The sequence below is a fragment of the Vipera berus genome, assembly GCF_964194415.1.
Source record: "Vipera berus genome assembly, chromosome: 3".
Classification (NCBI taxonomy): domain Eukaryota; kingdom Metazoa; phylum Chordata; class Lepidosauria; order Squamata; family Viperidae; genus Vipera; species Vipera berus.
The window spans coordinates 45,100,646-45,172,734 of record NC_138204.1 but is presented as its reverse complement, the minus strand read 5'-3'; the positions used below and the strand labels follow the sequence as shown (position 1 = coordinate 45,172,734).

At 38.2% G+C, this 72,089-nt stretch overlaps 1 protein-coding gene across 1 annotated transcript; it reads right to left on the bottom strand.

Moving 5' to 3' along the window:
* Window positions 1-14,407: 14,407 nt before the first annotated feature.
* Window positions 14,408-36,552, bottom strand: NUAK2 (NUAK family kinase 2). The gene is made up of 7 exons (XM_081325364.1): window positions 36,272-36,552; window positions 25,804-25,924; window positions 23,857-24,008; window positions 22,001-22,066; window positions 19,983-20,102; window positions 19,457-19,589; window positions 14,408-17,656 (listed from the first exon to the last, which is right to left on the bottom strand). Exons 1-7 carry the CDS (start codon window positions 36,482-36,484, stop codon window positions 16,515-16,517), a joined length of 1,947 nt encoding a protein of 648 aa, XP_081181490.1. The 5' UTR covers window positions 36,485-36,552; the 3' UTR covers window positions 14,408-16,514.
* Window positions 36,553-72,089: the final 35,537 nt, after the last annotated feature.

Sequence of the window (72,089 nt, the reverse complement as noted above, 5' to 3'; positions counted from 1 at the left end):
ACATAGGTTTAAGAATCAAGGTAGAAGCAAAAGGCCTCCAAAAATAAAACATTACCCAAACCAGTGGTGGGATTCAGCCATTTCGTATCAGTCTGGCTGAACCTGTAGGTAATTTTTTGTTGCCCAGGCCCAGAATGGACTTCCGGAAGCAGCATCCACACAGAGAACCAGTTGTTCACATATTTGAATCCCACCACTGACCCAAACCTATAAAATAGGTTTAACCATCCAAAAAGCAAAACAAGAAAAAAGTCAACATTGTGGAGCCAATGAAACTATTTTGCTACTGAATTTTAGAAGCTGAAATCTCAGGCTTTTGGTGCTAGGTTCAGGACTCAATCAAGCTGTCCAAACATTTGACCCCTTACTTGGTTTGATTTGAAAAAAGAGTCTGACACCATTCACCTAGACTAAAATCTTTAGAATAGACAAGAATGAAGACTTAACACGACAGTGATAATGCCCTGCAGTTAAAAAAGTCAGAATGTATGCATATAATTTGTGTGTATATGTGTGTTTCTGTCTTTCTATCTGTGTGCATTACCTCTTGCCCATCTGAGAAAGTGAATATTTGCTTGTTCTCTTGAAGTTCTTGAGAGGCAGCTAAAATTTATTAATATAATATTCCCTTTAGCCAAGAATCACCATTTCCCAATTCCCAAGGTCCAACCCTTATACTGGAGAGCCATAAGTAGTATTCTGAGGGCTATAGGTGGCAGCAGAGTTGTCTCAGCTTATAGTAATCTCTAAGATGCAACAAATAGTGTTTTGTTTTGGAAATATGATTTTCATTCTAAAATATTTACTCAAGAAAAGAAGTTGTGAGTCCAATTGTGTGTCCTGCTTTTTGAATAGACAAAGTCTTGGAAGAACAACTTTTATAGTCATTGTTTGGCATTTCATTACATTTTTTCCATCTGTGGCATCATCCCAGTTTACAGCATGTTGTTCTTATTCTTTCCCAAACAATAGTGATATTTCTCTGTGATAAATCATAGATTGCACTTTCAAGCATGATCATTTGGTAAAAAGAACATGTTTGAAAGTACACTCTATGATTTCTCACAGAGAAGTATTGCTTTTGTCTAGGAAATTATTTCCCTAAGGCAGTAGAAGGCAATAATAATATTTTATTTTCCAGAGTTGAATTGATACTCAGATTTAACTATTATTTCAATATGGAATTGCTGCAGTGAAACTTTAATGTAATACAGTTGCCTTCTTGCTGCTGCTCAGCCTTATTTTCGCAAAGCTGTGTTTTTCTGTTCTCAAGGGTACTGAGCACCCTCTACAAACATACTGAATCTAAATATATTTACCAAGAGTAATGTAAGACTTTCGTACCTTTTAATTGACTTACAGACCTGGCTCTTAAACTTACATTAAAGTAAGGATCGAATCTGGCCATCTTTGAAAACAGATCAAAGAGAATCATTAATAATCCTCCTCACTGAATAAATAGTAAGCTTTTTCCTGTGAAGAGGGCTATAGGCAGAGATGAGAGAGCACTGGAAGAAACAGCAGTACCAGAAGTGCTTGCCCTTGAATGAAAGGGTGTTTTCAAAGACAAAATAGAGAATGCTGGGATGTCACCTTTAATTGCATTTGCTTATTTCCCACTTCTTTTTATCTTGAACAGATGCGTGTTAAGCTATGAAATGTAAGACATTTAATGGTTTTGGAATAATTGCAGTAATTAGATTGGGCAGCAGTAAGCAGAACCAGGCTCCACTATGTACATTTTTTAAAAAAAACATTACTGCCATAAATTTACAGACACTTTGGGTCAGACTGGGAATGTACCAAGACCTCAGCCATCCTGACATTAGCATAGGAAGAAATTAGTAGTAACCCATCTATCAATTAACAAATTACCTTTCTGTGTTTGTTTGTTTATTAAATTTTTAGAACCATCTTCTCATGAAGGGAGATTCTGGGCAGTGCACAACAATAAAGTGTTATCTTAGTTAATATTTTTGCTTTGAATACAGACCAGTTCTATACATTGTTATGCAAACATTTGCCCTGGTGATTTTAGTATAATTTATTCAAATACGTTGGCATTAGATGGGCATTAGGCTTTTATCTCCTGATTATTCATTATAACAGAAAGCTGGATTTCAGAACAGTTAAGCTGAATTCTTCTGTCCCCATATCCTTATTGAGTTCACTGAGCCTAAGTACTTTGGACAGCTTTACAGAAATACTGAATTTCTATATTGTACTCAAGAATCAATTCAGAGGAAGGGCTACTACAATTTTCTATGAATTGCAGATCTTGCTGACAAAATATCAGAGTTCCCTACACAACTAAGGTCCTGGCTACATGATGCCACTTTAAGCATAATTAGCCTCATTGATTCCTACCTGTTTAAATTCTCTTTAAGATAGTTTTTACCATGTGTTAGCTCGATGATCTGCAGAAAAATATGCTATTACTTTACTCCTTTTGCCATTTTGTCTAGAAAAAAAGGAAGAAATTAATCCATTTGGAGATAGCAAATGGAAGACAAGATAGAAAACCATGTGGAAATAGTTTGATCACCATCACTAATCATTCTCTTCCTCCTCCTCTTCTACCTCTTCCTCTTTTACCGCTTCAGGTGTTGAGAGAGACACAAAGTTTTGATTCTTACTCCTCTGGCTGCCTCAACCATTGTTAATTAATGCTGTTGTAGTGTGTCTTTGATGTTGTCTCTCCATCTGCTAGCATTTATTCACTTATCTATAACAACAAAGCACAAAAGAATTGATGAAAGATGGACTGATGGCCATAGCACACACTTTTATCAGGCACTGGCAGGAAATAGCATATATTGTTGCACTTATTGCACGGATCACATTTTAGTCAAGTCGGTAAGAAATAATGGAAGAATTCAGGCAACTATAAACATTATGTGGGACTAGCCTAATTTTTAGCATGCTTTGGCTCCAAAGGCATATTCAGTTGAAAACATACTTGGGCAAGAAGAATGATACTTGGTGGGATATATGAATATGAATGGTGAATGGTTTACTGACACTTTTAAAAAGGTCAACCTATCTTTTCAGACAAAGGTAAATGACAAAAGATCCATTGAATATGTGTCAAACATTATGATCAAGATCCCAAAAATGATTTTAAGTGCATTTATGTCATATCTTTTGGATTTTAAAAATAATTTTAAAGAGCAGATTTCTGGGTCATTTCATGAACTGCTTATGAAAATCATCTTGGATTTACATATAATTTGAAATTTTCCCTTTGTAGTTCAATGGCATTGAGTAGGAAAGCAAGCCTGGTTCATCCTTGGGTACTGTTTGGGTCTTTGAATTGTACACATTTATATGACATTGCAATGATATATGCAGTGATTTTGTTTGCCCATCTCTAATATCTAATATGTATGGTTCATATCTTACTGTACTTTGATAGGAGATTGTAGAGAAACTGATAGAATAAGCCATAACTAAAAAAATAGAGGAAACTAGCAATTGTACATGGAATCCAAAATTTGCTTCAAGCAACAAATGCACTGCATATGTTATAGCTTTGCCAACAGATACGAATGCTGAATGAAATATAGAGGATCATTCATGGTAATTATCAAGTGGCATGGTGGCCTAGTGGTGAAGATGCTCGCCTCCCACTTGGAAGGTTGAGACTTCAATCCTAGGTAACACTCTACTAGGGTGCAAAGAAAAAATATCTGCCGTGAACTCCGTGTAGGTGTCAGGAAGGGCATCTGGCCAGTAAATGCTCAGCTCCATCCAATCACCCCAAATTAAGAGTTTACAGCAGGGGTGTCTAACCTTGGCAACTTTAAGGCTTGTGGACTTCAACTCCCAGAATTCCTCACCCAGCTTGTCTGGCTGAGGAATTCTGGGAGTTGAAGTCCACAAGTCTTAAAGTTCCAAGGTTGGGGACCTCTGGTTTACAGGTTTTTAAAAAAGAATTATTCATGATAGTTGTTAGCCATTAAAGGAAAAATATAATTTTTAAGCTAATTTGTTTTCTTTTATTGGCCAATATATAGAAATATCTATTTTATTATCTATAAATACAGCCTTTACTGGTACATGATTGCAACAGGATTAAAAAAACCTGAATTATTCTATGTAAACTGCTATTGTGCTATTGGAAAGAAATCTGGTTTTGTTGACCAGGCAGTTGTTCTAGGTACAGTACACATGTACTTTTCATTGTCTTGTGGTTTTACTAAGAACATATTGTGGGGAGTCAAGGGACACAGCACTTTTTGGATTATTTAGAAGAAATGACTTCATGAGTTGGAAACAAGCATAAGGAAACAATTATGATGTTAGCAGTACTGTAGTGATGATATCATTTTAGGTATAAAAATAAATATATTGGAGAAAAGGATATTTGGACTTTAAAATGGGATAAATAGTAACATCCGGTGAAGACCTATGTAGTACTCTGATTATATTACTGGGCCGGAGAGACAAGGTTCAAGCCCATTCATAACCATGAAAACTCATCGAGTGGCTTTGGACCACTTATTTCTGACATCACAGAGTTTGTTGTCATGAGAAGACTAAGAATAAAACTCTAATGGGTGGCTCTTTGAACTACAGGAGCATTTATGAGGAGGCAATGACACAAAAGGTAATATGAGTTTCTTTCTTAAAATCAGCTTGGACTCAACTCTGATTTGGACCCAAAAGGAATTTAAAATACTACATACCGGTACTATTATTTCCCATAATAGATAAAGGTAAGTATCCACTTCCTCACAGAGACATGGCATCAGTTTGCAAATCAAACAAATCAATTTATATTTTTCTCTTCTGATATGAAATAGCTTCTGAAAAGACTGACACTTGGCAGAGACACAAAATTTGATGAAAGTGTTTTCTTGGCAAACCCAACTATGGCCTTGTCCTTTGCCATTTTTTTTTGATAGAGTGGCTTTGGGATAACAAGAATTATGAAATTTAAAATTAGTGGGGTAAACTCTTTCAAAAGTGTGTACTTGAGCAATGACCAAGTTTGGGGTGTTATATTATGCTTTTCCTCTTCAAAAGGTTGGTGTGCATGATTGGTGGACTGGAGGCTAAAACATATAGGGAATGGTTGCTGTAACTGGGTATGTGTAGTTTAACAAAGAGAAGGGTGAGGGGTGACATGATAGCAGTGTTCCAATATCTCAGGGGCTGCCACAAAGAAGAGGGAGCCAAGCTATTCCCCAAAGCACCTGAAAGCAGGACAAGAAGCAACGGATGGAAACTAGCCAAGGAGAGAAGCAACCTAGAACTAAGGAGAAACTTCCTGACAGTTAGAACAATTAACCAGTGGAACAACCTGCCTCCAGAAGTGGTGAATGCTCCAACACTGGAAGTTTTTAAGAAGAGACTGGACAGCCATTTGCCTGAAATGGTATAGGGTTTCCTGCCTGAGCAGGGGGTTGGACTAGATGACCTCCAAGGTCCCTTCCAACTTATTCTTATTCTTATTATGTAATTAATACACATATTTTAATACTGGATTGTGCCTTGATATATTGTTGTTTTTTTTATTTTAAGAATTGGCAACTTGTAACCACCAGTCCTATGGCAAAGTTCTGGGGACTGGGTGCTGTTGACTAGGCAACCTTAACCACCAGCTATTGATTTAGGAGACAACTGTGAGATTAATGCTATCTCTGTTGTTTGCATAAAACTCAAGTATGACGTTAGAACAGGGTTCTCATTGCTTTGGTGAACTTCCTTTTCAGGTTGCTTCTTCTCCAAAAACAAGCCTTGCACTAAATTGCCAAACCACAAGTGAAGGTCGTGTTTTTGTAATCCATCTGAAGAATGACTCTAGAATTACGCTAGTAGCTAGGCATATATAATTAGAAAGAGAACTTGGCTGTATCATTGCTTGCTTACATTTAGAAAACCAAGGAGAAGTATTTCATGATAGACAAAGACAACTCCTAAGAAAGGCTTCTCTACCCAGCAAGCTCAAGAGAATTGTGGCCTGGCTTGTATTTTATTACCCCTTTCTGAGCCAGCCACAAACAATTTGTATTAGGAGAGAGAATTTTCCCCCCTTTGGTTTCACAGTCATGACATGGCGGTTTAGCAGTCGATCAACAATGCAATGTAAGATTTTCTAGGAGTGAGCAGAATGGATCAGCCAGGCCTCAGCCACAACATTCCTGCCTTCCTTCTGTTCTTTCCTCCAAAAAGAAAATAAGAGGAAACCACAGTCCTTTGTTTCCAGCTGCTTGATCAGCCACACTCCTTAGGCTACAGACCTAGCATAGAGGTCAGCACTAGTTCACTGGAAACCACCTAAGACTGACCAGGAAACACCTTCTCTGTGACCCAGAATTTGCCTGTGAACCCAGATAAAGCAAGGTTAATGGTCTGCCCTGAGATTTTTCAGCTTTTACCTAATATGCACAAGAGAGAGGGGGAGTTTATAGTAAAAACATGCTAATAGCTGCATTACTTAAAATTGCCAGACAGCAGAATTGCATCCACTGGCCAAATTTAATTGCATGAAGCCCCAAATCAAATCCTGCTTCTAAGTAACAATATTAATGTCAGACCCCACTCTTCATTGTTTTTAACCTTTATTTAATTGCACAAAAATCTTATATGATGTTGAATACACATCAACAGAATCCTTTTGCTGATCAACCTTTTATTTAAGTGATTATTTAGTCAATTTATATCGCTGCCCATCTTGCAAGAGAAATTCTGAAAGTCCAACATACTTTTTTTAAAAAAATCAGTATAAACAACAAATCACCAACAATAATCAAGAACTATAATAATAAATATACGGAGAATGACTGCCAAGGTCAACACCAGCTCTGCCGCCTTCACTTCTCAATTCCCATGCCTGGAATTAAGACTTTCTGGAAAGACAGCAGAGTTGGGACTGATTTGATCACTTGTGTAGCTATGTATCAGTTTTTGTTTATAGAGAACCAGAGTAGTTTTGTTTGACTATAAGCTACGTCTTGTGGAGACTGGTTTGGGTTGTGCATGTAGCCATGAAGCTTATAGAGAGCCCTTGACTCATTAAAATATATTTAAGGATTGCTGGGAAGATAAAACGGGTTTCCTCTAAGCTACTTGGAGGAAAGAGAAGGTTAAAAGGTTCTCAACATAAGGATCAAAATATAACCTGGCTCTGAAACAGTGTACTGAGGACAAGAAAGAGGCAAGTTAGAAATCATCTCTGCTTTGTCATTTCCTCTCAGTCTTCCTGAACCAGTCTTGCTACATGCTGTGTTTTGTAATTTGTGTTGTACAACTTAATCATAGAGAGAGATTTTTCTTTTGTTTTTATTTGTGCCCATAATCATCTGGTCTGCATACTCTGAACTTCATTGGCACTATTCTGTTAACTGACTTTCTCACCTCTACTTTTCTGGCTTCTAAGCAATCCACTGAAGACTCAGAGTGCCTGTATTAACTGCATAATTTTGGTGTGACTGTTCTTGTCATCTTTTTCATCTTATAAATGTAGTAATTTTTTTGGTGCAATAGTGATAACAACCCCACACCATATAACAGAATATGATGGAAGTTGGAACTCAACATATCTGAAGGAAATATGTTTAAGGAAAGCTGATGAAAACAGCCAGCAATATTACTAGTTATTTTCCTAGCGTTATTGGTCATGCACTGAACCTTATACATGGTGGAGTATCCTTAAAAAGGGATGAATAAATACACTTCTGCTATCATTATTAGGATTCTTTGAGATTTGCACACACATTATGTATAATGTGTATAATCTTGTAGAGGAAAAGATACAGACGTATTCTTACACGGAACTCCGGACTGCATCAAATCCTGAACAAAACACCACTTCTATTCACCAAAGGGACAGAGCTGTTAAAAAGAAACAGAGCTATTAAAAAGAAACACACTGTATATAATTTAAAATATATTAAAAGGAACACGCACTTCATTAAGCATCCCTTTGCCCATTTTTAACGAACCTGTTTTCCTTCCTTTGTTTCCATTCTTATCCTTTCTCCAGATAAATTAAAATCATGACCTAAATGCTAAATGCTGAGAGCAAAAATGTACCTCAATTCTTATTGGTCAGGAAATCAAGAGGGAGACTTGGTGTCTGCAAACTTTGAGTTAAAGGTTCCCAAGAATGTAATGATAATGATCTGTTTGGCATTTATGGAAACATCTTCCTACCTCCAGTACTGTACACCTCCTTAAAGGGTGGTACCATCCGTAGCAGCATGAGAGAAAACTCCAGAGACCCCAGAGGGAAAAAGTAATTAGGAAGATTCCCATACTTTCACTTTCCTCAACGAGAATACCTCCAATGGATCCCCATTTATTCCATAGATGGAAGGAAAGAAGGAAAGAAATTTGGGGGATAAAGTTAAATGGAAAGAAGAAAACTTTGGAGCTTTACTGGGGAGTTCACCACTAAGCACACTTTGAGATTATGCTGGTGCAAAAGGAGATGCTGGTCTATTTCCCTATCTCAAGGTGTTTTTCCCCAATTCTTGCAATAATAAATCGTTGTGAAGTATCACCTAGGGCAGGGGTAGGCAACCTCAGCTCTTTTATGACTCATGGACTTCAACTCCCAGAATTTGTGAGTCAGCTGACTCAGGAATTCTGGGAGTTGAAGTCCATGAGTCATAAAAGAGCCGAGGTTGCCTACCCCTGACCTAGGGGATAAAGCAAGAGTTAAGGGGGAGATGGCATGATCTCAGGTGTGGAGAAAGTTCAAAGGCAGACGGGGAGAATCTGACAGAAAATTTTCTTGCTTTGAAAGGACACCCTGCTAATCCTTGGTGCACACAGTGCAAACACATTTTCTCCCTTGAACATTGACACTCTACCAAGGCCAGGATCCATCCTGTTAACATTCCTGTCCCAGATGAAAGCAGTAGATACACAAATCTGGGAGTAGAAACCCCACCTGCTACAGTGTGTGTGTGTGTGTGTGTGTGTGTGTGTGTGTTTGGTCTACTTTGCAAAATAGATATTCAGGATGGGGAGGGGGATTCTTACAGATTCTTACAGAATTTCATTGTTTTGTAAAATACCTGGATCAGCATTGTGGCCCCTCTTTAATTTCTCCACCCTTGAGCCACTAAGGAAGGATGAAGCTGACATTCTAGAGTCATATCTATTCTTCTTCAATGTGTACAATGTTCTTTTCCATGAACAACCATTACCTAAATCTTTTTGAGTTGGTGGAGGATGCAAATAGTCTTCAAAGCAATCCTATTTCTATTCCATCAGTATGGTTACCTGTAAAAAAAACTTCTCAGCATAGGCTACAGGAAGTAGTGTTCTCAAATTTAGATAACTCAGATAGGCTTGATTACAACTAATGTCACTGTCAACACTATAAGGTAGACCAGACTAGGAAACAAGTGCCATACTGGTCTAAAACTACTTGTATTAAAACATCTGTAGACTCTAACAAGTTTGACTTTCCCTCTTCCCATATTTTATCTTTGTGTAAATTAGGAAGGTGAGGTGTTTTCTGACGTTTGTTTCTTGGTATGGGCTCAAGCTGTATTTGTCTAATCATTCCCTCAGAAACAGTTCTTCCCACTGTCCTTCAAGGTCATTTTCTAGTCTCTGCATAATTACCCCCAGTAAACAAGTTGTGTTGTCATAGAGGGGCAAAGGACACAAGATGGTGTAAAAACATCACTCTGGTGGAAAGCTCATTTGGAGAACAACTCTGAAGTTCACCTCCCTTCTGTGGGATGATGTCTGCTGATCTGGCAGTGAACAGCATTTCTGAACTCTCCCTACCTTGAGATTCTTAGGACTTTGGACTGACCAATCAGCTTGTTCTCCCAAAATGGCTTTAAGTACTCCCAGGTTTTCTTAATGGATTTGGAAACATGTGGGGAATTCTCTGCAGGGAGGCAAATTGCACAATGACCTTGTTAATTTCATCTGAATCTGAAAGTGGAGGGAGGGGGTGAATTCCAGGCCCGCATTCTTTTCATTTTAGTCGCAGTTTAATAGCTACCAGTAGGTTAAATGTAGGTGGTTTTGTTAAGGCATTTAAAAAGAATTAGTATTAACCAAATGGAAATAGAAGAAAATATTACAGCATTTCATAGTGTTTGCGTACAATTTAAGAAACTTAAATGAGCACAAGAAGACTGGCCTGGAGAGAGGATATAGTTCATTTCTTCACAGTTCATAAATTGGTCAGAATACAAAATAACAGAATTGGAAGAGGACTTGGAGATCTTCTAGTCCAATCCTCTGCTCAAGCAAATGACCCTATACCATTCTGGACAAATGACTGTCCAATCTCTTCCTAAAATCTCCCTTGATGGAGCACCCACAACTCGTGGAGGAAAGCCGTTCCACTGATTAATTTTTGTCACTGTCGGGGAAACTTCTCCTTAGTTCTGGGTTGCTACTCTTCTTGATCAATTTTCATCCGTTACTTCTTATCCTGCCCTTAGGTGCTTTGAAGAATAGGTCAACTTCCTTTTTTCTGTGGCAGCCCCTCAAATTTTGGAAGAGCACTATCTTGTCTAATCCTTCTCTTAATTAGACTACACAGCCCAGTTCCTACAACCATTCCCTAATCATCTTTGTTGCTCATCTCTGCAATTTTTAAGAGCCTTGCTACTCCTGTCTTTAATTACATTTGAGATACAACCCCCCTCATTTTTTTAAAAAAAAGAATCCACAGAAACAAATGCACAAATCACATCCATTTTCTAAAGGGCTAAATGTTGACCTTCACAGAGTGTCACAAACTCATTCTCATTCTCCTGTAACTTGCCAAATGTATGGTCTGACCTGCAGACTTAATACAATAGATAGCCATGCAATCATTTTTAATCTGAATCGAGTCATTCTGTTGCCCTGGGAGACGGCAAAGATTGCACTGTCTCCTCTCAGAAAGGAAATTCACTCACAGGTTGATTCCTATTTCAAGGTAGTGCTGACATCATTTTTCAAGAGGACAGTTGGCCATTTTAGGGTTGTAAGACAGATGTCATGGCACATACACCATAGCAACATACAATCGTACATTCCAACAATACAAAAGACGGCTGCTGTCTAAAGGGTATTTTCTCATTCTGATTAGCAGCAGGGTTCATTCTGGTTTGGATTGCCACTGACAAATATTGTCAGAATAGATTTTGATGCAAGCTTTATTATATACGTTTGCCTCATCCCTATGCACTATTGCTAAAATGAAACACTCCAGAAGAAAATCAAATATTTCCATAATTAGGATCAATGACTACCAGGAAAATGCAGCAATTTTTGGAGTCATTAAAAATCAGATGGAGTCTGATAGTTTCTTTTCTCCAACTAAGAAATGAGCTACAGCTCATTTTATCAAACTATCTAAAATGCTGGAGTTGTGTGTATGCATGTATTTGTGTGAGAGCAAGAGACAGACAGAATGAATATATGTGGTAAATGTCAACAGATATCTCAAATTATAATAATTGTTGCATATGGAATTTTGCAAAATTCCATTAGTTTGATGTTCCCAAGTTTGTAAAAATAAATGTCAACTGACTTGACAGGAATATTATGAGTTAGTGTGAACTATTCCAAACATAAATGTGAGAGAAAAGCAAGGTGAGTGGACTATAGAGAATAAAATGAAATCCATGCTATATATGTTTAAGAAATGATGCTTTGCAGTTGGGAAAAGCTAGGGAGGATAATTAATTGTAATTGCAGCTTCCCTCCCTCATATCAATACTTGGGAATTTAAAGACACAGCATCTAATCTGACGAAGTAAAGAGGACCAAACAAATGCCTATACCAGGGGTAGGCAACCTTGGCTCTTTTATGACTCATGGACTTCAACTCCCAGAATTCCTGAGCCAGGCTGGCTCAGGAATTCTGGGAGTTGAAGTCCATGAGTCATAAAAGAGCCAAGGTTGCCTACCCCTGGCCTATACCAATATCTTTTGTACTTATTTTTGCAGATTTAGATTGACTTAGTTCAAGAGTTCCACCTAGTAGGTTCATGAGTTTCCATAAATTGACACTTCAGATATTATTGAAAAGAGTTGGGGATTATTACTTTTCTTTCTTACTCTTTCTCCTTTCCTTTCCTTTTTTTTGGAGCAGAGTTACTCAGAGACCATGTACTTAGGGTTTAGAGCAGGGTTTCTATGTTTCTCCTCCAAGCAGTTTGTTAAAAATATGTATTATTCTTTTCTGTGATATTACTAATATAACATTATCTTTTCTTTGTTAGCTCAAGTGGCAAAAAGTTACAATTTGGAGAAAAGGCAGTATGGTTCTGCTTTTTGTTATTGTTGCTGTTTTAGCATGACATAGAATATATGCCTCCCCAGTTTGGGACTTAGGAGTGAGCAATGAGATGACAAAATTTGCTGGTAACACAAACTTATTTCAGATAATAAAAAAGCACAAGAAAGCTCTTCAAAGTGAAGAGAGTAAACATTAAAACTGCAGGTAGAACACTTTAATGCTGGGAAAACTTCGATTTACAACATTTATATGGCATTTTTGAAAGATTTCATGTTACAGGCTTCTAAAAAATGCCTCTTGAGGATTGCCTATATAAAAGTCTATAATGTAACCACAATTGGTATGCTGTTAATACCTGATTGCCACACCTCCGAGTATACAGTACTGTAATTCTGGGAAAAGTTCAGAAGAGAAGCTAAAAATATTATGGAGCTTGAATGCCTGTGTCGAAAGTTTACGGTATTTGCATCTTTCTAGTTTAGTAAACAGAGACACCTGGCAGAAATGTGGCGATTTGTGTTTGTTGAAAGCGAAGTAGATAAATTCAGGTTTTCCCCTCATTTTCATATAACTCAGCCCTAGATTCATCTAATGAAGCTGACGGAGGACAAAGGCTGCACTTCATTTTCTAAACAGTTACTGTACAATGGTTCAAAAAATAAGATATTTGGAAAATTCTTTGACTATTTCTTGTTAGAGTGGATAATATTGAAATTACAAAATTGTGGATAACGGAGTCACAATGATAATCTGAAATGATCCTCATTTTATATATTTTATGTACCTGAACACTAATATTTTTCCTGAATCTTTTCTTCAGACACCCCACTTTCTTTTAGCCTGACAGATCATGTTCACATGTCCCTATGGAGTAATTTTTGTTACCTTTAACTTTCTGCCTAAAATTCCTTTCTGGAGCTGGTTAGCTAGCTGCCATTCAAATACAGGTAGTCCTTGACTTAAGACCACAACTGAACCCAAAGGTTCTGTTGTTAAGTGAGACATTTGTTAAGTGAGTTTTGCCCCATTTTACATTTCTTGCCACAAGTGGATCACTGAAGTTGTTATATTAGTAACCTGGTTGTTAAGTGAATCTGGTTTCCTTATTGACTTTGCTTATCAGATTGCAAATGGTGATAACATGATCCCGGAACTGTAACCGTCATAAATATGAACCAGTTGCCAAGCATCCAAATTTTGATCACATGACCATAGGTAGATGCAAAGGTTGTTATTGTGGAAAAAAAAGGTCATAAATCACTTTATTCGGTGCTGTTGCAACTTTGAATGGTCATTAAATAAACGGTTGTAAGTCAAGGACTACCAGTATGTACTCTTTACTGAAATTCCTTCTCTACAAATCAGCCTCTTCTCTCTAAATCTGTTTAAGTATTGCACTTTTGTCAAATTGACAATAACAGCATTGGGCTAGCGATCATGGCATAAGTTTGTCACCTCGGGGATCACCTGCTGCCGGCGTCAACTTCCCTCCGCCCTGTGCGTTCCCACAGAGAGGGCCTCCTCAGGGTGCCACCGGTCAGAGAATGTCTGGTGGCCCCCAGGGGGAGGGCCTTCTGTGTGGGCGCCCCGGACTTATGGAATCAGTTGCCGGTTGAGCTCCGGATGGCGCCTGACCTTCGCTCCTTCCGATGCGATCTGAAGACCTATTTATTTGAACAAGCCGGCCTGGCCTGATGGGGGATGTGTTGGGGTTTTTATTGTGGTTTTACATTATTATTTATTATTTTAGCTCGGGCTTTGTATTTAATTCTCTTTTGTACTTTGTATTTTATATGTGCCCTGTTCACCGCCCTGAGTCCTTCGGGAGAAGGGCGATATACAAATATAATAAACAAACAAACAATAATGCATATGCAAGGGGGGGTGGGGTGGAGCTTTTGTTATGGTAGTGTAATGGTTTTACTATTTGCCCCTCTTGTGCACTCTATGGATATCTCTGAGGAACAGCACAGATAGATGTCAGGCGGGTCCCTCCTCTACATGTGCGATAAGAGAATGAGCAAATAAAAGGACAGGGGGATTGTACCAATATATTATATTTGCTATCTCTCCTCTTTGGACCCTGCCCCCTTCACAGATACTTCTGCCAGTGTCTAAAAAGACTGGCCTGGGCAGGAAAGAATGCAAGCAGTAACTGTCAACATAAGCACACAATTTCTTATTATTGTTTATTATTATTTCTTATGTAACCATTGCATCAATTTATGAGCAGACAAAAAGTTCTGGTCCCACTTTTCTAGAAATGTATCTTCTTTGGATGGAAGAACAATACTTTATAACACAGTACTTTGAAGGTTAACCAAGAAAATACATGGCAAGATACTGCAACTGGTACTTAGAATCCAAATGCGACAATATGGACATGTTTTGCAGCTCACCTTCTTTATTATGAATTCACTATATTACCTTTTTTAAAAATACCTTCTTTATTTAAAAAAAAATTCTGTCAAGTACATATTGGTCAAAAAGGCAGTATTTTTTAAAAAAAACAAAACTCAAAAACAACGATTCACTACTTTGACAACAGAACCAGATTTATCCTTCCACAAAAATCCAGAAATAATTAGAAAATAAAGACGTTTTTTTCCTGTTTTTCTGTATTTCCAATGTCATCTAGCAACCATACTGATTTTTTCAACCCAGATATAGAAGGCACAGGCATCCAGAGAAAATAGAAGGACTGGATTTCTAAAATAGGTTAATTTTTAGGAGACAACACCTCCCCCCCCCCACCCCCAGAATGAGATTTTCTGCCCTTTCCTTCTTTCCAGTAACTCTCAGGAGGGGCACTTGAACAACAGAGACCCTCTGGGACATGTGGAGAACATCAGGAAGTTCAAAGAAAGGTGTCTTTCTATGTTAAGTAAACATCTTTTGGGTTTCAAATCATAGCCTAACATCTTTTCAAAAGCAACTGTACTTACTGTATTTGGAAGGACTTGATGCTGACTTCTTTAAAAACTTACTATGCTTTACTATTCACAAACATCTGTTTCCCCATTAAACAATTTTCATCTGGCCCTCATTACCTTGACCTTTTAGACTGCATATTCTCGTTCAGACCTAGCTAGCTATACATGTACACATTTCTGGAAACACGTGTCTATTTGAAAGCTACAGGAAAATTCACTTTACAACATAGTTGGGTTACAGCAGTTATATTTTGCATTCTTTTTTGGCAGGAGTGAAAAATGCACCATATTTTAGTCACTTTTTAAATCAAGGTCAAAACAAAGGGTCCTTCTAGTATTCTAAAAAGTAGGGGGGGGGGGAAATGAGAATAGAGAATTTTGAACTTCTCTGTGCCTTTACTATATCGAGTTTACCACAACATCTGACTTCTAACAAGTCAGTCTTTCCTGCATGATTCCCTCCATATACGTTGGGCCTTCGCTTCCGTTTTCCTCAGCCAGAATGTCTATATTGATTGAAGATTATGGGAATTGTAGTCTAACAGGAGGAAGCCCACTGGGGAAAACCGTTCTAAATTTTATCAAATGTTTTGTTTCTTAACTGAATGTTTTTAGTGAGCCCCTTTTCTCTGCCTTTTCAGTCCAAGGATATTGGGGTAATTGGAATTCTAAATAATATATAGTGCAGATACCCTCCAATGAGCCAGAACATTAGTTGATCCTTTCCAAGTACCTTGCTTTAATCTTTTTTTCCCTTCAGAGGCATTTCTAACACATTCTCTTCTTTGTGCAACTAAAGAAACACAGTGCAAATAAAATTATTACTCCAGTCACTAAGATTAGAGATGATCATCAAGGTCTGTTTGGAGAGATAAAGGCTGTTCAGGAGAATGTTATGGAATTAGTTGCTCTTGATTCCAGTTCAGTATTTCTTTGTTGATGGTGTTGAGAGAATAAAAAAGTGCATCCCTTTTAGCCCACTACTCTATAGAGAACAGATGCCTTCCCATTTCTCTCCCCCCCCATATTATTCCAGGCCCATTACACTGTTTTACTTTTTTCCTACAGCGAGTGCCCTTTTATCAACATTTTTTTCCTCTCCAAACACACATCATACCCTGTTGTACCATTTTACAGGCAATGATAAGAATGTAAATGCTCCTTTACATTATCAAAGAAACAAGGAATATGTAAAAATAAATAGCCTCCCAACCCTGTCAGGGTGAAGACAAAGACTGCTTCTTTAGTTCTTTATCCATCTGAATGGGAAGTGCAAATTGTTTGGAGAATGCCAGAATCTGGGCTGTAAAACATGTTTGCCACGATTAGCAAACATGCGTCAGTGGTCCTTACTGGCAATGAGTCCATCAGCTTAGTTTCATGCTGATAGTCACAGCCCGTTTGTAGACTTCAGTAACATTATCACAGTCTGCCAGAGAGAAACAACTGTCTGCAAGGGGTTTTTGGCACTGAGTCACTGTCCAGCGTCGGAGTCGGCGGCCTTTGGTTTCCCCATCTCCCTCCTCCAGCTGCAAGAGGTCATCTGCAGAGACAGAGCCACGCATGGAGACCCCTCCACTTCCTGGCATTCGATCAGGCAAATCAAGCTGGTCAAAGGACTCTGTGGAAAGGATGCTATCTTCACTCACAGCGCTGGATGGGCAAATGCGAGAGGCTAGGGACAGCTTGGGCAAGATCACCTCAGGGAACGTTGGGAGGACTTTGTCAGGCACATCGTCTGACTCGGTGCTGCTGGAGGAATACTTGCCATTATATTTCAAAATACCTTTCCGCCTCGCCTGATTGTCACTGGAGTTCTGAGAGGAGGAGGAGGGAGTGCCCACAAAGACACTGGAATTGAGGTCTACGTTTTCAGAGTCTAAAACATCTGCAAATTCACTGCGCTCTGAAGATGAGTAATAGCCAGACTCTCTCTTTGGTGGCTTTTTCAGAATTCCTTTCTTGGGCACTGGAGGGACAGCTACAATATCCTCTGTATTGCAGGCCAAGGATCTGGAAGACAGGACACAAGCTAGCTCAACTGCAGGTCTAGTATTGTCTTCTTTCTGTATATCAAGAGGAGCTGTCACAGTTGAAGAAGGACCCTGGGACTTCTCACAAGAGTTTCTCTTTTTCAATATGCCTTTCGGTCTTTTTAGGATTGATTTAGATTGGTTCTCTGGTGCTAAGCCTGTTTCTTGCACAACATGAGACACGTCATTCTCCTTTTTTGACTTTTTGAGTGAACGCTGCTTCTCCAACGTGACACCAGGGATGTGTTGTTTAAAGAAGCAGCGCATCTTGGAGCCATTTTCAAACAAAGGCCTGGAGGAGCGGCGAAGCCAATCTGCAACAGTGGCCAATGGAGATTCATCCTCTCGTAAGGACTCCTGTTCCCCAACTGGTACTTTGTAACCCCAGTTGATCCACCAATGGCTGGCTATGTCCTCAATGGTAGCTCGGCGTTCTGGATTCACCATTAGCATCCATCGGATCAAGCCACAGGCATCTGCAAACCAAAGGAATCATATGAGTTGTACATGCTTCATTTCACAGAACTTTCTAATTTTAGTACAAGAGGAAAAGGTCCTATTTCAGCTAATGACCTGGATCTGATATCCATCAGTTACTCTAAAGCTGCAAATATAAGAATATATTTTTATAGACCTCACATTCAAAGAAAGGGGTAATTCAGGACATCAAGCCTAGCCTTCTGCTCAGCGCCAAGAATTAAAATTAAAGCCTCCCAAACAGATGGCTGTCCAGTCCATGCCTCCCTTAAAATTGTTTTACTAACTTACTATGCAATTTTTTTCTTAGAAGAAATGACAAATTGAAAATTGCTCTGAGCTAAAGCAGAGCTGATGATTATGTGGAATGATATATTTTCAAAGGAAGCTCGCTAAAGCTTTGAAGAATTTTGTTAGAAGGAACAATAAAATGGAAACAAATCAAGTTCTAGAATATAACTTGAAGAGGTTAAAAATCAAGATTAAAAGTAAGAGGAAGTAATATAATGTTGGTTGGTTTGATCAAGATTAAAATAGATATGTTATCTCTGGTAACCTTTAATCAACTTTTTCTGATCACAACTAAATGGTGAGCTTTTAAGGTTTCTAGATAAGAGATAGGATATAGGAAGAAGAGATTATTTATTGTAATTTAAGAAAAGATGATAATCAGTTTGCACAATCAGCAATTATAAGTAAAAATAAGAATGCAGATTTTTGTCTTAGAATTCTCTCATTCATTAAATTAAAACTTATATATTAAAACCTTCGTAAAGAGAAAATCAAACTCTGAATATTATACAAGCCTATATGTAGAATTACAATTCAAAAATATCTGTTTCTCAAATATGAGATTATTTTTTACACTGATGCCTGTTCCTGCTACTTAATTTGCCATAACATTGCCAGTTCTATGGAAGGAATTATAACTGATTTCCAGTGGAAAGCATAAAACATCCTGGCAGTTGTTATCTTTTATAAAGCCGACTTAATATATTTTGTGAGACTACATAGTTTGCTAATGTTTAGCAAAGATATAACTGGCAAGTAATTTCAACCTTTACATTTTTGCCCCAGTGTACATAAAATCAACTTCCAGGACTCTTGGGTTTTACAGTGTGGGCATCAAATATGAAAAACTGTCTGACCTGATTATTGCATTTACAATAATTTTTAGAAAAAGAGTTAACTATTTCAGCAATCAGTACTACACCATCAATATAATATCTTGTACTAATTTCACTAAATGGATTATTCTTGGTGAACTTAGTATTTATTTGCCCCTGTGATCCCCACAGCAGCATGTCAATTATTCTATTTAAATTCAATCATACAGTATTTCATCAGCAGTTTGTAAATAAGTCCCAACAAATGTTCTGAATTTTGTGTTTTTCAAATTCAATCAAGTCTGTGAGTATTCTAATTTGTTTTTTGTAATTCTTCTAGGATGATATTTATGCAATAAATATCGACATAAGCAATCCAGTCATAAAATGACAAAAACTAATCTGTAATCCAAGTTCAGCAGCTGGCTGGTTTGAAATGTGGTACTGCCAATCTACCTCATTTTTTATTACACTTAATCCTTGGCCTTTTTGAATCATAAAAGTTTTCTCTGCCACTATTTTAATATCTTGTTTTCAGTTCTTCCTAGAATGATATGAAATAAAAATGCAAGACTTGGAAAAATATTCATTTTTATTACTGCAATAAAAACAGTACTCAAAGTGGCGAGTGATTAATAAAAATAGAGTGGAAATATTCCCTAGGGAGAAAACCCTTATCTGTTTTCCACTTACCTGAAAGTTTGGTGGGCTCTTTGTAATCTCCTCTTGTAATCTGTTTTACCAGTGTCTTATAGTCATGACTATCAAATGGCATTGTGCCATGGATCAAAATATAGAGAAGAACACCAAGAGACCAGCTGTCAACCTGCAGATATAAAAGCCGATTGTTAACTTGCAATCAGTCTACTCAAGGAATAAAAGTCTTCCTTGATCTTTATGTTGGCAACAGCTATTACCATCAGGAAGTGCAAATAAGAACATCTTGGCCTGATCACTGTCAATAGAACAACAATGTCATTCTCTCAGAGTGTACGTTGGCTGTAAACCGCACAGTAGTTTCTGGCCATCGGTTTGCTCTTAAAACATCCAAGGGGCTTAATAAACACAATGTGCATGACCAGGTGTATAATCTAGCAACAATTAAGTATTCAATGGGAAAAGCCAGGAATTTCTGCTATGTGTTTTGCAGCCAGAATATTATTAATAGTCCAAATGCTTCTCCAGTACTGGGAAAATTTTATTTTATCAGTTCTCTTACCTCAGGTCCTTTGTAAGGCCTTCCGTTAACTATCTCAGGAGATGCATAGAGGGGACTGCCACAGAATGTTTGAAGAAGCCTATCTTGTTGGAAAACATTGGAAAGGCCAAAGTCCGCAATCTACAATAAACAAGAATAATCTCAGATTAATGTTGTTTCATACTACCAGAAAACAAATAGCAAGGACTTCCTTTAGAAAAAGTTTTAGTTTCCAACCCCAAACCAATTGTACTTTTACAGAAAGCCTTTCACTTTCCTGCATTGTTCACATAAACACAAGCTCTCTAGCCCTAGATTTAGAGTTGTCCAAATGCTAAATTCGGTACCAGAAGAAGCACCTTGTACTTACAGTTTACTTAGGTAAATGTGTATGGTAGCCTTTTAGTCAGGCTTGAAAATATTTGTCACAAATGTCTAGCTACTATCTTTTCTCTTCAGATAAATAGCAAAGATAGCTGGATCACACTAGCTCTCCTTCCCTCGATAATGAGAAAGCAAGATGGGTGAAGTATAAATCTGATCAATAAAATCATCTGCTTTTCATAATTGAATGACAGCAAAAAAAAAAAAATAAGGTCACTTGTTTTCCCCCACTGCATTTGTATTTAGGTCTGTTATGGACTGCCAAGGTAGCCTTTCAGGTGGAAGACAGGAATGCTAACAGGAAACTCTCTTTCTGCAGTGAAAGAACAAATTTGTTGAGTGTATACCAACTTTAAGATCAGTGTGGCTCCTGTTCTCTGCTATCCCTCAAGAGGAAATTTGTGCTAATGCCACCACTATCATGTTTCCTCATGCAATCTACAACTAATCAGATCATCTAGACCAGGCATGTCAAACTGGCGATGTCACGTGACGTATCACGACTTTTTCCACATTGCCAGCAATGGAGTGGGCGGAGTTTCGGCGGGACGTATCCGGCCTGTAGGCCGGCAGTTTGACATGCCTGATCCAGACAGTACAGCACATATTTTCAAAGTTTGCAATTTGGGAACAGTTTATTGTTTGGGCAATATAAATTGGGGCCTAGGCCCAGCAACATTTTAAAGGGGAAGAATCAAAATAAGCAAGATGGCAACCATACAATCACAATGGAAACTCTACTGTTATGTGTGTGCAATGTTGACACAATCTGGTGTCCTCAATCTGTGCTTAATTACAAATCCTTTATATCCAATGTCCCACTTGCCATCTTGTGATAAGATAATGAATCATTCTCAGATATACAACGAAATTATTAGTCTAAAAAAATGTTTTCAAAGTCTCCCTTTCACTGTCCCACAAATGCCACTTCCATTTTCTTAAACAAACCACATCATTTTCTTTTTGTATTCTGTTTTGCCAAGAGTCACTATGTATTTTAATTCTTCATTATCAATCTTCTTGTTTAGCAGAACAGAAGATAAGCTAAGCTTTTTGGCAACTAGTTGTTTTTAACAGTCTTTTTCTTGTTAAAGGAGCCAAGTAACCCACACACAAGGGTTTGGATAACAGCATCTTTTAGTTTTTTGACAATATTAAAAAAGGCAGGACTCATATTTCCCTTCTGAAACTCTGAAATCTAATAGATGTCAGTGGATAAAGTGGAACCATCAGTGCCTGAAGGCACAGAATGGATCAACCTTGCTGAAAGTAGCCACTTCTAAAGCTGATTGCTTGTGAAACTTAGTCATGTTTTGAATTCCACAAAATAAGGGAACTTTGTCAAACTATAAATGTTCAGTCTTGTTGCCTAACTAGCCTAATCTGCAATGACGTCATGCAAACTCTAAGATGATTTAAAACATTTTCACACTGGAAGCCTTAACATACCAGCATCTCCACTAAAATCCATTCTGCCAATATAATTCCTGCCATTTGTGGAGGGGGACTGGGAGGATGGAAATTCATCACATACTATCCAAACATTTCAAAATTGCTACTTTAAAATTGCCCTTGATCGTGTTTTAAGTTCTCCAATAATTACCATAGGAAAGAAGTGTTCAAATGCTATTTATTTCATGCCAATTCCAACTTACCTTGATGTTTCCATTTGTATCCAAAAGAATATTTTCTAACTTCAGATCTCTATGAACAATTCCATTCTGTTGGGGAAAAAATCAGAAGCTTGTTTATTTTTTCCTGTTAGAAGAGGAAACAAAGACACGCTGGAAAACTATCTCAGTTCATCCCATCTAACTGTGTGTCATATATTACTAGGTTGCTTAAAGATTTATTTTTTTTATGAAGCAAAACACTAAACCAGATAGAGGTAGAGATGTAAGTGAAACATAGACACATTGTATGCATGCTAAGTAAAGAAGGCAGAGTAATATGAAATTCCTGCAGTCTTACTAGCGCAACCCACACATGAGAACTAAAGCACCAGAAGCCTCCAGCTAAGAACTATTTTGTACCACTGAATAAAGTTGTTTGAATTCAAATCTATGGTTTTCTGTGCAAAAAAATATGAGTTGCATGTGTAATTGTGTGGGAGAAGTGGTGGTAGAACCTTCTGCACATTTGTTGCTAGATAATGCAGATGAAATCACAACGAAGGAAAACCCGCCCTATAGCCCCTGTACGATGCTTTGGTGACACATTTCCTTTTGCTACTGAGAATTCCCCTAATGTGGTGATATGGCAAAATGCAGATTTCCTAACTAGTACATTTTGTTGCAAAGAGCAAGTTGTTATCAGCTTCTAACTATATCCTAAGACAATGGAATTAGTTGCAAAGGAATGCAGTATGTTCCCACTGACTCTCCCCATCTATAGCCCTTAACATTCCTAGAGCACCAGCATTATTTCCCTAAGATACAGAAAGTATTCTAAAACCTACATTTCTTCCCTCTCTTCCAAGAACAAAGCTTGCAAAATAAGACCAATAAATGTCTAGAATTCCAGACTGACAAGCTGTATTTGAAGCAGGTTGCTCAAATTGTACCTTAGTCTGTTACATTAAGCTTTCCTCTTGACTTTCAAGTGCCATAAGCTTTGCATCTAAAATGAATGGAAGCAGGTACTTCCCAATATAACAAGTGACTTATTTTGGGCATGTAATTTGAAAGTAAAGGAATTAATGTGATCGTTGCAAGGTTACTCTTTCTAAGGAAGATTGCTCAGGCTCCATTACCCTGAAGAGAGCTCATTTTCAGTGATGGAAAAGTTTGCTATCTGCTCTCTTTCTCTTTGTAAGTAAAGTAAAGGAAGAATCAAGATTTACATTATCAAGTTTTAATCCACTATAATGTCATGTCAGAATGATTTTCCTGAGGGTAAACTTGAAATTCTTACTACTCTAACTATCCTTATTGGGAAAGCCTACTGCTTTAAGTAGTGCCCCAAATCCAGCAGACCAAAATCACCCAACCTAATAATTTTGACTGTAGATATGTTTCCTAATTTAGCATCTCACAGTTGCACCCCTAGGACCAGATGGGACATTTCAGCAATCACTACAATCAACTCACTTTGTACAGATATTGTATACAACAGGAATCTTAATACACATTTTTTTCCACTTTGAGGTAAACATTCATCCTCTAATGTTTACATCCTCCATAATGGAATGAGAAAACTCATTCTGTGAAAGCTAGGAATGAGAAGAAAGTTCAATGATGTTGTCCATGTATATAAAACGCTATTAATTAGTCCACATGGATGGGTTCTATATTGAACTAATATTGCATTACAATGCTATAAGAGAAAACTGGGGAAAAAACCTTACTGTACTTTTGATAGATTACAGGAAACTCATGCATCCCCATTGTGATAATATTTAAACAGAGTACTGTAATTATATTTCGGCTTCCAACCATCTTAAATAACTAGATGTAAAACATGGATTTGAAAATATAAATTGAAATATTTAGTAAAAAAATTTTCCACTAACCTTATGACAATAATAGATTGCCGACACCACTTGCCTGAAGAAGTGCCGAGCTTCCTGCTCCGTCAATCTCTGGCGCTCACTAATGTAATCATAAAGATCTCCCTTGCTGGCATATTCCATCACAATGACAATCTTGCTACTGTTTTCAAACACTATACAAACAAGAACAGACAAAAGGTTAGGAACAGTTGTAAAGAAGAATTCTAGATATTTAATGCCAAATTCTTCTAATAATAAACCTGGCACTTTAATTCCTGTCCTGACCTGCAAATTTGTATATTTGTGAACATGTATGGCCAAATAGTTTAAACATTTTAAACTGCTGCAGTATGTACTGTAGCAGGTAAATTTAAGTTTAATGAATTTCCTCTCTTAGGAAACATCGTGAGTTATAACTAAAACAAAATTTTAGTCACAGACCACACCACCTGCCAAAGAAGTGCAGGGATCAGTACATGGATACAATCACTTTTCATCACTGAATGTAATAATGGTTTAACTTTAGACCAGGATCTGGCTATTTCTTTTACCAATTCTTATGTTGCCTTTGTTGATTCTGAATTACAATACTAGCAATAGTTAAAAAGTTAAGATGCCCTGCCCAGTTTTCACGTCTGACACATGCAATGTATGTAAAAAATGAGTGAAGCTTTGATGGCAGAATCATGGCCACCCATCATGACTTTTTTTGACCACATCCTCAGACACCCCTGCAATAATCAGAATGATACTTTTGAAATGTTAACTTTTCTATTTCTTGTTTAACAATACACTTCCAAGATCTTTCACCTAGTCATGCCTTCATGATATGGTACACAGTACCTATATAATGAACAATACAACGAACAAAGAAGCTACCCAGACTCAAAGTTCTTTATTCTCAGTCTCAAAATCAAAAGAATCAACTGATGTTCAGAACATGTACAAGCTGTTTTGTACACACACCAAAAGAAGGAAAGAAAGAAAAAACAAGGAGCAAAATAAAGAATCCTGAAAAGTGCAATGGGAGATTTTCAGCGTTGTATTTCACTTATCCAGCTGAACTTCAAGCAGAATCTCATGAGCCTTTTCCCTTGTGTTTAAATGGCAAAGAACAGCATTTATTTATGTGTAAAAACTGAAAATATGGCCAGCACTGCTTGAAGAGAAAATCTTGATATTTATTTTCCTCCCCATACTATATAATTGGCCTCCTAATCAAGTGACCAAGCCAGTTTAAACTCTTCTTGGGTATTGCCCTGAGATATTTTCTTACTTTATACTGCCACATTTTCAGCTTGTGCCAATATGCAAAAGCTAAAAAGAAAAAAGAAAGTTCTTTGCCAAATGTCTTTTTTAGAACTTTCCACCATCGTAAACGCAAGAGGCCATGGCAGTCTTATTATGCCACAGATCAGATGAGTCAATCTTTAATGCTGTTTCAATAAATTATAATCCGCCTAGAAAGTTTGGCAGTTGGGCCTATTCAAAGTAAAGCATGTATAAATAAATCATTCCACTAAAATAACTTGATTTAGCTACCTAATCATACTCTACAAATGCTGCATTAAGCAGCTTTGGAACTATAGAGTTAGAAATAGCTAAAGGTAAAGGTAAAGGTTCCCCCGCACATGCGTGCTAGTCATTTCCAACTCTAGGGGCCGGTGCTCATCTCTTGTTTCAAAGCTGAAGAGCCAGCGCTTGTCTGAGGACGTCTCCGTGGTCATGTGGCCGGCATGACTAGACGCCAAAGGCACACGGAACGCTGTTACCTTCCCACCGTAGTGGTCCCTATTTTTCTACTTGCATTTTTACGTGCTTTCGAACTGCTAGGTTGGCAGAAGCTGGGACCCTGTCCTAAAAACAGCTACAATTTCTAGAATTCCATTTCTTCCCTTTCTGAACAGTGAAAGGCCTGAAAAACAAGTAGATAAATTTAAACTGAGTCTGCACATAAACAATTCTTACCTTCATGAACAGCAATGATGTGGGGATGATTGAGAGAAGACATGATTTCAATTTCCCTTCGGATGTGGAGAAGATCCTGCTCATCCTTGATTTTATCTTTCCGGATAGACTTGATAGCAACCTGGAAATGCAGTTTTCCCCAAATTAACAGTGAACCAAACTTTCTGAATGTAAAACATATCAATGCACTTGATTTTTTTTAAAAAAAATATTAGATTTGTATCCCTCCTTTATTGTGTACAGGTCCAAGTAGTGCACACAGTAATGCTTTTCCCTTCTATTTTGCCCACTATAACAATTCTGTGAGGTGAGTTGGGCTGAGAAAGAGTGATTGGCCCAAATTTACTCAGCAGGCTTTCATGCCAAAAGGAAAGGAAAGGGAAGGGAAGGGAAGAAATAAGAATCTGGAAGGGACCTTGGAGGTCTTCTAGTCCAGCACCTTGCTCAAGCAGGAGAACCTATACCATCTCAGACAAGTGACTGTTTAGTCTCTTCTTAAAAATCTCCAGTGATGGAGCGCCCACGATTTCTGGAGGCAGGATGTTCCACTGGTTAATTGTCCTCACTGTCAGGAACTTTCTCCTTAATTCCAGGTTGCTTCTCTCTATGATCAGTTTCCAACCATTGTTTCTTGTAATCTGGTGCTTTGGAGAATAACATGACCCCCTCTTCTTTGTGGCAGCCCCTCAAATACTGGAATACTGGTACGGTATCATGTCTCCCCTATTTCTTCTTTTCTTTAGACTAGCCAAACCTAGAACTCATGGTCTCTCAGTTTCTAGTCAAGCATCTTAACCACTATCCAAAACTGTTTCTTACTTTGCTTTTATTTTGAAACCTAACATTAAGTTAAAGAACAAGGGAGTGTGCGTGTGCGTATGTATGTGTATGTATGTATGTATCTTCCCTTGCAGAAGCTAACAAAGTGAGAGAGATCCTGTGGCTCAAGAGGTAAAAACAACTGCCTAATGTGCAATCAGCCCAGGTTCGAATCTCAGGGTATGGCTGACTGATGAAAACTAATAAGTTTGAAATGCATTTCAGTCTCCCTTAATTCTTTGTTAGTAATTTACATAAATATCTTTGAATATATATATAATGTCAGCAGCATTATCAGAATAACTAAATATGCATTTTTAATTTCATACTCCTGGGCGAACTAACATCCCCCATCTGGAAGCATACATTTTGAGAATTCTATGATGTTATTATTTTTTATTTTATTTATTTATGTGATTTATCCCTGCCTCAATCTGAAGGTTTTCTAGGTCATTTTTATTGAATTGGTTCAGTGCTTAGAAATGTGTGTTTATATTGTTAAATTCTTACTTTTCTTAACCCTTTTTTAAAACTTATCTGCTAACCACAAAGATGTCAGCACACTGGCACTTGAAGCATTTTGGTTAAAGATCCTCTTTAAAAAGGGACTTTTCATTTTTAAATTAAACATCTTTTGTTTCTCTTCAAACAAAGTATCTGATTCTTTCAAAGCAGCAACTTTGCAAAAGCTTAATACAAAGCTGGAATTGGTGTTTTGGTAGAGGTCTTGTAATAAAACATAGCTAGTGAATGGAAAGTGAGCAGAGCACATGACTAAATGTTTTATTTGCTGCAAATGAAAACACTGTTATTCTCAGTCATCCATTCTGGCTGAAAATAAGTCACTTGGTCAGATTTTTTTTTTTAAAAAAACCCTTGGCACTGAAATAAAACCATAAAGTTCCAGGTAATCGTTTCTGTTCTGGACAAATACATTTTTTTAAAAAAAGTAATAAACACAGAAATTCCTCCAACATAGCCAGCTAGTCAAAATTCTGCAAATCTGAAATAGCAGAAGCAAACTTTATAAAAGACTGCTCAGGTTGCTTTATTATGAAAATTCTTTTCCAAGTAAAAGAAGGAGAGGAGAGGGAAAGTGAGCACGCTTTAAAGAATATATGTAGTTAATCCTCTTTCAAAGAGATTGTGAAGACAATGCATGTCTTGGGTTGAATTTTCAACAGAATCCAGCACAACCTCCATATCCTCCCTCAGACAAGAATGCGGAACAGCATTAATCCTGTAAAAGGATCCTGGAAGACACATAATACTAAGTCTCCTGGCAACAAGGAAAGGGAGGCCTAGTCTTGCATCCCAAAGGCAGAAATGTTAGAGCTCTCCTATCCAGTCACAATGAACTCAAATTCCTTTTTTGCTATAAGGAGAGAAAAGAGAGAGAGAGAGAGAAAGAGGGCAGAGAGCATTCAACTCTTCCCAAAGATGGTGTATTTAAGGCATATCCTGCAGTTGGGAGTCCAAAATCATTTGGACCCCCAACTAGTGGTAGGATGGAAGAGATGGTTAACGTGCTAAGCTGAAACTTAACTTGGAATTCTAAAAAGCAAATTCATTTCCCCTTCTTGCTAAAGAATAGTTTTATCAATCACCAGAGATTCAATTTACTCAGATATAATTTATTTTTGATTCAATATAAAAACAGAACTGTATGACTTTGCCCTGGTACTAATATGAATATTATTCTTCATGTGAAGCTATTTTCAGAAAATGCTAAGTAATGAGGAGATATATTCATCTAATACTTACACATTAATGTTGGCCACTTTTCTACTGGGAGAAAAAAAATCTTTGATTCCTTCTTTGGAAGACAGGCTAATTAGATAATCAGAATACTGGTCTGATTTAGGAATAACATGTTACTCTGATACAGAATTTAATCCTAACTGAAAACTATTGCTGATTACGCTATATATAAAGTTATGCTACATGCAAAATTCAGCTTCTGTAACAGAAAGTATTATGTCTTCATTTGATCTATAGCAGGGGTGTCAAACTCAATTTCATTGAGGGCCGCATCAGCATTGCGGTTGCCCTTAGGGGGCCGGGTGGGTATGGCCTGGGTGGGCATGGCCTAATGGGTGGGCGTGGCTAGAGTGCGTATGGCCTACTGGGTGGGCGTGACCAGCTCTACTTCGTTCACATCAAGGGTGCCTATGGGGGCCTGGGCAGGAGTGGGACAGATCTGAGGGTCTCTGGCAGAAGGAGGGTCTCTGGGCCAGGGCCAAGGCAATGGGGGGCCGTTCCCTCACTGTTTACAGGATGGCTTCGCGGGCCACATGGAACCACTTCGTGGGCCGGATCCGGCCCCCGGGCCTTGTGTTTGACATGTCTGGTCTATAGCTTTCAGTATTTATTTAATGTATGATTTACTGTATTATAGCTTTTTTAGTGATTTGAATTGCCTTAACAGAGTATGCTCACTTGAAAATTCAATAAGAATAATGTTTGGTACTGTATGTTTTATATCTTTCTTAGATCCTTTTCATGTATATTCTTTCAATTATTTTTAAACTAAAAAAGAGGTTGGCTATTCGCCACACATGCATTGTCACACTGGGATTGCGGCCACAGCCTTGAACTGTCTGATCCCTCATTATATCATCACCATTTCCTTCCTGTTTAGGATGTGCTGTTGCTTTTTAAAGGAATGGATATATCTCAAAAATATAAACCAATTATATAAACTCAAGAGATATATTTATCTGTCATGAATAATCTTTTGCAACATAAAGATCAAAGAGGCTAGTAGCAGGCTAGCCTGTGCAACTCCCCCCCCCTGCAAATTGAGGACCACACCTAGCGTAAGTGGTAAGTAGGGATCCATACTTTCAAGAACTGAGATGAACCCTCCCCAATATCTGAAATGTAATTAAGGAATATAAAATTCTAGACTATGATTATTTCCTACTTCATAATTTTATTTCTTGCAGGGGAAAAAACATATCACTGTACACACTGTGAGGGAGATGGGCAGTTCCAAATGTGATAGACAGACAATCTGCCAACAAAACATTTGAAAGAACTCTGGTGCTTTGAAAGAAAAAAAATTAAGTTGCCAGCTCCCCAAAGATAATGAAAAGAGAGAAAAGAAACTGAAGAAAAAGCTTTCTACCTACAGATTTTGTTTCATTCACAATTTGTCAATCTTTCCCAATCTCATGTTTTCTAGATTAAAATGCTCTATTTAATTAACATATCTTATTTAAAAATGTTTTAAAAACTATAGGAGTCAATTAATTTATTTCCCAGGGGAATGGGGCAGAGACACACAAATGAACAACTAGGGCAAGAGAAGTTTGGAAATAGCATCCTGCAAAGGTTTTGATTCACAACACCAATAAGCACATGGGCAATGAATGGCATCACTGTAGCATCTCCAATGTCAGAGATTCTGAGAATGTGGTCCAAAGTATTTGTAGATCAGCAACTCTCTGTGGTTTATATTGTGCAGAACTACAAGTTTCTTTCATTAAATGGACTTTGTCCTAGGTTCAAGGGTTAAATCTTCAGTTCTTCCCACTTCATTGCCTCATCATTTGGATAAGTTTCTGGAATGTGCATCACTAGTGGGCAAAGCCTTTCCTGGTAAACAAGTAGGTGCCTTCTCTAACCTTTAAAAGTCCTCATCCCATCCACATCTTAAATCTAAACCCCAACTACACTCCTAACTGATCCAGAGGCACGTGTCTGAAATGTTTCTTCAAAGCTAGGCAGAATTGCCCTTGAAATTTAGAAAGAAGGCCTAAAGTGGTTAGAGCTGCTAATGCTGAAGCACCACCATAACTTCATTCTCAGTGCATTTTCCAAGATACGTCCCTCACAGTCTGTTCAGAAAACTATGAAAACTGACCAGAAAAAGGACAAATACACCTGAGTTATGCTCTGTGTCGTATTAGGACAATCTTAAAAGCTACAAGCTGCAAAGCCAGTTGTTCATATTTATTGGCTATTCTGATATCCTCAACATGTGTTGGGATACAGTTTTCATCATCCTGAGCCAACACAGCTCTAAGGCTGTACTGGTTGCACATTGTGAGAGCTGTAATCCGATATATAAGAAACAATAGTTTCCCATGGAGTTTTACTGATATATACAATATGCTGTTAAGATTCAAATGTTATGCTTTGTATCTGTCTCCTTTCCCTGCCCGACATGGTATTTAACTATGCGGTCCTAATCATATGGCTTCTTTTTAACTCTAAATTAAACGTATGTTCCTAGAAAAATTCATATACAATAACGAGGGTAAAAACATTGCATAATGTTTGGTGATATATGCGAGAATAATCAATATTAGATACCTTTACTGGTTTTTAGCTGAATCTACTCCATCTGAATCTAGATGGAAGATGTGACTATGCACAGCTAGAACATTAGAAAGTGGCTTTAAGACAATCAGCACCATATTCTACATAAAGACTAGTTGGAATATAAAACCATTTTGTAGAATACCACTGCAAATTATGATTGCAGGTGGACAGTCTTTATCACCAGTCAGCTTTTTTTTTACTGTTACAATTTGATCTCAGCGCTTATTTCAAATCTGACTTTAATTATGCTTTTATTGAGAAAGAGATCTTCAAAAGGTAATAAAGGTTTGCCACGTGTGTTAGAATGAGTTCCAATTTCTATACATTGCCATATCCCTAAGAAATCATGGCTTATATCTGATTGTCAAAATCCCCTGTTATTTGCTACTATCCTGGGTTTGGGGGGTGGAATGGAGTGGATTTATTTTTTTTTTGGAAAGTCACCCTCTTACTTTCTTGCATAGCTCAACCCCTTGATTGTAAGTACTATATTCTGTTAGTAAAACTATAGAAATCCAGACCTACAATTTGATCTGGCAGAGAGCCAAGGACTAAAAGCTACTCTCCCTAGCTTATAAATACAAAATAATAAACTGAAATAGAAGACAATAAGCTTCACCATAGATGCACTTTGCAGTTTCATATGCAGTTTCTCACAGAAAACAACAAGGCACTCAAATTTCTTTACTTAGCATTTCAGGGTCATTACAACAGTTAATATCTTTAAAAAAGCAGTGGAAAGTAAGAACATTTTTAAAAAATGATTGTATAAAAGTTGGTTAAACGTTCAAGCTATACCACATTTTATGTTGATTTCAAGTCTTTGCTTCTACTCTGCTTTGGTAAGTATAGCATTTATTTTGTTTGATCAGATACATAACTGTGCAAATTTTTTTGGATTTGTTTAAAGTCTAACTAGATCTAAACAAAGTAAGGGAAAGTAATTCAACAAGACCATTCACCAAGATTAAATTAACTGAATCAGGATAGAGAATTCTGGGAACTATAGTTCCAATACTTCCAAAAGCCTTCAAGTATTATTTATCTGATTAGATTTCAGGACTGTCCATTTCCACACCAACTTTGGATAGGCTCACAATATAAAAAATAAATAAAAATAAAATAAAATATGAAGATGTAACAAATACATCTAATAAGGAGTTGATCTACCCTACCCCAAAGTCTGGGAAAACAAACAGGTCTTCAAGGTTTCTGGAATGTCATCATGGTAGGAGCCATCTAGATTTTGCGGGGACAAGTTTTCAGGTGCTGTGTCAAAGAATCTACTTTCTGAGTCTAGAAATATGACACTATTTAATCAAGGAGACCTAGAGAATGCCCACTCCAATGGCTCTTACCAATCAGGCAGATACCATTGGAGATTGGTGGGTCCTTCACATAACGTCAGTTCTCCCATGCCATGCAGAGCTTTACAGGTGATAACCACCATCTTGAATAACACTCAAAAACATACTGGCAACCAGTGCAGCTCATGAAGCAGAGATGTCATGCGAGCATGCCTAGACAGACCCCCACTGCTTGTACTATTGTATTCTTGACCAGTTGACGCTTCCAAGTGGTCTTCAAGGGCAGTCCCTTGTGGAACATACTGCGACAGTTGAATCCTAAAATGACAACGATATGAGTGTCTGAAGGGCTGCCTAATCGAGGAGGGGCACAACTGGCTCATGAGATGATGCGGTGCAAAGGCCCTCCTAGCCATAGCTGCCACTTGTAGGTTGGGGAAAGCTGATTCATACAATAAATAACAAGAAGCATCATATAAACAGAGGTGTCCGTTATTATATACACCTTGTTCAACTGAAAGCAGAAGCAACTGTGATATTCAAAGCTATGGCTTAAATTAAGATAGGAAATGCATGATTAGGATTAGCAGCACTTATACTGTGTGGCAATGTGACTATTTACCAAGATGCTAGCTTTGGAATAAAAAGATATGGGGATTACTGAGAACCTCCATCTAGTTTTCATGGCAACAACACAGAACTGATTTGTCATTGCCTGCTTCAAGAATGTTTGACTTCTAAGTCTAGGTTAAAGCTCTAGAATAGATCTCTAGTGTCTCTATTCAAGTGCTTACCAGATACAACTGCTTAGTTTTTTCCCCCTAAGATGACTTCAGAGAACACATATAATTCAAAACAGAGCTTGTTTTTTTTAATGGGATTTATTCTTAAGTACCAAAGCTGAACTTTGGTCTGATCTAGATTTGTTTAAACTGACAGTGTTTCAAGTTTGCAAACTGTAATAAGAATGTCACACATTTTAGAAGTTTGCATCATTTGGTTACAGCTTTTTTTTTAAGTAGCATGAAAAGAAAGAAAAGGTGACCCATATTATGAGTACAATTTTATCAAACTGGTTGTTAAGAAAAACTAAAACTAAAACAGCACATTCTCCATAAATATAATCAAGAATATTGTTTAGATCAAGAAACTGGCAATTTTGTGGATCTTAAAGATCTGAATGTGCAAGTAGCAACAGAATTCCTAGTGGCAGTAACAAAACAGGCAAGCTTCTGAAGTTATGGATACTCTTCAGGAAAGGTTGATATTAATAAATGAAAAAGAAAGAGATAAAAGTAGCTTACTAGGATGAAATTAAGTATGTGGACTTAAGTTTGACTAACCTGGGCATGGTAAAAAAAGGGGTCAAGTTGTATTACCTGCTATTTTTGTTGGTAAGCTTATAATATTTATTCTTTCAGACTAGTATAAACATGTAATCTCTTCTTTCACAGGGAAACAAGATCTGTGACTTCAGTCAGCATGATTGAACTGTTTATCTACTCCCCACATCAACCCAGCTTACTAATGTTCCAAACCGATGGTGCTGCCACAGATAATTTATTTCCAAACTTTAAGTTTTTGCCAATCCTGCTTAAGCAATATATCTTATGTAGGGGTTTATGGAGAGACAAACAATACCATCATGATGAGTTCTTTCAACAAACTACAGTATTCTACTGAATGAAAGCGAAGACGTAGGCTTTAGGGCAAATTCACACTGTGCTTACATAACCAGCCAATGCACATTCTTGTAGCAATGCTAATTTACACAGGAAAAACAAGGTTAAAAGGAAGATATCAGAGACCTTTGGATCTTGCTCTTCTGGATACTGTACCTTCCCCACACCTTAACTTGCAGCCAATAAAATTAGCTTTCAGTATTTCAAGAGAGGCAACCATAGGCCAAATCATGCCAAATCAATGACTTTAAAAAGTTGAAGAGTGGGGAGGACATAAACATACGGTAGAAGCACAAGATGGCCATCTTTCCTCATTCTTTTAAAGGGGAAGCACCTACAACTCTGCCAAAGCCCCCCCCCCCTCAATAATCCCAGTCCACTAAGGCTACTGGTTCACAAACAGCTTCCCACTATCATCAAAAAGAAAAGCCACGCAGGGAGCTTTGTAGGAGAGCTCTAAACTTATCACCCTTGCTCTGATGTAATTTCTTAATCCTATCCCTTTTCCTTACTAGCTAGAATGATTTAAAGGAGGTATAAGAAGTCTTGCAAGACTGCATTTAATTTGCATGGACCTGTCTCACTGCATGTTAATTCACACTGTTAAAGTCTATTTTGATTCAACACACTATGCAATTTTTTGCTATTTTTTGCACTACTGCATTAACTTAGAATCCAATTCCTTATCCAATAAGCTGGGCCACTTACATAACAAATGCTGTAAAGTCCATGGTGGAGATCCAACCTAACAAAAGCTGTATTAATTTGTGTGTCCCTCTGTGCATCTTTAAGTCAGTGTTGACTCCTAGTATTTTAAATGTACCCAAAATTAAGCTTTATGTCCTTCAATAGAAACAGGGAAACGTTCACTTAAAGCTACCAGCAGAGACATATTTAACCCAACTGAAATATGTAGACCTCACTCATGGGTCATCAGGGAGCTGCATTGATAGTATCCGGAATGGAACTGCAGATTAATCTAATACATTGTTGTAAAAAAAAAATTAAAAAAAAATCATGATTTTTTTCTTCTTCTGCCGATAGTATGACAATTAGTCTGTAATATAATTAAAATAATGAACCATTATGCAATCCCACTTCTCTTTTTTTTTCTTGTTAGACTGCTAATCTCCCCCTACCATCAGCAAACCCTGCAGAGTGTAGGTTCCTAATCACTTTCACTGTGCAGCAAAAAACGCCTCCCCTTTTCCAGCCAAAAGCACTCTGCAGTCACAATAGCTTTGCCAGTCCAGCTACAGCAGCCAGCCCTGCGCTGTTCACCAGGGAAGGGGGGAAAAAACGGAAAGAGGAGAGATCAACCCTCATTACATCAGCTGCAAGGGATCATCAGCCACGGCTGCGAAACCACAGCATTCTGTAATGCTAAGGAAAGACAGGCAGGCAGGCGCGCACGGGGGGGGGGAGAAATTGCCGTTACATGGCTAAACAAGCTGGAGGACAATAAAGAGAGAAAGCCTGCGGATTGAAGGTAGAGGGGCTTTCCTTCACTTACAACAGCGTTTCCCAACCTTAGGAACTTGAAGATGCGTGGACTTCAACTCCCAGAATTCCCCAGCCAGCATAGCTGGCTGGGGAATTCTGGGAGTTGAAGTCCACGCATCTTCAAGTTCCTAAGGTTGGGAAACGCTGACTTACAAGTACACACGCAGGCAAACACCTAGCGGGAAAATTCAAAAGAACGCTTCGCTCGGCCGATTTCCTTAAGGTTACCCGTACCAAAAAAAAAACCCAATATAAAGAGGGAGACAAGGAAAGGATTCTGAGTTGGGTCAGAAGAGAGAGGAAAAAAAGTAAAAGCTGGAAAGCATCCGACGCGCCTAGCTTTCTGATGGCTATATTGTTAGCGCGACTTTCTACACGTTTACTGAAAAGCAAAGTTTCTTAGCCTTGCAAACAAGTCGAGCCAGCAGCCAACCTTACACGCAGGTTCCTGGAATAAAAGGCTTAAAAACTCAGCAGACGCCAGCACGTATGCACAGATCACACTCGCAGTTTCAATCTCCGGCCGCTTACCCCTAGGCGCACACGAATATTTATTTATTTTATTTTATTATTTTAATTCCATTTATATCCCGCCCTTCTCCGAAGACTCAGGGCGGCTTACAAGCTTAGCAGTATACCTACCTTAGCCCAATAAAAAACCAAGTCGCCTTCTCTAACCTGGCGCATTAAAGATATGCTTGGACCACACGACCCACCATCCCCTGCCAGCACGACCCCCGGACGGGGAAGCCGGGCCGATGACCCAGCCGAAAGGCAGCAAGCAGATGAGAGAGTAAGTGGGAAGAAAACCACGTGCGCTCCCCTTACCAGCTTGCCGGATCGCTCCCTCGCCTTCTTCACTTTGCCGTAGGTGCCTTTGCCCAACGTCTCCAGGAACTCGTAGCGGTGCCGCAGGTTGTGCTTGTGGTAGTGCCGCTTTACCGCTTGCTTTTTCATCGGCGCTTTAGGGAACTGGAATAGCCCACCTTTGAACGGGGAGACCACCGCCGCCGGAGCATCGGAAGGCGGGACATGCTCCATGGCCGCCTCCGCCACCCCGCAGAGCCAGCGCGCCAGTTCAACGATCGCCGGCTGCCTAGAAACCTAGAGCCGGCCGGCCAACCCAGTGCCAATAAATGCTACAAACCTGCCCGCTTCTGACCCTCCCTCCTGCAGCTATTGGTTACGCAGCCCCACGTGGGCGCCCGTCTATTTCGCAAGGTGTCGCTGCGCGCCTGAGGGAGTTGGGGGGGGGGGCGGCGGCGGCGCGGAGGTGGTAAGGCGGCTGGGGGTAGTTTTGCAGAGGAGACAATGGGGCAAAATTAGGAAGGTGCATTCTTTTCCAGACACCTCCACGTGAAAGACATTAAAAAAAAAAAGATGGAATTCAGTGAGGCCTATTTCCGGGCACGCATATCATCAGGTTATGTTAATGCGCACAAGACGTAAAAAGAAAGAGGAGAATTTGGTGGTCGGTGATCAAAGCTACAGAGAAAGAATATAAAGCTGATTTAAGCATACCTATTCCCAAGGACGTTTAACAGAGGAATGTGCTGTCCAATGTACAATAGACAGAAACATAATTCCTGGAAGAATCAAGCCACCTAAAATATGTTCATATAATTACACACACACACAGCCCGCGTAGCAATCTCTTCTTTCTTGAACTTCAGAAAGAGAAATGATTTATTGGTGCGTTTTGTAATGTAACCTTTCAAAAAACCCAGGATGGTGCTCAGGATGTCTAATTTATTCTCTCAATATTTCTGTTACATAGGACATAACTCAAAGAGTGATAATGGAGTAGGTATTTTTATATGAGGCTGAGATTCCCATGTCTCTATTTGCGTTCATAAGTACAGGTAGTCCTCGATTTACAACAGTTTATTTAGCGACCGTTCAGAGTTACAATGGCACTGAAAAAAGTGACTTATGACCATTTTTCACACTTACGATTGTTGTAGCATAACCATGGTCACGTGATTTACAGTTGCAAAAAAAAAGTATGTGAACCCTTTGGGATTATGTGGAGTTTTGCATGAATTGGCCATAAAATGCACTCTAAGCGTCATGTAAGTCACAACAATAGAAAAACAGTCTGCTTAAAATAATACTACACAAACATTAGCTGTTGTCATGTTTTAATTGAACATAAGATGGAAACATTCACAGTGCAGGGTGCAAAAAGTATGTGAACCTTTGGACTTAACAACTGGTTGACCCTCCTTTGGCAGCAATAACCTCAACCAAACGTTTCCTGTAGTTGCAGATCAGACCTGCACAACGATCTGGAGTAATTTTGGACCACTCCTCTTCACAAAACTGTTTCAGTGTAGCAATATTCTTGGGATGTCTGGTGTGAATCGCTCTCTTAAGGTCATGCCACAGCATTTCAATCAGGTTGAGGTCAGGACTGTGACTGTGCCACTCCAGAAGGCGTGTTCTGTTCTGTTGAAGCCATTGTTTTGTTGAATTACTTGTATGCTTTGGGTCATTGTCCTGTTGCATCACCCATCCTCTGCGGAGCTTCAGTTGGCGGACAGATGGTCATACGTTTTCCTGCAAAATGTCCTGATAAACTCTGGAATTCATTTTCCCATCAATGACAACAATCCGTCCAGGCCCTGAGGCAGCAAAGCAGCCCCAAACCATGATGCTCCCTCCGCCATGTTTTACAGTGGGGATGAGGTTTTGATGTTGGTGTGCTGTGCCTTTTTTTCTCCACACATAGTGTTGTGTGTTTTTCCCAAACAACTCAATTTTGGTTTCATCTGTCCACAGTATATTTTGCCAGTAGTGCTGTGGAACATCCAGGTGCTCTTTTGCAAACTTCAAACGTGCTGCAGTATTTTTTTTTGGACAGCAATGGCTTCCTCCGTGGTGTCCTCCCATGTACTCCATTCTTGTTTAATGTTTTCCTTATTGTAGATGTGTCAACAAAAATGTTAGCATGTGCCAGAGATTTCTGTAGGTCTTTAAGCTGACACTCTAGAATTCTTCTTTACCTCATTAAGCATTATGCGCTGTGCTCTTGCAGTCATTTTTACAGGGCGACCACGCCTAGGGAGAGTAGCAACAGTGCTAAACTTTCTCCATTTGTAGACAGTCTGTCTTACCATGGACACATGAACATCAAGGCTTTTGGAGATACTTTTGTAACCCTTTCCAGCTTCATGCAAGTCAACAATTCTTGATCATAGGTCTTCTGAGAGCTCTTTTCTGCGAGGCATGGTTCACATCAGACAGTGCTTCTTGAGACCAGTAAACCCAAAAGAGGTGTGTGTTTTTAAAGGGCAGGACAGCTGTCAGCAACACATCCAATATCATCACACTGATTGGAGTCAAGATTGGCTCACTCCTGGCTCCAATTAGCTCTTGGAGAAGTCATTAGGCTAGGGGTTCACATACTTTTTCCACCATGCACTGTGAATGTTTCCATCTTATGTTCAATTAAAACATGTCAACAGCTAATGTTTGTGTAGTATTATTTTAAGCAGACTGTGTTTTTCTATTGTTGTGACTTACATGACGTTTAGAGCGCATTTTATGGCCAATTCATGCAAAACTCCACGTAATCCCAAAGGGTTCACATACTTTTTCTTGTAACTGTACATTTGGATGCTTGGCAACTGACTCATATTTATGACAGCTGCAGTGTCCCAGGGCCATGTGAGCCCCTTTTGTGACCTTCTGACAAGCAAAGTCAACGCGGAAGCCGGATTCACTTAACAACTGTGTTACTAACTTATCAATTGCAGTGATTCACTTAACTGTGGCAAGAAAAGTTACAAAATGGGGCAAAATTCATTTAACAAATTTCTTATTTAACAACATAAATTTTGGACTCAATTGTGGTTCTAGGTTGAGGACTATTGTGGCACAATCTGTTTGGCTTGGATTCTAAATTTTGAATCCATCAGAATACATGAATATAAAACATGATCCATCCAATTTCAACTGGTTTTCCCAGGCCTCAGTACACAACCCCATACCAATACTTTTGGGGACTCAGAGATGGCAAGAGAAGGAAAGGAGACATTTGTCCAACATGAACTTCCTTAATATTAAATTATCTTAAAATTCAACTCTGATAAATTTTGTTACATCTATTCTAGCAACAGCCTCCATTATACCCCTCCTCGTTGGATTTACCATCCAATCTGATTAAGTATATTAAATATAGAAATTCTCCTGATTTTTGTAAGAATTTAATATTCCAATTTTAAGGCTGCCCAACTCTGCAACAACTCTCGATGGCTTACAGTACAATAAAATTAAAAATAATAGATATCCCACTGAACTGAGCTCCTGGTGTTTCTCAATTAAAACCTCCAATTTATTCTTTCTTCATGTGTGTGTATATGTGTGGGGTTGTCATTTTGTTCCTATTATTGTTAAGAAATTGGGTTTCAGAAAACATTTCTGAACTGTAATAGCACCAAGAGCTCTATCCACTCATCCTTTCTGTAGTGTTCTTTTTCTGTTATATATCATTGATCATTAATATAATTAATATTTTGAGAATTTAAACTATAATAAATACATGTATTGCATATATTCTTAAAAATGTAAATAATAAAAACTTATAAGTTTATTTTTTATCCTTTTCTCTGCATCCCCCCCTTCCTATTTGGAACATAAGAATAGCTAGAACGACTGCTACATTGTGGTTTCAGATCTTAAAGAGGAAAGTTCCAACAGCAGTCAAAACAAAAGTTTCAGCATGACTTTGGCATGTGAAGCCATTCACTGATTGAAGAGAAAGATAACTTCAGAGTTAGTCACCAAGACCTGGATTTTCCCAGAACTTCAAAGACTCGATCAGAAGCTATATATAAAAGGGCAATATGCTAACACAATCAAGGCTAATCAGACTTATCTGGTTACAAGATAGCAGTCAATTAATTGGGTTAGTATAGCTCTTGATAGGTATTCATAATGTCACCCAGAGCATCACAAAAGTTTTGCAAAATAAATTTAAGATTTAGGATTTCTACATGATAGTCTGTATGAATCCAGCAAGGGCATCATTGGTTAAAAAAAATCTTAATTGAGTTACCCAAATTGCTTTTAAAAAAAATCTGGAATAATTTGTATGTTTGATACAAAAATTTCCCAATGTCTAGTTTTTAGAGAGGAAAAATCATAGGCATCCTCAGTAGGGCTAAAAGTGGATAAGTGACATCACATATGTAGTGACAGAGAAAAAATTGACACCAATGATATATTATGATGCAACTTACAGAAATGACAAAATTAATGTCATTTACATGATGACATGAGATCACTGTGACTTCTGTTGAGCACCTGTGCTAAAACAAGAAGCATTCAGGGAAAGATGCTTTTTTTACCTGATTAGTGCCACCCCCTCCCCTTGAAAGGAACCAGAGAGGCTTTCCTTTATAGGAAATACTAATCTTGCTGCAGAATAAGAAGAAAAATGTGGCTATACAAGTTAATGCCCATCCTGAAGGTTCAAGGCATTGTGAAGTACAGGTAGTTCTCGACTTACAACCACAAAGTTTCTGTTGCTGAGACATTGGTTAAGTGAGTTTTGCCCCATTCTATGACCTTTCTTGCCACAGTTGTTAAGTGAGTCACTGCAGTTGATAAGCTAGTAACCCGGTTGTTAATTGAATCTGGCTTCCCCATTGACTTTGCTTGTCAAAAGGACGCAAAAAATGATGATCACGTGATCCCGGGACACTGCAGCCCTCAAAACTATGAGTTAGTTGCCAAGCATCTGAATTCTGATCACAGGTTATAACTGTGAAAAATGGACATAAGTCACTTATTTCAGTGACGTAACTTTGAATGGGTCACTAAATATACTGTTGTATGTCAAGGACCATGCGTATACAGTATCCAAATTTTTTTCGCCCCTAGATTCTATTTTCTTCAATTAAGAATGGTAATACCCAGGTGGAAAGGAAATATATTATTTTAACAGATTGCTTATTATAGCAGAATTTATCTGAGGATAATAATATTGCAGGGCAAATCAGAGAGCTAGGTGATGCTAACTTATAATACAGACATTTTTATTCCTAAATAAAATAAAAATCATTTTATTCCTAAAATGTTATAAATGACAAAAGTACTGAGTATACAATGACCTTTATTTTCTTGATATATTAATACTTTCTGTACTAATCTAAACTACTAAGGTTGGTAAGGAATAGCAATTACTATCTATTGAAGAATACAGTGTCCATCTCCAGCACAATGAATCTGAAGTTAAGTTATACAGCAGTCTTCATCTAGATATGCTGGAATTAAATTCCTACAATTTGGAAAGAGAAAGGCTTTCTGGTTGAGTAAGGCTGACATACAACATGAACAGATTTTTGACTTTTATGTTTTGCTTGCGAGAGTCCCAGGAGCAATTGGTTGAATGTTATTTGAAACTTTGATCTGTTATACCACATTTCAGTATATGCTCGTCATTTTGATACTTGGTACATACATTATGCTGGGCTCACTGGATCAGCCTCCCAGCTCCAACACACTGAATTATTGCTATAATGTCTAACCTATTCCTAATGCTTATGTTTGATGAATGCTTATCCTCCAAGAAGCAGCTATATTATGATGGGCTCCTAAACCTCCATCACAGTTCTTTATTTTCTTTGATGTGGCTTCAAAACATTCCATGTTGTATTCTATAGTTGTCTTTTGAATTTGATCTTTTGCAGGAGGCCATTAGATAAAAAAATATCCAAATAGGAAATGTAAAGCAGAAGGACATAAGGTGAAAAAGAAACCAGAGATTTAGATTTTCTTAACCTTTAGATCTTCCCCCAGGCGATTTTGTTTCTACTGATAATACATGCAGACCCCTCCATTATGGGAAACTGCATATTTTCACTATGAAGAAAATAGAATCTTCAGAACTTACTTCAAACTCACACGATTGAGGAATGTCAGACAATAAGGAATACATAATCTTATTCAGCAATCCTTGATTCTTATCAAGCAATTTGCCAAGAAGGATGTAATGCAAGCAATGAAGAACAGTACTTTCTGTTTAACTCTTATTTAACACTGTCTTGTATTTACCTCCTCTCCCTCCATTTCTAATGACTTCCCCTAGCCTTAAAGCAGGCTGTTGTATGTTTTCAGCTAGTTTGTGCATATAATACATTGTTTATCTTGACTAGTTAATAAATGATCAGTTGTGCAATTATGTCAGGGTATTAGCTTCTCCACTGTGTGTTAAACAGCTATACCTCTTTTGACAATAAAAATGTTCATTACCTTGGCTTCAAAACATTAAAAAAAATTAACAGCAGAGGTTTCTTTTTCTCATTGTATGGTGTTCAATTTTGTGCCTAAGATATGTTCAGAAAGCAACAGACAGGAACAAATCTCAAATAAGCCAGTTCCAAGAGAAGAAAATGATTTACTTTTAATAAAAAGCAGATTTAACTATGCAAATATGTATGCACGCATACTGGGTCTTCCCAGTTCACAGATTAAATCATTCAATAGACCTGCAGCTCATATATAATGTAATACCATATTATATATGGTATTGGAATACTATATATTCCTCCCCATATAGTATAGTATTGTCATTCTTGAGCAGCTGCTTCCTCTCCCCCTCATTGTACAAAATGCAATCCTGGTCCATGTTCTGGCCTCTGTTTCCACCTCTCACAGTCCTTTTTTCATTTTTCACATTATTCTTTGCCACCATAAGAAATTCAAAGAGTGGTTTAATTCCATCAATGCCTGAAGTACAGATAATAGCTGTGTTCATATAATATGCTAGCCTGTGGTTAATTTTCCCAATAAACTCAGTTTTTAAATTTTGCGCAAACGTTGAACCACCACCTAATCACATTGACTGGATTCACACAGGCACTTGAGGCGTAAACTACCAGCCACATTTTAATTTACTGTATTGTTCAAAACTTCAAAGATCCAGAAGAAAGAATATGGACCATGGTGTTTTCTTAAAGTTCTTTCCAGTTCTTACTTAATGGAATAGCTAAAAACCAGTTGAACATAAAACATGGGGTGGGAGAGTTTATACTAAAGGCAGGCATCTTGTTTAAAATGTAAACAAATTTGCCTGTCATAAATTGAAGCTAGAAAAATATGGAGACTTTAAAATGGACCAGCCTTGAATAAAAATAATACCAATTGCATCCAAACATGCATACATCAGTGAGAAATTATATAGTTGTTATCATAGCTTTGCGAAATCATTCTCAACATAGAGACTGTTTGCTGGAACTTATCTGATAAATGAGGAAAAAGAATGAGTAGATAATAGTTTAGTGGAGGTGTTGCCTCAGCTTCCTGTTTGTAAAAAAATGTCAAGTTTCTCTGAAATTCTGGTTGCATTATGTTAAAAATAAACACAGCTTTTTGTTATCTCCTTTGTGCTTAAAAGTATTTATTGCTGCCCATTTTTGGAGGCACAGCTGAAGTTCCTTTGATCTGAGTCACAAGGGAAATTGCTGCTGGCTACATCCAATCTATTGTTATAGGTGCATTTTTTTTACTTCATGTGATCTCTGAGCTGTAGGCAATGGTGGAAAAATAATAGCAGCAGTAATTTTACAAAAAATATAAAAATACTTAATTATGTGAAAAAGTGGAGACTGATGAGATTACTATTATTTTTTTTCATAAGGATAAAAACAGAATAACGAGAGGTGGAAGGGACCGTGTGGTCTTCTAGTCCAACCCTCTGTTCAAGTAGGAAACCATATACCATTTCATACAAAAGGTTGTCCAATCTCTTCTTAAAATCCTCCAGTGTTGGAGCACCCATAACTTCTGGAGACAAGTTGTTCCACTCTATTAATTGTTCTATCAGGAAAGTCCTCCTTCTAGGTTGCTTCTCTTTTTTATTAGTTTCCATCCATTGCTTCTTGTCTTGCCTTTGGTGCTTTGGAGAATAGGTTGATCCCCTCTTCTTTATTGTATCCCTTTAGATACTGGAACACTGCTGTCATGTCATCCCAAGTCCTTCTTTGCTGTATTGTAATATTTTAACATATATATTTTGACATAAGAGTCTGTGCTCTATATTGGGAGTCCCCAACCATTGGTCCGTGGACCAGCACCGGGCCATAGTATGCCAGCAACTGGGCTACACCAACAAGCAAAGCCCCGTCCGCGGCATGCAGGTAGCATACAAAACCACGCCCTCTGGTGTGCAGAAAAATCTTTCTCCATAGACCCGGTCCCTGGTGCCCAAAAGGTTGGGAGTCTCTGCTCTACATGACTGGGCTTATAATAATGTTGGATAAAACTAACACACTAATCTGACGTATAATCTGGTTGTATTTTTTGAAACATGAGAACATAATATGAGCTCACATATTTGGTACCAAACTTTAAATCACCAGACAACCTCAGTCTAAAAAATACACCAGATTCTGAACCAGATTAGTTTGTCTCTATTTGCTGAGTGGAAATACAGTTTATATTATTCCTGTTATTAAAGAAGATTTAGAATATTGAAGTAGTACAATAAAAACCTCCATACTTCCAAAGGCTCCTTAACTCAAGTAAACCTCCTTAATATCTTTGCCTTAGCATTTGCAGATGCTGTTTCACAAGTTATATTGAATCAGCACTTGTATTTTTAAATGAGAATTAGAAAGAAAATAATCATAAAGGTTGTTTGTGCCATCCTCCAGTTGGCAGAACATTGTGGTCTGTCCTTAGTGCTTTCCCTGGCTCAAGCATATCCTGTGGTGTCCACTTCTAAATTGGATCATGGGGAATTTTTAAATTGGGTCATGGGCAAATCTGTGTGCTGTGTATACATTTGAAATATGTACACTATTTGAAATATCATAAGATGGACATTTTGTATTTGAAGTTTTAACCCAATCGACTTCCATCCTTCCCATTATCTTCATGAGTTTGATTATCTCTGCCAGCTGAAAATAACACAATATCCTAGAGTAGATTTTAGGATACAGGTTCCACAATTGTAAATCTTACTGGATGAGAATCACTGCTAATTGGAAAACCTTGCATATCCACCTTACATTACAACAGGAAAAATAAACCTAACCTTGGACATTTTTCCACATGCACATTTGTAACTCACTTTTTTTCCAGTCATGGAATTTAATGGGACATAATTGGGATCCAAGATGATGTTCAAGGAGAACTTGACCAGCAGTATTTTCTGGCGGTCTTCTCATCAGACAGGGGGACAAGTGTCTCAACATGGCACAAGCTGAAGACATCATGGGCAATTAAAATGCTGTCAACTGTAGCCATCCAGTGTAGCTGAAGTTACCTGGAAACCCATGACACATACAGATCCCCATCTGATTCAGGATTCCATGTGCCAATGTTAGCAGTACAAATATTTCCATTGTAAATTATGACCAGAAGAAGGAGAGCTAGTTTACAAGTAACTCAGAAGATTGATCAGATGATGGAACAGTTCCACCATTCTTAAATCACAATGCTTTTCACAAACCACACCTAAGCTTTTCTGAAATCTCTAAGATTTGTTTTCAGGACAGTGCATAGATCATCTTTCCTCAGGCTAATGTCTTCCATTATGGGAGGACTGGCTAGGAATTGTGAGAGCTTAACTCCAAAATATCTGGGAGCCCTGAGTTTGAATAAGACTATTACAGGCGAAAGAGGAAAAGATATAATTGTATGTGAATACTCTGCTTATGTGACCTAAAGGGATGGATTAATTATAGGGGTATATCATACATGTAGGACTCATTTCATTTTAGAAAATTTATCTGTACATGGTGAGGATCTGAAGCTACTTTATGATGAATTTGAAACAACTACAGTGAATTGCACTTTGCGTGTAAATATGAATATGCATACTGAATCCTAGCCTCTAACATACATTCTTCTTGGAAAGTTCTGACATTATATAATTTTAGTCTTAACATTTAAACATAGTCATTTTAAAAATTCCTTAGAATTAGTGTCTGGGTCATTTTCAACCAACTTGCCAGTTTCTTCATTTCCTTATCACATTTTCATTGTTCAGCCTACACAAATATATTTTTATGGTTTATTCTCTCAAGGCAATCACTTGCCTAATGACAGTCATTCACTTCCATGACTGAACAGGTCTTTGGAGAAGAAACACATTAGTTGCTATAATTTTACACAGTGAAGAGTTTCCTTGGCTTGCCTGACTGAAAAATTGATACACTAAGCTGATAAACAAAGCAGAGGAAAACCCTCAAAAATATCCACTATAAGATAATTTTATAAATAGCTAAGCCAGGGCATAGTAAATTGAATTCAACTTGCCCATTTCACCCCAAATCCTTGATCCTACAGAACTGGGTGGAAAGAGCTTAGCAGGATGGAACATGCTTTGTATCACTGGCAGAGAAATTCTGTTGTTGCAGTAGCCAAATAGCAATAATTACGTTGGAGAGCTATAAATTATTCTCCAAATGTTTCTCTCTAGTAGTGTTAATGGATTTGCCCTATTTGCCACTGAAACTGGCAAGATTAGATTAGAGCTAATGTTTTGGTTGTTCTTCAAAGGAGAGTGAATTTCACACCTGCTTTGTGTCTGAGCTTAGGTAAAGAGAAGTTACTGGTTGGTAAAAAAAAACTAATTAAAGCAAATTATGACTCAGATGTTTCCTATAGACAACCAGCTGTTCAGTATAATAAATAGTTTTTCCCATTAGTAAGAAAACAGAATTTGACAAAAGAAATGTGACCAGATGTTTGACTGATGTGAGCTTATACTAAATCATTTGTATAGATACAAATGTAGGGAAAAACTAGCATTCTGCACCAAATTTGTAGTAAGAAAAATTGGGGGAATTATTTCCGTGACATTCTCCAGGGGAAGGTGAATGCTCCAAATATTCTTCAAGGGCAAGGGTTTTCCTTAGTCAAACTTGGGTATTTTATGGCCTGCAGGCCACATCCGATCCTTTGACTGTCCTTGTCCAGCCTGCAGTGTGGGGCAGAGGTGGCAGGGGCAGCCCTCCACAATTGTATCAGTTTTTCAGGTGACCCTTGGGATAATTGCCCACCACTGTACTTTGTGATAATGGTAGCAACAAAAAAATCCTAATGAGAGAAGGTCCTGTATGATTTTTTTCCTCCTTGGGATTAAATAGAAATCCAAGGAGACTGCAGAAGGCTGAGAGAAAATTGGACAAGACAAAGCACTCGCATCCTTTGGCCACCTGATAATTAAATAAATACAGGAGTGCACCACCAGACATATTTATTTCACCAAGGTTTTTCTTTGAAAGAATTTCAAAAGTAAGTTCCCTTTCATCAGATTGAATAACAACTGTTTAAAAATCTTGTAGGGAATTTTTTTAGCCTTGCACAAATTTAACCTGAAGTTCAGTAATTATATCATAATGAAGACAACTATAACCCTTTCAGAAGTGGTTTGCCATTGTCTCCTTCCTACGGCTGAGAGAAAGGACTAGCCCAGGGGTAGGCAACCTTGGCTCTTTTATGACTTGTGCACTTCAACTCCCAGGAATTCTGGGAGTTGAAGTCCACGAATCATAAAAAGAGCCAAGGTTGCCTACCCCTAAACTAGCCCAAGGTCACCCAGGTGACTTCTGCCCAAGGTAGGACTAGAACGCACTGTTTCTTGGTTTTCTATCCTGATGCCTTAACCATTACACCAAACTGGCTCTGTCCCTTCCCTATAAACATTAATACTGTGAGAGATTTGACTTAATTTGTTTTAGAAGGAGGTTTATAAATTACAGTTATTGAATCTCTACATTAAAAGTTTTGTTTCCACATGCAATATTGCAATTACATAGTACTTGAATTTCAGGATTTACATAAGGTTTGCTAAATTCTATAATCTTGCACTTTGACAGGAAGATACTAAAGGCCTCTGTTTTCCTAAAGCTGGGCTGAAAGGAGAAGTCCTGGATCGAAAGGCTGAACAGACAGACTAAGGCAAGGCAAAATGCATTTACATACAGTACAGCATCATAGAAAAAATTAACAAAGACATTCAATGTAAAGAATAAATATTGTCTTGTTTTATGTTACAAAAAAATCCAATCATGTGCCGAACTATGAAATTCAGAAGCCAACTCATCCTGTTAAATTTTCAGTTTGTATATTTTAGTATTATTGCCCCTTTCCATTTACAATATAAAATTCTGATCCCTTTCCTTTAGGTAGATTCAACACAGGTAAAAAAAAGAATAGTGTGCATGTAATTTTTTTTCTTGCATGCTAAATAGTTTGATAGGCCAAATCAAAACATTTTTATGAGATAAATTTGAATGGAAAGCTACACGTTCTGGAACAAGATAGTATCTGGCATCTTTAATAATAGTTAATGTTTCTGTACCATGCAGATTGTTCAAAATGTTTCACATCAGCACTTTAATAAATTCTCCTCTGATCTTATAGGGTAAGTAATCCATATTATTATCTGGATATGGATGTTAATATAGTAGAGAAAAACTGAAATTGCCTGATAAGTTCCATTCTAAAATAAAATTAAAAGTAGAAATACACAGCTTTCAATTTTCCTAAATATGATTAGCTTACCTTGGCAGAATTGCTGTAATCTGTATGGATGAAAAGCCTTAGCCATGATGGCTAAGAGATAAAAGATATTCCATGAAATAATAATTGCAGTAGTGGAAAATGTATCCTTTAGCCTCCTAAACTGTTAACATGTCAAGGTAGTGGAAGCATGAAAAGTAATAAATCAGAGTAGACAATTGATGTATAATAACACTGAAAGGATCTGTAGCATAACCATAAGTTGTAACACTTCTCAGCTGATAATGAAACCACTAGGAATACAATTCAGCACCATGTAGAGCAGGCATGTCAAATTCTTGACATCGTGTGATGTCGTGCGACGTATCGCGACTTTTTCCTCATTGCTGGCAATGGGGCGGGTGCAGTTTCAGTATAATGCATCCGGCCCGTGGGCTGGCAGTTTGACATGCCTGATGTAGCGGGTCTAAAGTTCCTTAAGAAATATTATAGTAATATATATGAAAATATGTGGGAGTTTCAGATACAAAATCAGTGAGAGTTTTCTTCCTATGGTATTGAAACCCCACAATGTACCATATATGATTAAAGCCAATCACAGTTCTTTGCTATGCTTAAAAATGTAACCAAAATCCTTCTTGTCTACCTACAGTAACATAAAGTTAGTCTTGATTGGGATTCCTTGATGATTCTAACGCAAAACAAGTCTGTGGTATATTTTTGGTAGGAATTTTGAAATCAGGCATTGAAAATATTTGCTTCAGTTCCACTGAGAGTCTTTTTTTTTAAGAGGCATGTTTCTTGTATTTCAGATGTGCCCACTTCTGGATTGCAAAACTCAGGACTTTCACTTCCAAGAATGCTCTTTCCAAAACAAAAACTATTTGATTGAACTCCCCAACAAAATTCTTCTCCTTTCAAGCCACTAAACTAAAAATTAAATATTGAATGCTAGAAGTTATATAAAAGGGAACTTCAAAGGGGCAGCACCTGGGTCCCATTAGGAATAGAGTACACTGGCAGATTGTGGTAGAAAAACAAGCAAACATCCCAGCTGTTACCATCTGCTCATAGGCTCACCGTGAGGTATTGGAGACAGAATGACAAACCAGCTCTTGAAATCTCTGGGCACAATTGGTAACTGCAAGTTGCATCTTGATTTGGCAGTACTAAGGATTCTATCTGAAGTCTATTTGGGCTCTAATTGTGTTTATTTGTTCCAAAGCCATTCTCTGTGTCTATAAAAGTTGAAATAAAAGACAGGTTTTGTGTGTAACCCTATGTATACAGTCCACTGGAATCAACAAACCTATGAAAACCTGTAACTGTTAAATTCAGTCTGTGAATCATGATCAGCCATGCATGTTCATCTGCATGAGAGGTCAATTACCTGAGCACTATATCCAGCCTATGCTGTTTGTTCCCAGACTCATCAAATATCAATCAACTTCCTGTCTAAATGTTAGTAGGGTGTAAAAGGATAGCAGCAGGCCTTCGTATCAGATTTTTCACTGGGATCTTGATATATTTGTTGTGGAGAAGCCATGTTTTTATTATTTGCTTTGTTGAAAAAAAAGTTTACAAATCTGAAATCCCAGAGAGTTGCTTCCAGTTAATGTTGGCAGACTTTTTACTATCTCAGACAAAAGCATTTCTCCTAGTTTGGATCATGGGAACTAGAGGTTTCTCATTTCTTTAAAAATTTAAAAATACTATAAGATTGGCGACATTTAGTGAAATTGTGCCAATACGCTTTCTCACAACTGTTGACAATACCTATGATTCATTAGCCAGGGTTAACATGAGATTTGAAGATGAGACTACAAAACTAGAGAATGAGCCCACTGTTCATTTTCAATGACTTCATGCTCCAGGCAGACAAAGCCAGGGTCCATTTACATATATTACTTTGGGTTACAGGAATCCTTGACTTACAACTGTAATGGAACCCACAATTATGGTTGAAGGTTATGTCAGTCGTTAATTGGGTCATTATGTGACTGTGCCTTTTCTGTGGTGGTCATTAAGCAAACACAGTCATAAAGTGAACACCAAGGTCATTAAGAAATGTTACAATTATTTAGAAATCAAACTATATGAAGTAAATGCTGTAAAAATAGGTACACTAAATATAGTAAATATAAGCACAAGTGTGAAAGCACACTCAAGCACAAAGGGCATTCCAGATTTATGTATAAATACATTCTTCAATAAAGTCCAGGGATTTTGCAGAAGCACAATTAGTCTGAAATCTATCAAATCATCATGTCCCAGGTCTTTATGGGTGAGACTTCAGAAGCAACTGGATATGCTTATATCTATATTTTTGGCAGACAGAAGGTTTTCATTTTAATGTTTTATCCTGGCAAGCAGTTTCCCATCAACCTCAGCAAAGATAACTAACTCTGCCACAATTAGTAATTACGATCAAAGACCCTGTGCAATAGAGCTGGTTTGATCACTAGCTTAAATTGCCTGGTTTATGTTTTCTCCTGTTGCTCTGGGCCTGGTGAGATCCATCAAGTATCATTTTCAAAGACAGAAAAATTCTCTGATCCCACTGCTGAAAAATAGACTTAATTTTCCTCATGGACTTGCAAAAACGACTTAATTTGCCTTAGACATCACCAGCAAGAGGTATATCATTTGTTGGCATTGACAATCATTTATATCAGGTTCCCTCCTGAAGAAAAGCTAGTTGAGCCTCTGTTTTGCTATTCCTCTCCAGGACATTCCCCCATTTTGTCCTATTTTTAATTTCTGATAAAAGATAAAATTCTATTTATAAAATGAGACTGGGAGAAAAATTATTATTATTATTATTTATTATTTATTGAATTTTTATACCGCCCTTCTCCCGAAGGACTCAGGGCGGTGAACAGGGCATATAGATAGAAATACAAAAGTTAAAAGAAGATTAAATTATTGCCCGAATTAAAACGATCAAAATATAAAAGACATTAAAACCCTAAAATTCCCCCATCAGGCCAGGCCAGCTTGTTCAAATAGATGGGTCTTTAACCCGCGCCGGAAGGAGCGAAGATCTGGTGCCATCCGGAGCTCAACCGGCAGTTGGTTCCATAAAGCCGGGGCGCCCACAGAGAAGGCCCTCCCCCTGGGGGCCACCAGCCGGCATTCTCTGACCGGAGGCACCCTGAGGAGGCCCTCTCTGTGGGAACGCACAGGGCGAAGGGGAGTCGACGCCGGCAGCAGGGTGGTCCCCGAGGTATTCCGGACCCATGCCATGTAAGGACTTAAAAACCATCACCAAGACCTTGAAAAATGATCAAAGAAAAAACAATTCTACCCTATAAACTTTGATACGTACATTTCAGTGTATGAAGATTCAGTAACTGGACTGGTTTGCAACAGCATGTGGAAGTGGTTTATTTAATATATACCTCAAGGGAGATAAGCAAAAATAAGCAAGAATCGACTAGATACTACAATTATGGAAAAAGAATGGGAACAAAATAAGATGAAGCCAAGAGGCTTAATACACTCTTTTGTAGAGTAAGCCTATGCTCTGCTATCATCAGAACATATGGCAATTGTTACTGGATCTTGGCCAGGGTTCCCACAGTAGCCAAACAAAGACATATGGGAAACCTGTAAGCAAGATGTGAGGACGTACCAGTTCCTTTCTTGCTTGCCAGCAGCTGATATTTAGAAACATATTGTCTCTGATCCTGGAGGTAATGTTGTTATCACTAATAGCATTGTCTTTCATCAACTTGTCTGATTTCTTTTAAGGTCATCCAACTTAGTGACCATGGGTAGAAATGAACTTTAAAATTCAAATCTCTCCTGTGTAGAGAAAGACGTGTTATCCATGTAGGCCAATGTTTCCCAACTTCAGAGATGTGTGGACTTTAAGACTGATTGGCAATTTGGAACTTGAAGTCTCAGGTTGAGAAATGCTGATCTAGACTCTCCCAAGTTTCAATTCCACTAGATGACCTGGACTATAGTATTATGAAAAGGGGAGGCAGACTTCTCTTACCAACTTTCTCTACCTCGTGTATAATTTTATAAACACACTAATCCTTAATCATTTTCCAAGCTTAATAGCTAGGTATTTTTTCCTTTAGTTTAATTGTGTCTGATTTTCAGAGACTGCCTGCCTGGACAAGTTTAAAGGTAGCTTTATGCCTAAAGTGGGACTAGAATTCATCATCTGCCAGTTTCTAGTCAGATTTATTTATTTATTCAACTTATATGCCACTTTATTCAACTTATATGCCACCCATCTTGCCGGGAAGTGACTCATGCAGATGATCTTAACCAGTATGCCAAACTAGCTCTCTAATAGCTGTATACCTTATCCATTTCTCATAGGAAAGCCACTCTGACATCCTGATCATTTTAATGGCCCTTTTCTGCACCCTACATTCAAACAATAACCCTTTTCCTTTTTCCTCTCTGCAGTCATTCTTGAGTAGATGAAGCAAAAGAGCTCTCAGGAGGAAAAGTAGAATTTCTTGCAGCTCCCGCCAAGTGATACAATCTAAAATCACTTTCATCATAGATCTGGAGAGCATCAGATTGAACAAGGTGATTATAGCTTGAGTTTTCACTTCATGCTAAACCAGAATGTTATTTATTTGGATAGGTATCGTGTATGATGCCAGTCTTTGTGGTTAGTAAGTTATGATTTCTGACTTCACACTGTGTGACCCAGTTCATTGTGGTACTGCATATTCAGTTGTTCAGAAATAAACAATGGCTTATAGTTTAGTGATTGATTAAGGGTTTCTCCTTCCCTCTCAATTAATAGTAGGTGCAAAGAGAAACAATTATGGAATGATCTGAATATAACAAGTTCTTCCTGTTCACTGTACTGTAGTAAGTGAAACTTAAATGTTTACATTGTAATAGGTAAACCTACATTTGTGATAAGGAGCTGGAAACAATGGCCAGGCATAATTACCAGCTGCTGACATGGGCTTAATTCAACTTGGCATGAACTCATAATACGTGAAAGAGCAATAAAAGCATCTCCCCCTAAGCATGTGCAGAGCATCATTCATATACTGCTAAGTTTAAGGAGTCAGCTAGTTTAAACATGTTGGACCAGTTTAAAGCTCTTCTCATTGTAAAAAAATTAACAACACAATGCTGCCAAGTGATACTTGTACTATTCTTAAACTAGTTTATTGAAAATAGTCTGAGCTGAGGGATTCCCTTGTATATTTAGTTTATAGCATACTTGTGTATAAACCCATCTCCTGATTCACTGGATAACATTTTTTTCCAAAAGTTTTGCTTCCTGAAAAAGTGTGGTGATTATGTTAGACCCCTTCAAACTGAATAAATATAACTTCAGAATGACAATATCACATAGGAATTATGGAATTAATTATTAATGACTAAACTGCATAATGTTTCCAACATGTTGCATGAATTGCACAGGGCCAAAAGTTTTTGCTGCTGATTTTTATTGTATTCAGTGTCTTACGCATCTTGCTGCAGAGTCCAACAATAATCAGCCAGCACTGATGAATTCCAGTTGCCCTAATACCATTTTTTCTCTTTTGGCAATGTCCTCATGAAAACTTTCACCATGTTTGTCACTGACTACACCTAGATTTTCAGGAAAGAAACCCATGTTGTGAATGCAGAAAATGAATCTTCAGTGACATGTTGCATTTCATGGTCTTGTATGATGTAAGAAGTTTGTCAACCAGCTGAATGTAGCTTGGTGCTCCATAGCTGCCAAGAAAATCCTTGATGATATCCTTATATGCTTTCCAGGCAATTTTCTCTAGCCCCACTAACAGAACTTTGAACCGCTTATCGCTGGCGACATATCTGATCTATGAACCAACAAAAATGCCTTCTTTAATCTTGTCATCAGTTATTTTTAGAAATATTTGTCTCAAATAATGAAAGCCTTCATTTTCCTTGTAAGTGAAGGTTTTCACAAATTATTTTCACAAACGTTTTCATCAGTTTGAGTTTTATGTGAAGTGGAGGCAAAAAAATATCTTTGTTGGCTCAACAAGTGGTTTATATGTTACATTTTTCTTTCCTGGAACCAAATTCTTTCAGAGTGTTTTTATAATGTAATCTGACTTTCTTGCATGGCTGCCCCATCTGCATATGTAGTAATACTACTTGGTATATCCAAGCTGCATACTAATCAGTGGAACCACTACTTTTAGATCACCAAAGATATTCCAGTTGTAGTTGATGTATTAGATGTGCTTCAACAACAGTTCCATGTTTTTTTGTATTTCAGGTGCGCAGCATAGCCAACAGATACTGAAAGGTGTACATTGCCATCGTGTAATAAAAGAGCCTTGAGGCTTAACACTGATGAATCAATAGAGAGGTGCCATTCTAGTGGGTATTAGTAAACTTAAAATTAGTAAACTTAGTGAATTAGTCAAATTAGTGTGTACACACACACACACACACACACACACAGAGTGAATAATGCAAAAACAGAAGATAAAATGGTACGTGGTAGGTTAAATTAAAGTTATTTATGTGGTTAGCAGTCAAAAATCTATAATATATACCCAAATGTTTTCAGGAAGGAAAATCTTAGTGTTCTAGTTTGAGGATATATACTTTCAAGGTGATTTCCTTCAGGTATGGAAGAATCTAGTTCCCTGTAAATTATAGGGCAATGAGAGTCAGGTAGCAAAACCTTGAGAATCACTAAATGGCAGCTAGAGGAAGAGGAGGAGGTGGTGGTGGTAGAGTTTTGTATCTCTGCTAAGATAGGGTCAGGCTTCATTCAGATTTTTCCAGCTGAGATCTGGTATCCTTAATAATTTGAGCACATAGATACATTGAATATATAGAGACTGAGTGGTTTAAAAATAGTTGTGAAAGGATTGTAGAAGCTGACATGAAAAACCTAATGTAGAGGCTTCTAATTTTCATGTTGGATATCTGGTGCCCTCTGCCGTCTATGCTAGATAGAGTTTGTCTATTCATTTAATACATTTTATGCTGCTTCTGTTCAGGATGTTTCAAACCAGGCATCAGTGTTAGAAAGAACTCAAAGGTACAATTAGAAATGTTTTGTTTAAATCTTGTTAGTCTGATTTCTTCTGTATGGTTTTGATTATAAATCCAAGCATCCCATCCAGAATGGGTAAGACACTAATTCAGGAATGAATTCCAGAAGTGTCTATGGAGATTCTCAATTATTCAGGTCAAAGTTATCTCAAAGGTGCTTTTTTAAAATAATAATAATAATAATAATAATAATAATAATAATAATAATAATAATAATAATAATAATAATAATAATAATAATAATAATAATAATAATAGTTGTTATTATTATTATTGATCATTGCATAGTTATTATTATTATTGATCATTGCACAGTCAGCCAGATGTTCAGACTGGATTTGGCATTTTTAGCTACCTATCGAGTCCTTAAGGGACGCGGTGGCTCAGTGGGTTAGGATGCTGAGCTTGTCGATCAGAAGGTCGGCAGTTTGGTGGGTCGAATCCCGAGTGCCGCATAACAGAGTGAGCGCCTGTTACTCGTCCCAGCTTCTGCCAACCTAGCAGTTCGAAAGCACGTAAAAATGCAAGTAGAAAAATAGGGACCACTATGGTGGGAAGGTAACAGCGTTCCGTGCGCCTTTGGCGTCTAGTCATGCCGGCCACATGACCACGGAGACGTCCTCGGACAAGCGCTGGCTCTTCGGCTTTGAAACAGAGATGAGCACCGGCCCCTAGAGTCGGAAACGACTAGCACGCATGTGCGGGGGAACCTTTACCTTTACCTTTACTATCGAGTTCTTACCAAAGACCTGGGATAGGCAGATGTGGATGTTTGATGGTATTACAGATATCGTTGCAGGATGGAAGCAGTTCCTAGTAAGGCCGCCTTTTGCAATTGACTAATGGCAAATTTGTCAATGCCAATGGTGTTCAAGTGGTGCTCCAGTTATTTTGGGATTGCACCCAAGGCGCCTATTACTATTGGTACTACCCTTGCTTGCCATTGCCACAGTCTTTCTATTTCTATTTGTAGGTCTTTGTATTTTGTTATCTTCTCCAGTTAGAATAGAATAGAAAAAGTCAGAAAAAGAAGGAAAGGCAACTTGATATTAAGTTCATGAAATGCCAATGGGGAAATATTTGTAGAGGAAGACAAATATTAGTATAGTATTGCTTATACAAGAACCAATTTGCTGTAGTGGTTAAGACATCAGGCTAGAAACAGACCCTGAGTTCTAGTCCTGCTTTAGGCACAAAGCCAGCTGGGTGACTTTCAGCCATTCACTTTCTCTCAACCCTAGAAAGGAGACAATGCAAACCACTTCTGAAAAATCTTGCAAAGAAAACTGCAGGGACCTTTCCAGGAAGTCTCTGAGAATTGGACATGATCAAACAAAGAAAAAAAATGCTACATACAGCTGCCTTAAGATGCTGAGAGTCACTGTCAGAAAAATTAATTTAAGATCCTATGACAGGTATATACATTAAGAGAAATACCAAATGAAAAATACTGTTTAGGGAAAGTCAGAGGGAATAATGGAGAGGAAGAGAATGCAAAAGGATAGCTCTATCACATTGTTATATAATTATCACATATTTGGATATGTAGCTGTTTGATTCCTATAAATGACCTTCATGCTATAAATATGTGTGTGTAAAAGAAGGAGTGGACATGGATGAAGGACAGAATGCTAAAGCAATCCACTCAAAATAGGATAGAAGACAGAAGGGTTCCTTCAAGAAGATTTTGGAATATGCCACATGTATCTGAATTACATATCTCAATTAAAATTTCTAAGAAGTTCCTAGAGGCAGCTCTCGAAACAAGCAATTATGGATGAAGCAAAGACACCCAGTGGAGTAACCAAGATTGGCCAAGCCTTGCTGGAAGTGATAAAAGTGTGTGGGATCTATAGTACTTTAGAGGTATCATGTAAAATAAGGTACTATGCTTGATAGGGAATTTCCATTGATTCTTCTGGAACTAAAACCCAGTTTCAGCTAGATATTGAGTTTGGTGATTATGAGCTTTGGAAGCTTTTAGTTCAGAAAGTGGACAATAACAGATGTAAACTGAATTTCTTTTTCTATATTGGGGAAATTTGCCTTCAGTGCTTGTGTGGTATAATGGTTTAGTTGCTAGACTAGCACTATGAATGTGCAAGTTAGTGTCCACCCTCAGTCAGGAAGGATTCTGAACCAATTACTTTCCCCTCAGCCCAACCTATCTCACAGAGTTGTATCAAGAAAATGGGAGGAGGAAGATTATCATCTTGAGCTCTGAAGAAAAGGTGCATTGTGAATATAATATATAAATTTGGATAAATAAGAACAAAGAATAACATTGGAACTGTTATAAACACCTCTTCTTTTGAACCTCTGCATGAAACCTTTGCTTCAGTAATTACAACAGAATGTTTGAGTATGTAGATCACTCATGATCTCTATAGTCAAACATTTTGTTGTAATCAATGAAGCAGAGTTTCAGAGGGTCAAAAGAAGAGGTTATGAGAATGGCATGGTTGGAAGAAATGATAGCTGGATTCAGAACTGGGGGCTGAAACACTAATAATGGAAGATATGGCGATGAAACTGTTGGCAGAAGTAAAAGGGACATGCAAGAATTCATGAAAATAAAAAGGGAAAGAGAAAATATCAGGCTAATGTTAATTATTAAGGCAAAAGGAATGTCATGCTGCATGATTGTTGAACTTACAACTGAAAGCAAAGAAGTGAATGTGATAGTTTTGTTTTCTTGGGCGCAAGAACAGATGTTTTCTTGGGCTCATGATTGACAGTGAGCTGAAGAAATAGAGAGGGTATTAATCCTAGGAAAAAGTTAATGACAAATTTGGACATGATCATGAAAGATGTGGATATAACAACAAACATCAGAATAGTTAAAGCAATATTTTGTCATATTAGTGTAGTATATCACACTGAGAAAGAATAAGAAGAAGCTGCCTTCTAATTATGGGACCAAGATAGTTGTCAGTAACATCAATGTCTACAAGAAGAAGTAGTCAGTCAGTCTTGGGTCAAGTAAAGACTTAAAGTTCCCTAAAACTATGATCTCACTGGAGAAGAGCCTAATGCTGGGAAAGACTGAGGGCAATAGAAGAAGGGGATGACAGAGAATGAGGTGGCTGGATGGAGTCACTGAAGCAGTAGGCGTGAGCTTAAATGGACTCCAGAAGATGGTAGAGGACAGGAAGGCCTGGAGCAGACATGTCAGACACAAGGCCCGGGGGCCGGATCCAGCCCACAAAGTGGTTTCATGTGGCCCGCGAACCCATCCTGGAAACAGTGAGGGAACGGCCCCCGCTGCCTTGGCCCTGGCCCAGGCCGGCCGGGGGCCAATGTACAATTTCGTGGTGGCCATCTATGCTGAAATACATTCAGTCTTAGCTCCACAAGGCCGTCTGGAAACAGCGAGGGACCAGCCCCTGCCACATCGGCACTGCCCCCTGGGCGCACGCTGGGGAGGTATCACCCTTTGTGAAGAATGAAGAAATGTACCATCGCCTGGAAGTGGCCAGCACATGGCCCTGCCTACTTCGGGCAGGGTAGGGCCTGGGCAGCATTGTGCTTCTCTTCAGATTCATGCCACCTGGCTCAGCCTCTCGGCACTGTGTGGAGAGCGCCCCGCTACCTGCCCAAATCGGGCAGACTGGGGGCTGGGCAGCATTGCACAGGTAACATAGACTGTCATGCTGTTCATGGCATCCCCTCCCCAAGAGCCCACCAAGCCGGATATGTGAAGTAGGCGAGAGCCATGTGCTGGCCACTTCCAGGTGATGGTGCATTTCTTCATTCCTCACAAAGGATGACACTTCCCCAGCTGCGTTTTTTGCCTGTTTTTCTCCCTCCCTCATCTCAAATATTTTCCCACCACTCTTGGAAGGAAAGAAGGAAGGAAGGAAGGAAGGAAGGAAGGAAGGAAGGAAGGAAGGAAGGAAGGAAGGAAGGAAGGAGAGGGAGGGTCTGAGGGAAGTCCTGCCTTAGACCTTCCCTGCTGCCCTTTCACTATCACCTTGCCCCCTCCTCCTGGCCTATCTTGGGGGGTCTCCGATCCTATTGCTAAGGAAACTTTGGATACAAAGCCAGGTCTCCTCATATGGAGAGGGAGTGGGCTTCCCTCTTGACTTTGCCCTCGTACCCATCATGAGCAACCTGGCTAAGGAGAGCAAGCACAGCAGCAGCAGCCTTGAGGAGGAGGTAAGTGCAGCTGGGCACCCCCTTGGGAAAGTGGGGCTGGGCTTAGTGCTGCGGGTGCTTGAGGGCTGGGCTGGGCATTTGACCTCCGTGCCACCATCCAGCCCCCCCACCACCACCATGGCCTGAGAGGAATAGTGAGGCTCCTCCAGTGGACCATGCCTTGGCACTTGCCCCGGTCCTATCTCCTTCTGCCAGAGACCCTCAGATCTGTCCCACTCCTGCCCAGGCCCCCACAGGCACCCTTGACATGAACGATGTAGAGCTGGTCATGCCCACCCAGTAGGCCACACCCACTCCAGCCACACCCACCCAGTAGGCCATGCCCACCCTGGCCACACCCACCCGGCCCCCCAAGGGCAACCGCAATGCTGATGCGGCCCTCAATGAAATTGAGTTTGACACCCCTGGCCTGGAGGAACATTGTCCATGGGGTTGCAATGGGTCGGACACGGCTTCGCAGCTAACAACAACAAAACGTATGATCAACGCATACTGTACTTTGGGTATTTCCTAAAAGCAATTATTACACTTGGTAAGGATGAAGGGAGTAGCAAGTAAAGACAAGAGGTAATGTGGAAGAACAGGATCAAAGAAAAATACTGGAGTTTGATCTACAACTACAACTTCTAGAGACAGATCAAGAAGTGAGCCATCACTATGAAATCATGAGAAATTAAACATAACTATATACTGCCTATTTTTTCTTTTTTAAAAAAAAAAACAACTTCAAATATTAAAAGTACATAACATTCCATTTTGTGGATGCATGTATGTGTGCATGCACATCCATGTGCATGTTTGTGCCTTATTTTGGTTATAGTATCTTTTTTTATCTTTTTATTATGGATACATATCTCAAGAGTTAAAAGTAGTCTGCCTCCAACTTGAATGTTAACATCTATATTGTGTAGTGGGACATGCATTAGAATGGAACAGAAGCATAGACCATTCTAGCTTGAAGTTGCTCCACTGCCTGCCTCCTAATCTGGGGAGCAGCCTTAGAGCCGCTGCAAGAATTCCATTCATTTGTGTTGATGCCAAGTACAGACTTTACCAAATGCAAAGAACAACAATCGGCTCTCTTAAAACTGAAACACCAGAGGGGTAAAAGGTAATTCAAGAGTGGTTGATGAAAATGATAAGAGCAAAGAAAATTGACACCACTTTGGATAATCGGGATACAACTGGGAGGTCTTATCTGAAAAGGAGGCAGAAAGTGTATAGCAAAATTTTGTTCCTTATAATGTACAGAAGGTAAATGTTTATTCTTTCTCATTTAGGCTCCTTTTTTGCAGATAGGCAGCAGATATTGCACAGGCATGGTTTGTTTAAGGCCACCCACAGAGTTCAAGGGAATCTGAATTCCAAGTCCAACACTATCTGCTAGACAGCATACTTGCTCAGTGCTGGCCTGAATATGGATTATCAGGTTTATAGATGGAAGATCAAAGAAAATTTAACTTTGAAGTTTGACATGGCCCAGGTATTCTGTTTATAGGTCACAGGTCTTATACAGGTCATAGACATTCTCTCAAATAAACATAGAAATGTAGGATTTGCAGAAAATAAAAAAAATAATTAACCTACATTGGGGAGGCATTTCAGAAGCACAGACATTGGTCTCATCATACCATTCAAGATAATATGACCATATCAATGTAATTATTTGAGGGCTTACTGCTGGAGAATTATTTATTGCTGATATGTGATTTCTGGGTCAGTCCTGTCCTCCTCGAAGCAGTTCCCATTGCTTATATAACTGTTCTCTGAAGAATGATTCTACTTTTCCACTAGCACTGGATTTTACCAAGAGGAGAATAAATCTCCATCATCTAAAAACATATCAGATTTTATGTGGTAAAATTATTTTTATATTATATGTGGTGTAGTGATAATATGGGTCCACAAAGCTCTGTAGTATTAAAACATAATGTGGTGTAGTGGTGAAGATGCTGACCAAAATTGGGAAGACTCAGATTTGTGGCACCATCTGCCTGTAAGGTTTTTGGGAGATTTTGGGTCAATCATTCCTTTTCAGCCCAGCCTACCTTTCAACATTATCACTGTGGGGAAAAGTTGAGATGGGAGTACTATTTATATCACCATGAGTTCCTGTAGAGAAGGTGAGATATGAATCTAATAAAAATAGTATAAGATTCTCTGTTGCATTTGCTGCAAAAGTCTAACATGACTAACCCTCAAGGCAAAGTGGATGAAAATCACCAGATGCAGAATGAGAATGAGTATCCTGGATTTTGGTGCCTGAGTTGAGTAAAAGAAAAAAAATCAACCCCAGTTCTCTATCTGTGGAAAACAGGATTGTAAGAATTCTAACAATGGAATCAGCAAGAGTCATTTGGTGATGCCTATCCTGGAAATGAAATTAGCTTGTCCAGTTAGTCTGAGAATTGGAAACGAGTGAATGGAAAGGAGGGGGGGAAAATGACCCTGGTAATACCAGGGCTAAGGCTACAAGGTTTTAGAGGGAGGGTGGATTTTAATCCATTTTCCATTTTGCAAGTTTTTCAATATTTCTAATTATTTTGAAACATTTTTGTAGAAATGTAACATTGAATACGAAATTGTCATTTTTTAAAGTAACGCTCATTTCAGTGATTTATTGCAATTTGTGTAAGCTATTTTGAGGTATATGTATATTATTATATACTATTTATAACCGGATTTTTAAGATGTCATTTAAAATGAACAATGTAATAAAGTACCCATTGAATACTTTATTTCTAAGAAATTATCTCTGCATATGATACATAATAAACAAATAGACACCAGGTGCTATCTCAACTTACCACAATTGAACCCAAAATTTCCTTTGCTAAGTGGGACAATTATTAAGTGAGTTGCACCCCATTTTATGACTTTTTTGCCATGGTAATTAAGCAAATCAGTGCAGTTGTGAACTGAATCATGCAGTTATTAAATGAATCTGGCTTCCCCCATTGACTTTGCTTGTTGGAAGCCAGCTAGGAAGGTTATGGTGATAATGTAATCCTAGGACAATGCAAGGGTCATCAATACATGCCAGTTACGAAGCTCCCACGTTTTATCATGTAACCATGGCGATACTGCAACAGTTGTAAACGTGAAAACCGTCATAAGTCACTTTTTCAGAACTTTTATAACTATCACTGAATGAATGGTTATAAGTTGAGAACTAGCTATATATATAGTTACACTTGTGATATATTCTATTATAAATATTGATATCCTCCCCCTTCACAAATAAAAAAAAAGTTGGACAGAATCAAGCAAAATCTAGGGTTTGGTATTCTTCATAATGGAAAGACATGCCATAAATAAATATATATTTAATTATATGCACAATTCCAGAAAATTGATGAATTCTGAAAAACTGCTAAAAATATGAAATAGTGGACATATACTATTAGTCCTTTTTTAGTCCACGCTTTTTATCTCAATATATTTTTTTCCTTTTCCATATTTTACCAACATAAACAGTAATCTGATCAGATTTTTTGAATATGTGTCTTTCCTAGGAGATGAATTCAGCATCCCAATAGACAATAGGGTACTGGTCAGGGATTATTATAATTACGTCCAACATTTCTGAAGGATTACAGGTTAGGAGAATGGATTACATTCTTCTGAGATGTGTCTCGGCCTTAGATATCAACAGTTGTATTTCTTTGTTGACAAATGAGTATCAGGATCTGTCAGACAGTTTTTTTCCTCTCTCTGTTGGTATGTTTTACTGATAGGTCTCCTGCTGCTGAGCAAATTGACTAGATTGTTGTGATAAGCAGAAGCAGATCTGCCTTGAGGGCAGGAGAAAGGATTTGGTTGCCTCTTGTCATTATGAATTGTTCCTTACCAAATATAATGTGGCAATTTCTTTCAGACCTTGACTTGTTTTGGGGAGTCTGTTCAAACACTTTTTGATCATTTAACCAATTTGCTGTTAATTTGCTGTTGATTGTTTGGCTTTCACAAAGCTTATGGAAGGAAACATTTTGATACATCTCTTAATCTAGGAACATTCCTGTGGAGTGTGTGTTTTTTAAGCCTCTGATCTTTTATTTCTTTTCTCTCCTTTTTGATCCTTTCCTTTCATTCTTAAATTTCAAGGGATAATTTATCTGCCACCCATGGTGCTTGCCGAATTCATGCCTATAGTTATTTGTGTCTGGCAATGACACAAATCGCAGTCTCACTTGCTTCTGATTTTTATTGATAATCTCATTTTTTTAAAAAATGGTGCTTTTGCAATTTAAGTAAAGTAAAAATCAGCAGTCTTGTAGCACCTTTCTGGCTCACACATTTTATTAAAAAGGTATACACTTTTATGAGCCATAGTTTCATAGGATGCATGGAGTGGCATCAGGGAGGACCAATTAAAACAAAAAAACAATCAAAAACATTGTTGGCTGCATGTACACCTTACAGATCAAACCATTAAAGTGCATCCTTAATAATCTATGGATCATACTGGGCAAATGACACTTTCTCAGGTACCCAGTGGCAGGTCCATACTTGCATTCAGGCAACCACTGAACCACCCAACTACTGTGAAGCAAGAAATGACAATGATACGAACATGGAAAACAAAACCAAGTCTCCATTTTGACCCAGTGTTTGCACCCAACAACTTCACATACATAATCAGAGGTGCCTGTGGATTCCACATAAGATTCTACTTAAGACAAATGGGTCAATTTTTTCACACACACAAAAAGAAGAATTAATGGACTGAAGTTTGACTCAAAACAAGGAAATAATATCAAACAATATCAAAATAATATCAGAGCATTTGAATTTCCCATGCACTATTGCAACTATTTCATAGTGAAAATTTTGGAAAAATTACACTGGTAGAACCATTAATCCATCTCCAGTCACTTTGGCAAGAAAAGCAGTTATATAAATTGAAATTGAAACTTAAGTGAGAGATTGCTGAACTCACATGCCTCAAAAGGTTTCAGGCTATCTAAGTAAATGCTTTTAGGACATTACATTTGTTAAGAGATAAAGTACTTGTAATCTGTCTCATGTGTATTTTGTATCTGCATAACCAATCTTCCCTTTCCCCCACTTCATCCCACATCAGTTTAAGATTCTCTATGAACCAGATGAAGTGAGCTGCAGCTTATGAAAGCTTATGGGTTTTATTTTTCAAAATAGGTTAATCAAAAAAGATGCCACTAGATTCCTGATTTTTTGCTATCATAGACTAACATGTCTTTGTTTCTATAAGCATTTGTTGTGCTTTTAACATATTTATAGCATTTGCAGATGTTGAATAGATGATGCTTCTCCATCAAGAACATGAGTTAGTGAAAGAAATTTCTCTGGATTTCTAATTAACGTACTGCTGTTAAAACACAAGGAAGCCTTCCTAGAAAAACAATGTGGATTTTACTAGATGTTGATCTACTGAATTTATTTATTGCACATTTGGGAAATTTAATCTCACACTTAACTCTGAACACATATTTTTTTTTCTTATGTTCTCATACATAAATGCAATTTTTGTATACTTTTACCATTTTTACACATACACTTAACCTTATTCTCATACACATACAGTATTTATCTCTGCAGAAGTATTCCCTCCCTGAAGGATAAATAGATTTTGAGATGGACTTCATCAGCACCAATGGAAGCTATTCAGAGCCTGATGGTAGAAGAACCAAATGAAAACCAAGTTTGCCAGAATTGTTGTAGAACTGCCAGCAAAGACATTGTGTTTTGTGTTTCTATTCTTAATTGATCTTAATAAGTAAAAAGAGGGAAGAAACAATGTAAAAGATGAATATTTATGCATGAAACATGATCTTCAACTTCCATGAATTTGGGGGGGGGGAATGCTTAATAGAAGATCCATTTGGTAACACTGCTGGAGAAAAATGACCTAGAAACATTTGGGGAAATACATGGACAAACTTGAAAAAAGAGCGTCTAAACAGGCCTTTTCAATTTGTTGTGCAGTTGCTATCATTATTTTTAAGTTATCACAATAATTTCAAAGTTCCTAAGGATCTAGTGAAGCTGAAGTAGGATAATTTTGCTAGTAGACCTGCCATCATATGAATGACCATCAGAGCCATTGTTAAAATATACTCTTCTTAGACCAAAAAATATTGCAGATCTCTGTGCATATTGCAATAAAATTAAAATAGGGGATGATACGCATAAGATTTTCATGGTAAGTAATGTGTTAGTTTATTTTGATTTTGCTAATGAGAAAGAATGAATCCAAGCTGTTCACTGAGCCCCCAACTTTATAGCAGTTCAATTCATTATATTTCAATAATTGCCCTCAAGCACATCTTTCAAGCATAGTTCCATCTAATCTGTGATGGCTTCCTTGAAAGGCCAAAGGATATACAGCAGGTGTCCCTGTTCACAGATAGAACGGGAGATTTCCATGTAGACCAGCAGGAGGGAAGTGTTGATCAATAAGATGCAAGCATAGCTGAGTTGGTTACTATCAAATGCTCTATTACAATTTTGAAAAGAGAGAGAGAGAGAGTACCAATCTACTACTAAACTCTATGTATTCTTTTGTGTTTCCATCTGCATGCAACATTAGAAACAGAACAGCCTAGCACTATTATCTATTGATGAGTACATAAGCCTTCTTCTGAAGTCATGTGTATATTCTTCTGCCCAGATCATAATATTGGATTTCTCTGCCCTTGTTTAGTATTCATGAGGCATCAAGACTTTGGTACCTGACAGGTACAGCTATTTTTAACTTGGGAGATTACATCCTATCCCGTAGTTCTCTAATAGGGCTCTTCATCCTTCAGAATGATGGGGTAGCATCATTTGAGCATAGTGCATCTCTGCTGGAAATTAAAGCAACCCATCTTTTTTTCAACTTCTGCACGGGTTTAATAATGTCACTTTAAAAATCTTTAATTTGTGATTTCTGAAAATAATAGCAATTTCCAGGCCTGTGCAGAAGCTTGAAAAATGACATGGCTGCTGTAATTAGTAGCTGAGAAGAACTGCACTCGTGTGAGGCCTATATCTTTTCTGCCAAATAATTTTCAAAGTGTGTGTAATTGTAGCATAAAACATCATATAAATTTATTTTCTATATATCTATACCATCTCTAATAAGGGAAAAAAACGGTTGCAGGATTTGGCTTTGACTAGTCTAGAGAAAAGGGCTACGGGTGACATGATGGCAATATTCCAGTATTTGAGAGGCTGCCACAAGGAGGAGGAGGGGGTCAATTTATTTTCCAAAGCAGCAGAAGGCAAGACAAAAAGCAGTGGATGGAAACTAATCAAGGAGAAAAACAACCTGGGATTAAGAAGAAACAGTGAGAACAATTAACCAGTGGAACAGCTTGCCTTCAGATGTTGTGGATGTTCCATCACTGGAGGTTTTTAAGAAGAGACTGGACAGTCACTTGTCTGAGATGGTATACGGTCTCCTGCTTGAGCAGGAGGCTGGACTAAAAGACTTCCAGGGTCCCTTCCAGCTTGATGTTGATTGAACTTAAAAGAGAAGGAAAGGGAGGGAGGGAGGGTGTGGAGAGAGAGAGAGAGAGAGAGAGAGAGAGAGAGAGAGAGAGAGAGAGAGAGAGAGAGAGAGAGAGAGAGAGAGAGAGAGAGAGAGAGAGAGAGAGAGAGAGAGAGACTTGTTTCGGCATTGCAAATGGGCTTCAATTCTGCAGGCAAGAAGTGTCTCCTAGGGAATGGCTGATATTTCAGTAGCAACATCTGCTCTTTGGACCCTACTGTTTTTTCTCAGCAATGATTTCTAAAAGCCAAGGCTCCTCTTCCTTTTGGGTTAATGATAAAACTCCGCTTTAAAAATAAAAGCGAATAGGCATCAATTCAAGTGGGTCAATATCCTTGAAGCAGTTTTAGAAAATGCAAAAGACCAGAAGAACAAATTGTAAGAAAATAATCATTAGAGGATTAATTTTTCAACTACAAGAAAATGCTGGGAAAGATGTCTCCTCGTGAGTCGATACATCTGCAGGTAGCCCTAGTTTTCCCTCCAGAGGAGAGTCTGGTCTGCCTTCTTGGGGGTTGACTTCCAGGTTCTCTTCTTTGAAGGAGTAGCAGGCAGTTTGGGTGATACTGACAGCACACAGGCAAATGCAAGGGAACAACAACAACAAAAGAGAAGCCTCTGTGCTTCATTCAGCAGAAAATCTCATTGTAAATCTAATGAGAAAAGGCACAAGTACAGAAGGCACATCCTCCTGCAAACAAGGTCCTTTCAGGACAAAGGGGAATATTTTATTGTGTGCAGATAAATTGAAAGAGAAGAAAAGCTTAGAATCTGGCTTTGCTGCGGGGAGAAGAAAAAAGAAGATAAAGCAATCCATTGGCTAAGCAGATTTATTATTTATAAGCTCTTTTGACTAATGATGCTTTGTTGCCAAGCCAACATAGCATGGTCACTGCAATATAATGCGTCAACTATGACACAACGGGATTGTCAATTTTTTCCCACAGATTCTAGTATCCAGAATACTAGATATACTGAGAATACTGTCTCAGTAGTTACTGCTGCCTTTTTCCTTTTTTGTTTTGTCTCTATCACCATGATGGAATTAGAAAGATGTCCTGGGGTTTGTGGTAAACAATCTCACATGCATCCTCCTCCTCTCTTTCTCTCTATCCCTCCCTCCCTCCTCCTCTTCCTCTCCCTCTTTTGGACACACACACACACACACACACACACACACACACACACACACATGCACTGGTGCTCCCGCATAGGAGTGACATTCTAACTGTGCCTGACCGGGTTTCTGTTCCAAGTCCAGATCCAACATGTCTCTCTGAGAAGTAATTGCCATCCGATGATGACCTTCACTTGAAGGAATCTTTTCTTTTTAAAAGCAGTGAATACAAGATATTTTGTAAGAAGTTGTTTTGCCAACAAGACATACAAATATGTGGAAAATCTGCCTTACAAAAGATTTCACTTAATCTCAATAATTATAGCCAGCAATGTATATGAACAGAAGAATTAACACTTTTAAGTTATTTTACCTAGCCCAGCCATTCATATGCACAGGGGTCTTTAAAACAACAACATAAGCTTGATACTTTCTTGATCACACTCCAATACACATTCCATAAGTCCTTAGAAGTTGTAGGAAAAGGTATGTATTTTTAACAGCATTAGATCTTCCCATCTTTCAGTTAAATGAAAAAATAGGGTGGGTATGTTTTAATGTCTTGGGAAACACTGCTTAATGACCTGATTCATGGATTTTTAGCCCATCAGAATTTGGAAACAAATATACTTTGTTTTGCTGTATTATCATTACTTTTTGCTAATTTGTTCAATTTGTCCTATTTAAATATAATGTTAAAATGGGATAAGTGTTAACTGGGCAAAAACAAACCAATGATAGACAAGATTTATAAATCATATTAAATCATATTGTGATAGGTTAGGCTTTGATTTAGCATATTGTATGAAATTTTTTTATTGTGATTTGAAAATCACTGTGACTCTACAGTATGTGAACCCAATGATTTCTAATTTCATGGTTAATTCACGAATAATATAATATTAGGAAATGGAGATAACATTAAATTATCAAATGAATTGTTGTATATTCAGCCAAAGCCTATTTTCTTTTTTTTTCTTTTTCCTATCAAATCACCAAATGGAAGTTGCCAATCTATGAACAAACCATAATTTGAAACTGTAGCCTTCAACATATTTCTCAATATATTTGCATATCATTGTAACAAACAAGTTATCATTTACTGTAGTGTTCCTTGTGAATCCTCCCATGCTTCTCTTTAGAGAGCTTCATATCTACAGACAAAGTTTTAAGGTTAGCATAGGTTTCTACTTATAATTATGGTAGGGGGAATTTGCCTTACAATAAACACAGTACCTTTTTTCACCCTTTCAAATACAAGCACCGCCTTGCTGGGTGAGGCTAAAGATTCATCCACCATGTTAATTTCTTTGCGGTCAGTCAGATTCCATATGGTTGAGAAGATGCTGCTGAGGAGGTATCAAGTAGATCTAGAATTTGTTGTTAGTTGCGAAGTCGTGTCCGACCCATTGCAACCCCATGGACAATGTTCCTCCAGGCCTTCCTGTCCTCTACCATCTTCTGGAGTCCATTTAGGCTCACACCTACTGCTTCAGTGACTCCATCCAGCCACCTCATTCTCTGTCGTCCCCTTCTTCTCTTGCCCTCAACCTTTCCCAGCATTAGGCTCTTCTCCAGTAAGTCCTTCCTTCTTATTAGGTGGCCAAAGTATTTGAGTTTCAACTTCAGGATCTGGCCTTCTAAAGAGCAGTCAGGGTTGATCTCCTCTAGGACTGACCGGTTTGATTGCCTTGCAGTCCAAAGGACTCACAGGAGTCTTCTCCAGCACCATAGTTCAAAGGCCTCAATTCTTTGGCGCTCAGCCTTTCTTATGGTCCAACTTTCACAGCCATACATTGCAAAGATCTAGAATAGGGCTGGGCAATTAATTTTCCTAAGGGACCACATGAGGAACTGGGACTAAAGATACATAGGCATACACATAAGTAAATTGAAAGAAAAATACAACAGTCACTTTCAAAATAAAAACAATGTAGTTATATTGTGTGTGTGGCATACACATATTTACATTTGATTTCTAACTTTGGATTTATCTCAGGTTGGGCAGGGTGGCCAAAGGGCCATAAGATGCTCAGATCTGATCTTGAAGATAATTACTTTCAACTTAATTTTTATTAAGAGGCACAGGAAGGGGCTATGCAAGTCCTAATATGACTAAGGGGTGATTACCTCTTTAGGGGTGATTACCTCTTTAAGTACCTCTTTATAATTGGCAACTGCTTGTTGGAGGATCTCTCATTAAACTAGGGAAGAGACCCAGCCTCCTGAAATATCAAACATACAGCATGATTGAGATTTAGATGTATTGATCTTTAAAGGAGTTCCCCTTAAAGAGCCAATGGAGCATTTAAAATCTTTCTATATCTTTAATTATGAACATGCCTTGTTAGGCATTCCCTAGCCATGAGATTCTTTGTAAGAATAAGGGTTTTATAACAAGCACCTCAATTCTGGTGGGGAGAAATATGCCCATAATAGCTTAGACCAGACATAGCTTAGACCACACACAATATAACTACATGTCAAACACAAGGCCCGGGGGCCGGATGCGGCCCACGAAGTGGTTTCATGTGGCCCGCGAAGCCATCCTGTAAACAGTGAGGGAACGGCCCCCACTGCCTTGGCCCTGGCCCAGAGACCCTCCTTCTGCCAAAGACCCTCAGATCTGTCCCACTCCTGCCCAGGCCCCCATAGGCACCCTTGATGCATAGGTCATACACACTCTAGCCACGCCCACCCAGTAGGCCACGCCCACCCTGGCCATACCCACCCGGCCCCTTGAGGTCAACCGCAATGCTGATGCGGCCCTCAATGAAATTGAGTTTGACACCCCTGGCTTAGACATTGATGCCAGCCAGACCAGTCTGTCATTTCAGTGACTGTCTAGATGGCTATTTATGGCTCCCATTAACCCCTGGATATCTACCCTGATATCTGCATTTGTTTAAAAAGTTAGTATATTTTTGGAAGACATTCCAAAGAGTATTTTGCAAAACCAAATCTTGGGTGACTCAGACAATGTCACTGCAACTTTAGGGATGGGAAGGGGGAAAACACAATGGGTAATACGACCCATGTGATTTCAGATCTGATTTGAAATTTTGAGAGATGTAGATACTCCCTCCCACCCCTAGAAAATATAGAAAGAAAATTTGTCCCATGAGTTCTTGGAGACATGCAGAAATATATGTTTATGTTAAGGCTGTGAAGTCTAAGTCTTTTGAAATGAATGAGGATATGGATATAGCATCTGTTTCTTACAATAGCCATGATTTTCTCCTGTGATCTTGCAATCTACAGAATCAATATTCACATTTCCATGGTCCCCACAGCATTTGTTTGAAATTGAACCCCAAACATTGCATGGCTGTCGTTCATATATTACT

Excerpts from the sequence above, each read along its gene's own strand:
- NUAK2 (XM_081325364.1), bottom strand. The coding sequence starts at position 36,484 with ATGGAGCATGTCCCGCCTTCCGATGCTCCGGCGGCGGTGGTCTCCCCG. Across the intron at positions 25,925-36,271 it reads GGGAGCGATCCGGCAAGCTG|GTTGCTATCAAGTCTATCCG; the intron begins GTAAGGGGAGCG and ends CTGCATTTCCAG. Across the intron at positions 24,009-25,803 it reads CATCATTGCTGTTCATGAAG|TGTTTGAAAACAGTAGCAAG; the intron begins GTAAGAATTGTT and ends TTGTTTGTATAG.